Source organism: Ambystoma mexicanum, chromosome 3p, assembly GCF_040938575.1.
Source record: "Ambystoma mexicanum isolate Mex_15411 chromosome 3p, UKY_AmexF1_1, whole genome shotgun sequence".
Classification (NCBI taxonomy): domain Eukaryota; kingdom Metazoa; phylum Chordata; class Amphibia; order Caudata; family Ambystomatidae; genus Ambystoma; species Ambystoma mexicanum.
In genome coordinates this window covers 994,372,765-994,443,806 of record NC_090925.1, presented here as the reverse complement: position 1 = coordinate 994,443,806, position 71,042 = coordinate 994,372,765, and positions in this window count along the sequence as shown.

Here is a 71,042-nt window from a genome sequence, read left to right as displayed (position 1 = left end):
ATTGACATTGTTAGTGCCTTTCACATGGCCATTTCAAACGCGTTACCTATACGCTAAGTATTTAACAACCACAACCTTTTTTTACATTTCTATACATGTGCGGTAAGCAAGGTAGTAGTAAGGTTGGTGGAGCACGCAGGAACAACCCGCTAATAAGACTGACGGCAGTGACACATAGTGAGCTTGGACATACATATGGTGCATATTCGTGCACCACTTACATGAGCTCCCAATAGGGTTGTATTTGTCTTCCTTTGCACTCTAGCAGCATTAGTTCAGTTATGGCATGGGACCTTGGGGTGCAGTCTTCTCGGCGAAACATATAACATGAAAACCCCCGGGACACTTTTACTATTTGCGCATAGCTACGGGGATGTGGGTACTTCATCCCGAATGTCATATAAGCACACATTCTGCCATCTTCATGGAGGTTACAGGTTTTTAGTCAGAAAGGTCATGGAGAGAAAAGTTTCATCACAGGTGGTTTGCTCATTAGTATTTGGGGACTCTGCTTTTGTCAGGGGACCATTTTACAGTTCTTTTCCACCCCGGCCCTGCTGGCTGGGTCATACTGGGAACAGCGATACACTGCGGAAGGTGAAATGTTACTGTGTTGGTATCTAACACTAGCTGATGTCCGTCTGTTCGTGGGAACGGGCACTCAGCGGATCTGCCAGAGAGCTGCGGCCACGGGATAAGTGAGACTCTCCAAGGGTGGGGGCCGCGCTGTGGTGCACAGGGCTCAAACCATCTTTATTGCACAAAATGGTTTCCAGGGCCTAGTTAAATACAGCATGTTTGGTCAATGTCTTCAGCCAGTGGCCCACCCACCACCTGGGCCCAGGTGGCAGGGGGAACCCCTGACGAGCCATGGACTTCACAGGGGGGAGAGGATGCAGGGGAGGGGGGTCTCTTGGACCAATCCTCCCACACATTTCCCCCCTTTCGTTACTTAAGTAACAAATAATTTAAATCCTCCAACCTCTTGCATTCCTCTTCAACTACAGCGTCATCCAATGCAGGGGTGCCTTTTATGGGCATCCATGCCCTACACAGTCCTCCCAGGCTTTCTCCTCTCCTAGCATATTTGTCCGGGGTGCAGGTCAGATATATACAACCACTGTCCCCTTCTAAGTCCACCCACACCTCCTCATACCATTCAAGTTCACGGGGCTCTTTAATTGTAGTGTGCCATAGCCTATCTACTATATCCCCGCTGTGGTATATGGGCACCATCTGGAATCTTGGCGTGTTATCTGTTCCTGTTTGTACCTGTACTTCCTGCATGTTTTGTATCGTACCGCGGGCGTTGCCCATTGTCACCATCATCATTGCACCATTTGGTACGGCGTTAGCACAACATCGAAGACCCACCTGGCACATGCAAAAAATAAAAAGGAGGAACACTACTGCCGGCATCAAAAATGTAACAGTCATTCCCAGCCATGATGGGACCCAGGAGAAGATGTTGTCGAACCATGTGCTTTCTTCTGCTCCACCTTCCATTTTCATTCTTTCTCCTAGGTTATGTACTGCTTCGATCACATCGGATAAGGAACCATTACCCGCGTCTTCGGAAAGTACGAAAGTGCAGCAGGCACTTCCAATTTTTCGGCAAACACCTCCGTCCATTGCTGTCAACAGGTCCAAGACATACCTATTTTGCATGGTCATTACCCGCAGTGCTCGCAGTTCCACCTTTATTACGTTAAACCCTTCTTCAGTGTCATTCGCCAGCTGGATCAGCTCCCAGCGTGTGATTTGGAGCCATTTTGCATTTGCTCGTGCCTGGATGCTAGGGATGAGTGAGGCAAAGAAAGTTTCTGCAGAGCTGAATAATCAATATCTATCCGGGATCTGTGCCAGCAGCTCTGATGATGCTTTTGATATGTAGTTCGATGATCGTTTGTTTCGTGACAGCACCTCCTCCTTGTTACTGGAAGACAGGACATATACTTGTGACTCTGCAGTTGGCTGGGCCTCATTCTGCTGAGGTCTTTCTTGCATTTTCTTGCTCCCATCAATGTGGCTTTCCGGTATCACCATTAGTGCGGAGTGTAGGGTGGCCAATGAGCAGCTGCCACCCCAGGATTGTGGGAGGTGCAGGTATGCCTGGTTGCCACATACCCAATAAGTGTCCATGAGGGCCGCTGTCCCCTTCCTCATATCTGGGATGGCGAGGGTCGTGTTGCAATTTTTGTTTACCCCCATGATGATTTTCCCGTCTCCCACAGTTCATAGTTTATTTCTTTCTGTAGCTTAAAGGGCTTTTCAATGGCCGTCACCCAAGTCAATTTTGAGATGTGTTCCTTCCAGACTGGTGTGCAAGTTTTTTCTATCCATTGCAGTTTCTCTGGTGCCACACATCGCAGCGCTTCAGCTTTGCACATTATCCCTTCATCTTTCCACTTATTTTCTGAAAATAGTGTCCCTTGTATTATAAAAAATGGTTCTTCCAAACAATCACTCCTACCACCTTCGGATAACAGGTCTTCTCATTCTGCAACATTTTAAAAGTTACCTCATGTGCCTGGAAGGTGTTCTTAATTCTGCACAACGTGAGATGAAGGAGACATTGGGCATCAACAATAGGCAACTCTTTGGGTAGCAATACTTTGGGTGTACCTGAAGCATGGGGAATGAGGGAGCAGACATAACAGCTCTCATTTGTGGTTGGTTTAGCCGTTGCACTCATGTCCACATACCATTTATTTTTCTGGTGGGGGTGTCGTGGGTCTTCCATTTTGTCCAGCCCCAACCCGTAATACTCGTCATATTTTCTCTTTCCCGCCTCCCTTTTCCTTCTGTTATTCCTAAGATATTTCCCTGCTTCATGGTCGAGGAACAGTGTGGGCCTCTTCACCCCCCTTTCCCCAGTCATTGTATAATGCTTCATATCTCACTGTCATCTTTTCATTCTCTTTCTTCATACTATCTAGCAGTGTGTTTTCTGTTGCGGGAGTGGGCATGCTGGTGGGGGTGTTGTACAACTGTGAAGAAGACCGGTAGGGGGTGTCTGTACTTCTGCTCTCTATATGGTAGAAGAGAGGCACAGAAGACCCCAGCCAAGATTCTCTATTACGGTAGCAATGGACGAGCAATCAAGGCCTAGCTTCTCAGGAGGTGATGCAGGCTGGTTCTTAAGTACAGTGTAGTCCCCAAGCCCCCACAAAGGAATGTCCACACACTGTATTGGTTAGAACACAGTCTTTATATAATCAATATTCAAGGTTATGTACACTTATCATAATAACTCACTTTGTACTTAGGAAAATCAACAATGGCAAATATATACAATTCTAAAGTGGTACCACCCTTTGTATTAGATCTCATTAAAGTGCATCAACAATACTGTAACAATGTCACACAGATCAATAGAGTGAAACCAACAATAGAGAGAGGAGAGAAAATAAGATGGTTGAGCAAGGCAGAATACTGGCCCCTACCACTAGACACAGTTCTGTGTGGAGATCCCCCCACCTGGGCAACCTGTAAAATAAAGATATAGCACAAGCCCAGTCCATATATTGTTCTGCAAGTCTTATTCCCTCCTATAATGTTTTTACCCCCCCAATGTACCTGGTGGAGTCGAGTTCTTCGAAGAGGCGTCGACAGATCCTTCTTGAGCGACCCCCTTTCAAGCGGGAGTCACGGATCATCGAACGTCTGTCGACAAACAGGGTATAACGGCGTCGATGAGGCGGCAGCTTCGTCCGAGCGGTGCTCGTCGGCGTCCTGCAAGACAGAGGCATGCGAGGCACCTCGGTGACAATAGTTCTGGACCGCAAAGATTGTGGAGACGGAGGCCCAGCAAGGGCGTCGAGTCGTTCGAGTCTTTGTGGTCTTCGGGTGGCGGGAAACCCACCGGCAGGTTTCTCCTCAGCGCGTTGGTCGTTCTCGACTTTCTCTGGCAGGATAAAGCGGTCGACGGTGCGGACGAGGGAGTCCTTCGATTCGAATGTTCGTAGGCAAAGGAGCGGACGGCTCCGGTCGTCGGCGGCACAGCGTCAAGTGGTTCCCACGGCTGGGCAACACAACTTCGACGGGCCTCCAGCGGTTACACAAACCTGTGAACCCTGGTCGACGGCAATGGACTTCGACAGCGGCGATGTCCGGGTGCTTCACTTCGATCTCCTTGGCGGTCCCGTCTCGGGTCGGCAGCCTTTCGAGGGTCTGTCTTCCAGGGAGCTTCGGCGAAGATGGAGCGGTGCTCGATGGTCCCTCGGAGCACGGGAAGAGGGCGCCTTACCAGGTCCTCTCTCGGGTCAGTCTTCAACGATTTCGGCAGCCTTCGGATCGGTCGAAGCAAATGCCACAGCAAGTCTTCTTCTTCCAGCTGGACGTCGAGGATCAGCGGTTCCAGTTACTCTTAGAGTGGAGACTCAGCTCCAGAACGCTTCTGAACGCTTCTGAACGTTCCCTGAACCTTCTGAACAGTGGTGAGAGGTCCCCAGATATACTATTCTGTCTCTCATCCACACTGCTGGCACACACTCAGCAGCCAATCATACAGAAGGGCATTCATGCAGTCAGTCAGCCAATCAGGCACACAGTGCATTCAGGCCACACTCCTCCCTTTCAGACACTCACAACAAGGAATGTGGATTGGGACAAGTACCCAGCCATTCAACACTACACACTGCATTCAGGCCAGTTTCGGGCAGGGCTGTCTCAGTCTTTGTCTCTCATGCCATAAACCAGACAACCACAACAAGGAGTGTATATTGGTCGCACACTCCATTCACCCAGGTCCCACCCACAGGAGGTACCCACAACATACAGTCACTGGGAAGGCTCCAGCGAGTCTAGCTGGGCCTTCACAACAACACCATATATGGAACTTCCACCCAACAGCCAGTCAGGGGGAAGGGACAGAGTCAGGGCTTCCCAGGACTTTGGGAAACAAGGTAACAGGCAATAGAAAGCAAGAGGCCACAGGGGCCATCTTGTTTCCTATCAGGAATCAACTGATCCCAATGGCAGGGCCTGGGTATCTCAAAATGGAGGACACCCAGAGCACCTGTCAAATTCAGCATGGAGCTGCCACCAGCCCATACCCTGCTCTGTGGGCCACCCACAGGTGCCCAAAAACATACTCTAGGGGCACAGGGTTGTACCCCTACCCATGGGTGCCATAAGGGTATCCCATGGGTCTCTTCACCAAACCAAAAGAGAGAGCTGCACTGCCAGGAGTTCCACATGGACTCCTGGGCTGAAAACATGACAGAACACACGTTAAAAAGCAGTAAAGGACAAGGATTCAGAGGCCCTGTCCCTCTGATGCATTTCCAGCATCAAAGTCGCCGCCCCAGACTGAGGTGGAGGGTGTCTAATCTCCCACGGGATAGACACCCTCATCCAGATGGTCAACATACCTTCTGGAAAGGCCATCTGCATTATCGTGACTCTTCCCTGGTCTGTGCTCTATGGTGAAGTCTAGCCCTTGCAGGCTAATGGACCACCTGAGCAATTTCGGATTCTCACCCTTCATTTGCATAAGCCACTTCAGGGGCTTATGATCTGTTTGGACCTTGAAGGTAGACCCCGTAAGGTAGGGCCTAAAACGCCTAAGGCTCCAAACTATGCTAAAACACTCCTTTTCAACAGTAGCCCACCTAAGTTCTCTACCCTTGAGTTGTCTACTGATGAATATGATAGGATGTTCTCTCCCTTTGTCGTCTAACTGGGACAAGACAGCTCCAATTCCGGTGTCGCAGGCATCCGTCTGGACGATAAAGGGTCGGCTGTAGTCAGGCGCACACAACACAGGTGCCCTACACAGACTTTCTTTCAAGCCATCAAAGGCCCTCTGACAGTCTTCGGTCCAATTAACCTTCCTAGGCTGTTTGGGTGAAGTTAGAGCTGTCAGGGGTGCAGCTATGGTTCCATAGTCTGCCATGAAATTGCGATAGTACCCAGTGAGGCCCAAAAAGGCTCTCACCTGGGTTTGAGTATGGGAGTCTCCCAGTTCTGTACATCCTGTACTTTACTGGAGAGAGGTTGGATTTGACCCCCTCCTACCTCATGACCAAGATAGGTAACTTTCCCCTGAGCTATATGGCACTTGGTGGCCTTGATAGTGAGGTTAGCCCTTTTCAAGGCCTGCAACACCTTATCCAGATGTGTCAAATGCTCTTCCCAGGTGGAACTGTAGACGGCAATGTCGTCTAAGTAAGCCACACAAAAGGCTTCCAGCCCACTGAACGCATGGTTGACCAATCTCTGGAAGGTGGCAGGGGCATTCTTCAACCCAAAAGGCATGACCCTAAACTGGTAGAGTCCCTCAGATGTTAAGAAGGCCGTCTTTTCCTTGGCATGGTCCGTCAGAGCTATTTGCCAATAGGTAAGGTCAAAGGTGCTCACAAATTTGGCAGCACCTATGGTGTCCACGAGCTCATCAGCCCTGGGCAATGGGTGCGCGTCAGTTTTGGTGACGGCATTGACTCCTCGGTAGTCCACACAGAACCTCCAATCCTTGGTACCCGCCTGGGAACTTGCCTTGGGGACAAGGACCACTGGACTGGACCAGGGACTGGTTGAGGGTTCAATAACACCCAGATCCAACATCTTGGCGACCTCAGCCTGGATGTGGTTCTTGACGGTATCTGACATACGGAACAAGTTACTTACCTGTAACTGTTGTTCTCCAGCATGGGTCTGGCATGGATTCACATGCTCATGAATATTCCCCGTCGTCAGGCTGGGAATCCTCGGTAAAGAAAAAACCAGTATCAGTTTCGTTTCTGATCTGTCTTTCGTAGTAATAACCAATCACTGGTCTCTGCGTCATACTGACCACAGCCAATGACTGCCCTCTACCTAAGCACCTCCTCCGGCAGCCATCTTCAGATTTGGAAGCACGTGAAGTGGCAGTATGACCAAGTGAAGAGCCGCAGAGGGGTAGGCGGGAGGGTTCGCATGTGAATCCATGCCAGACCCATGCTGGAGAACAACAGTTACAGGTAAGTAACTTGTTCCTTCTCCAGCATGGGGTCTGGCATGGATTCACATGCTCATGAATAAAGAATACCTAGCAGTACACACATGCACAACCACGGGAGGTGGCAAAGGCTCAACATTAAGCATCACATTAACTCAACATTAAGCATCTTACCTCCTCACCAGGCTCACCTCAGGCGAACAGGTTGCGCAGCACTGCTTGGCCGACCCTGGACTCCTCCCTGGAATCCCGGTCGACGCAGTAGAATTTCGTGAAGGTGTGCGTCGACCTCCACGTAGCAGCCCTGCATATGTCCAGCAGGGGCACACCAGATAGGAACGCCGTGGTAGCTGCGATCGCTCTGGTGGAATGGGCTCTCGGACGGCCAGGCAGCGGTCGGTTTGCCAACCGGTGACAGTACATGATACAGCCGGAGAGCCATCTGGAGATGGAAGCCTTCGAGAGAGCCTTCCCCTGATTGACAGGTCCAAAGTTCACAAAAAGTTGTGACGTCTTCCGAAAACCCTTCGTGCGGTCCACGTAGAACTTCAGCGCTCTAGCTACATCCAGCGAGTGCAAAGTCCTCTCAGCCGGCGACGAAGGCGACGGGAAGAACACAGGTAACACCAAGGGTTCGTTGAGATGGAAGTCCGACGGTACCTTGGGCATGAAGGAGGGGTGCGTCCTGAGCACTACCCTCGTGTCGTGGAAAGTCAAGTACGGGGCCTTGCAGGAAAGGGCCTGGATCTCTCCCACTCGTCGTGCGGAGGTGATGGCCACGAGAAAAGCTGTTTTCCACGATAGAAACTTCAACGGGGCCGAGTGCAGAGGCTCGAACGGAGGTCCCATGAGCTTGGTCAGCACCACGTTGAGCTCCCACGCCGGGGCCGGAGCCTTCACCGGCGGGAACGATCTGAACAGTCCCTTCATGAACTCTTTCACCAGACGATGAGACCACAAGGACGTCCGGCCCGTGGTTCTGGTGTATCTGGAGATCGCAGCAAGATGAATCTTGATGGACGCGTGTGCCAGACCAGCTTTGGCCAGCGTCAGCAGGTACGGCAGTACTTGGGGAGCCGTAATCCGTAGAGGGTTAATCTTCTGTGCGTGGCACCAGACAGAGAACCTCTTCCATTTGTGTCCGTAGCATTTAAGAGTCGAGGACGCCCTGGCCTTTGCAAGAACCTCTCTGCAATCGGCCGGTATGTCGTATCCTCCAAACTCTAGCGCTGCAGGAGCCAGGCCTGCAAGTTCAGCGACTTCGGGTCGTGGTGGAGGATGGCGCCTCCTTCCCTGGAGAGTAGATCCGCGTCCGCCGGCAGCTTGATCGGCGGGGACGCTGACAAGTCCAGAAGGTCCGGGAACCATATCTGCCTCGGTCACGCAGGTGCGACGAGGATCATCCTGCACCGTGACCTCTTGAGCTGGTTGACGAGCCGGATTAGCAGAGGCAAGGGAGGGAACGCGTAGAGGAACAGGCCCTCCCAGGGGAACGAGAAAGCATCGCCCATGCTCCTCGTCTGGGGAAACCTGCTGGCGAACCTCCGGCACTTGGTGTTCGTCGCCGTCGCGAACAGGTCGATCTGGGGTGTGCCCCACCGTCGGAAGAGGCGATCCACCAGATCCTGCCGTAGTTCCCACTCGTGGCACGAGCGCAGCTCCCTGCTGAGTGAGTCGGCGATGGTGTTTTTTATCCCTGCCAGATGAAACGGCACCAGAAAAATCCCTTGGGCGACGGCCCAATGCCACAGGTCCTGCGCCTCCTTGGACAGCGCTGGGGACCTGGTTCCGCCCTGTTTCCTGATGTAAAACATGGTGGTGGTGTTGTCGGTGAAGATCCTCACCACCTTGCCCTTGAGGGACGGAAGGAAGGACCTGAGGGCCCAAAACACTGCACGGAGCTCCAGGACGTTGATATGCAGGGACTTCTCCGTCGGGAGCCAGAGTCCCCTTGCGTGCAGATTTTCGGTGTGCTCTCCCCACCCTTCTAGGGAGGCATCCGTGGTCACAGTCACCTGGTGGGCTGGGGTCTGGAAGTCCATGCCCGCCGTCAGATGCGCGCGGGTGCCCCACCACCGTATCGCTCGTCGGAAACTCTCGTCGAGCTTGATCCTTTCCTCGAAGCTGCCCGTCGTCTGGATCCAGCGCGCATCCAGGAATTCTTGCAACGGGCGCATCCGGAGCCTGCACATGGGAATGAGGTAGATGCAGGAAGACATCATCCCGAGGAGGGACTTGATGGACCTCACTTTGGCCGCGTCGGCCACCAACATCCGTTGCACCTTGCCCAAGATGGTCCTGGTCCTCTCCTCCGACGGGGAGGCCAGAAGGGACACTGTGTCGAGCCTCGCTCCCAGAAACAGTGCGACTTGCGCGGGCACCAGGTGGGATTTGGCGTAGTTCACGGAGAATCCCAGGTCCGTGAGGAGTTGGACGGTCCTTGCCGTGTGGACCACGGCGAGCTCCCTCGTCTTGGCGCGGATGAGCCAGTCGTCCAGGTAGGGGTAGACGTGAATCCCCTCGCGGCGCAGCTGCGCCGCCACCGGTGCGAGGCACTTGGTGAAAACCCTGGGTGCCGACCGTAGTCCGAAGGGAAGGGCTTTGAACTGGTAATGACGCCCTTGGACCACGAATCTGAGGAATTTTCGGTGCCCCTTTAGGATGGGAATGTGGAAGTAGGCATCCTCCAAATCCAACGACGATAGGAAGTCTCCTTCCTCCAGCTGACCCAGGACGTGCTGGAGGGTGACCATCCGGAACTTCTGCGCCTTGATGAACTTGTTCAGACGTCGCAGGTCCAGGATGGGGCGCCATCCTCCCGTCTTCTTCTTCACGAGGAAGTATCGCGAGTAGACTCCGGAGCCCCGAAGCCTCTTTGGGACGAGTTCGATGGCGCCCTTTCTGAGCATCGCCTTTACCTCCAGGAGAAGTTGAGGGACGTGAAGTTCTTTCCTGGCCACGGGGGGGACGCGCGGGCACCTTCTTTGAAATTCGAGCGCGTGGCCCCGGGCCAGGGCGTCCAGCACCCAACGGTCGGTGGAGATGGACTCCCACACGCTGACGAAGCCCGCCAGCCGGCCTCCCACCGGAGTGCTTCGGTGGGGGCCCGACCCCACGGCAGGTTCAATCCTGCTTGGACGCGGCCTTGCCGCCTTGACCTCCTTGGCGACGACGGCGGGGTCCGCTAAACTTGCCTCGTCCTCTGTAGGCCTCTTGCGACGACGAGCGGGCCGCTTGACGGTAGGAAGCGAAACCGCCGCCGGAACCTTTGGAGGCGCCCTTGCCTCCGCCGCTCCGAAAGGGCGTCCGTCGTAGCTGCAGGACTCCAAGGGCCTGGGCCGTCTCAGTATCCGCCTTGATGGCCTGAAGGGAATCGTCCACTGTCTTCCCAAACAGGTTGTTCCCGTCGAAAGGCATGTCCAGGACTCTGGTCTGGACGTCCTGCCGAAAGTCCGTAGCTTTGAGCCATCCACGACGTCGAAGGCAAACGCCGTTGCCCAGCTGGCGGAACCCAGTGTCGGCGATGTCCGTCGCCACAGTGATGGCGTGGTCCGAAGCCACCTCACCTTCCTGCAGGATCTCAAGGGCCTCCGCCCTCTTGTCGTCCGGCAGAAAATCCAGCAGGGGAGCCATCTTGTACCAGAGCTCCCTGTCGTAGCGGGCCACGATAGCCAAGGTGTTGGCCGCTTTAATCGTCGTCGCTGCCGACGAGATGACTCTACGTCCCATAGCATCCAATTTCTTTCCCTCGCCGTCCGGCGGGGAAGTCGACGTGGAGGCCGCACCCCCCCCCGCTTTCTTCCTGGCTGCCGCGGAGACGACGGAGTCCGGGGTAGGCTGCGCCCGGAGGCATAGGGGGGCCGTGTCCGGGACCCGGTACTTTTTCTCGTACCGGTCTCTTCTCGCTGGCGTCGTGGAAGGGTTCTTGAGGAGGGAAAGGCCCTCATCCCAAATGTCGTCCAACAGAGGCACTGCGAGGACCGTCTTCCTCTTGGCCTCGCGCCGCTGATAAAGGAAGCCTTCCTTTTTCTTCTCCTCAGGGCAGAGTTGGAAAAGCTCGGAAGCCCTGGAGATCATGGAGTGGAAAGATCCGATCTCGTCGGGTGGAGATGCCCTGGTGGGAGGCGACGACGGAAAATCCTCGTCGTATGCCTCGTCGTCCGTACCCGTCGCTGCCGTGTCAGTCCCCGTATCATCCCCTCGAGTGGACGGGGAGGAGGGCTGGACGGGGCGCGACGGTTGAAAAGGAGGTGGTGGATGGATCCTTCTTTTCTTGGTAGGGGGAACACCAGAAGGTCCCGGTTCTGGATCCCCCGACGGGAGAGGTTCCTCCGTCGGTAACGGTAGCCTCGTCCTTATCTCGGAGCATAAGGACTGTATGGCCAACAAAATGGCCGCCGAGTTGTCTTGCGGCGCTGGCAGAGGGGAATCCGACGGGCGAGCAGGGGCCCCGTCGGTATCCTCGACTATGTCGTCGTCGTCACCTGCGTCGGGGTCCATTCCGACGGGCTGGCCTTCTTCCACGCCTAGGCCGTGGCTTAAGACCTCGATCAGTTCCTCTTCTGAGGTTGAGGCCGAATCTACGACGACGCCCTGCCCCCCCTTATTCTTCCCCACGGAGGGTTTCACGGGGGTCCTATCGATGGGCACAAAGGAAGACTCCCTCCGAGGAGGCAGGGAGATTCTGGGCCCTGAGGTCGCCACCACTGGTGCAGCCACCACAGGCTGAGCCAGGGCCGCCGCGACCGTTTCGATAGAGGGCTTGGTCGGATGGATCAAGGCCTTCACCACCTTAGGTGCGCTCACCGCCTTATCCTTGAGGGAGGGGGCACTGCCACGCTCCTCCTCTGCCTTAGAGCTCGACCGGGGCCTCTCCAGGAGCTTCGCCGGGTGCTCGGCCTTCCTCTTACCCGACCCAGAGCGTTGGCTCGTGGTTGATGGTGCCGGGGAGGGTGCGCCCTGCCTGGCGCCCGTAGAGCCCGACCGTTCGGCGCTCCCGGTGCCAGCGGACTCGCGGTGCTTGGCCTTATGTTGGGCCCCCGTCGCCGGGGCGCCCTCAAAGGTCTTAGAAGACCGCTCGGATTTCTTCTTCTTCTCGCCAGACGGGCTCTTACCCTCCAGCCAGTTGGCGAGACGTTGATGGCGGTCCTTCATGGTCCGTTCCGACATGCTGCCGCAAAACGCACAGTCCTTCTCCACGTGCGTCTTGTCCTCATGAAGGCAGTAAAGGCAGAAAGAGTGTTCGTCCTCCTTGAAGACGTTCTGCAGCTGGCATCCAGGGCAGACCCTGAACAGCTTTCCGGGCGTCGAGCTTCCCTTCTCCTGGGCCATCTCCGAGATCGGGCCTGAGAAGCTTCTGGAGTCCTCCGAAGTGTAGCTCGACGAAATCTTCACCCTTGAGGGGCACAGATGAATCCGACACGGGTCCCCGTAGATCGGATGTAGGATCGGTGGAGCTTGAGGCTCTTTTGACCGAAAGAATCTAAGTTTTTTTGTGAAAAAGCGCGAAAAATAGCACTAACGCTCGAGAGCAATAGCACGAGGATCCCAACACATGAACGTGCGGTAAAAATCTGAAGATGGCTGCCGGAGGAGGTGCTTAGGTAGAGGGCAGTCATTGGCTGTGGTCAGTATGACGCAGAGACCAGTGATTGGTTATTACTACGAAAGACAGATCAGAAACGAAACTGATACTGGTTTTTTCTTTACAGAGGATTCCCAGCCTGACGACGGGGAATATTCATGAGCATGTGAATCCATGCCAGACCCCATGCTGGAGAAGGTAGCACCTGCTTTTGACAGGCACACTGTCACCAGTGTCAATTTCATGCCTACACCACGGTGTAAGGCCTGGCGTCAGTGAAAACAGAGAGGCATACTGTTGGAGTAAAGCCCTGCAGGCCCTCTGTTGCTCTGTTGTCAAATCCGGAGAGAGATGTACTCCCTCCACTGAGCCATCCTGAGGGTTGCTATGCAGCAAATCAGGAAGGGGCTCACTCTCATCCTCTTCTTGCCCTGAAGCTAGCAAGAGACATGAGGCTTCTGCTCGCCGGTGGAAAGGCTTGAGCCTGTTGACATGGAATATCTGAGGGGCTACCCCAGAGGCTCCCATGTCAACCAGATAATTGACTTCGCCCATCTTGGAGATGATCCTGAAGGGTCCAGTCCACTTGTCTGCCAGAGCTCTAGGCTTGGTAGGCTCCATCACAAGGATTTCCTGTCCCGGAGTCCAATCCACTTGCGAGGCTTTAAGGTCATGCCAGTACTTATTCAATTCCTGGCTGGCCTTGAGATTTGCTGTTGCCTGACCCATCATCTGTGTCATCCTCCGTCTGAGGCCTAACACATAGTCCCCCACTTGCTTGGCGGGACCTGGAGGGGTGGCTTCCAAGCCTTCTCTGATCAAGGCGAGGGGCCCCCTCACGGGATGTCCAAAGAGTAACTCAAAGGGGCTGAAACCAACACCCTCTTGAGGTACCTCTCTGTAAGCAAACAGCAGGCATGGCAGGAGGTGATCCCATTTCCTCCTTAGGGGTTCTTCCAAAGCCCCTAGCATGCCCTTGAGAGTTTTATTAAATCTCTCAACCAGACCATTGGTCTGGGGGTGGTAAGAGGTGGAGAACTTGTAGGTTACCCCGCACTCTTTCCACATGGTTTTCATGTAACTAGACATGAAGTTGGATCCTCTGTCAGAGACAACCTCCTTGGGGAATCCAACACGGGTGAAAATGCCCAGGAGAGCCCTGGCAACCACCTTGGCAGTAACAGTCCGAAGGGGTATTGCCTCAGGGTACCTGGGGGCATGATCTACCAAGACCAGGATGAACCGATGTCCACCTGAAGTGGGAGGGACAAGGGGACCGACGATGTCAATGCCCACCCTCTCAAATGGTGTGCCAACCACTGGCAATGGCTGCAGTGGGGCAATGACACTACCTCCAGTCTTGCCAGACAACTGACAAGTTGGGCAGGTCCTGCAGTGGGACTCCACCTGTACTCCCATCCGTGGCCAGTAGAAATGGGCAGAGAGCCTCTGCTTAGTCTTCTTGGTCCCAAGATGACCAGCCAAGGGCACCTCATGCGCCAACTGCAGTAGGAAGTGCCTGTAAACCTGGGGTACCACCAACCTCTTGAGGGCACCAGGTTCAGGCTTAGTGGGCTCACTAACAAGGAGCTCACCCTCCCAATAAATCCGGAATGTCCTAGGCACTTCTCCTTGTGCCTGGGACAGGGCCTGTTTCCTCAGTCCCTCGAGAGAGTGGCACTCTCTCTGTCCCTTACAGAAGTCTGCCCGGGAGGGTCCCCCTTCAGCTAACAAGCATTGAAGGTCGGGATGATCCTCTGGGTTGAGAACCTCTCCCACAGGAGAGTCTTCTGTCTCTTCTCCCACAGGAGTTGAGTTTGGGTTTTCCACTGGACCCAGCCCGTCCGGAGCATGGATCCCAATGGGTGCTGTCGGAACAGCAGGAAGAGAAGGTGTTCCCTCCACAGAGGTGGCCTTCTTGGTCTTCCTTCTTCTTGACTTCGGCCTCGCCTTTGGCTCGGGTACCTGACCCACAGCCAGACCCGGTGTCAACTGTGACCTAGTGACTGCAGCAGCAGTCATGGGAAGACCATCCGAGATCAACCCCAACTCTACTAGATCATTTCCTAACAGAATGTTAGCAGGGACATTGTCCTGAACCAGGACAGGAAGCTTTGCTGTCTTGTCTCCAATCATGAGTGTGGCTAAGGCTACAGGTGATAATTTGGGAGGCCCACCAGCTAACCTGGTGGTTTGCAGAGGAGCACCTACATAGTCCTCTGGCTTGAGCAGGGTCCTGTCCACCACTGTCATGCTTGCCCCAGTGTCTCTCAAACCAGTAGAAGGCTGGCCATTCAAGAGGACACTTCTCAAAAACCTACGGGTGTTCTGTGGGATAGTCGCCAGTACTTCTGCATACTGGTCCCAGGCCCCAAGGGACACTAAGGAAATCTCTACCGGAGCACCAAATGTGATCCCGGTAGAGCAGGGGAGGACAGTGGCCTCCACCTCAGACACGGGGTAACTCCAAGTGCCTTACCTTTACACTTGGAGTCACCCCTTTTGTGATCCAGAGCCCCACAGTCCCAACAAGCGCCAGGAGTGCGGGGTACGGTACTGGAACCACTGGGAGCCTGCTTTGCAGCAGGTGGACCACTACTCTTATTCCCACCCACAGATGACTTATCCCCACTAGATTTTTGGGTCTTGGGAGAGGAAGGTTTAGGTTTACCCGACTGTGACTGCTTGTGGGACTCCTCAGCTTTCTGAGAGGCCCCCTTTTCTTTGTCCTTGTCCTTCCCACTGGAGTCCTTAGGGGACACCCGGTGGGAGACCCACTTGTCAGCCAACCTAGCCAGCTTAAAGGGGTCCAAAATGTTCTGGTCAGCCACATAGTGACGCAGCTCTGGTGAACAGGCTTCAGAAAAATGCTCAAAAAACAAGAGGTGGGACAATTCAACAAAAGTCTTAACCTTGTATCCATCGATCCACCCCATCATGTTCATGTGCGCAGCACTCACCCAGTCAACCCAAGACACATTCTCTCTTTTCTTAAAATCCCTGAACCTTCTAAGGTATTGGGTAGGTGTCTTGCCAAACTTGGCAATCAAAGCAGACTTCATACACTCATACTGACCCCTTTCTTCCACACTCAGCTTCAGAATACAGTCATATCCAGTTTGAGGCACTCTGCTTAACAAACACTTAGCCCAATCTCTTTTATCAACATCATGAATCGCACAAGCCATTTCAAACGCTTCAATCCATTGGAGGATATCTGAACCCTCCACAAATACACCAACCAAATCTTTCATAAACTTGGTGGCTGGGGACCTGACACTCTCACTGGTTTTAACTGAAGTCTTCACTCTAGCTTTCTCTAGCTGGATTCTCTGACATTCAGTGTCCTGGCTCTTGAGTTCAAGGTCCTTATTTCTGAGTTCAAGATCCCTATTCTTGAGCTCCACTTGTTGAGCCAACTCCTCTTTCTTAAGTTCAGCATCTATTTCCAACTTGCGGTATTCAAAGGCCAATTTCATCCTTAATAACTCAAGCTCCAAGGAATTGCTGGGGTTTGGAACAAAGGCAGCAGGAATGGCAGCATTCCCAGAAACAGATTCAGCAGAAACCCCAGGGGCAGAGTCCTCATTGGTTGCATTCCCCCCCTCATCAAGAGTTTCACCATCAGTCTGGTAGTCCACCAGGGCAGCTATCAGCTCAGCCCTAGACCTATCCACAAAGTCTAACTCCCTGGCTTCACAAGCACTCTGGAGAGCCTCCAAGTGTAACGCTCACCTGATTCCCGCAGAGGCGCCGGTCTTGACTGGGTGAATGCCGTATCTTCAAAGGTGATGTGTAACACACGGTTGGCTCTTTGGGCTGGACCTCTGTGCACTGTATGTCTGACTCGAAGAGTAAGATGTCTGCAGATAGAAAATATGGGATTAATGAACTGGGGTTATTGGGTGCCTCTCTCCTCTTCCCTTTCTCTTCTCCTGTAGAACCCCAAAGGTTAACGCCCTCACCTTAGGTAAGTGAACGCCGAGCTCTCCATCTGCCTCGGGGCAGGGTGCCGTAACCAGTTTCTTCACTGGATAAGGGTGCAGGCCTCTTGACCTCAGAGGACTGCTGTCCGTCGTTAACTGCACGAACGGTAAGTTCTGGGCACTTCAAATGTCTTAAAAGTCTTTTGTAATGCTATCTCTTGTTTTGCAGGGTTCCGGCGATGGCGGATGGCGGGCTGATGAGAGTTGAGGATCGAACCCGCGTGAGGAATAGAAGCGCCTGGAAGCACGTAAGTAAGCGCTTGTAGCCTGCTTCACGATGCGCACTAACTGTCCCTTTTATCTTGCAGGTACAAGTTCGGAGCTTTAGAGAAGCTGAAGGGTGCTGGAATACCCACTGGATTCGGCGTGGGAAGGAGTAATGGCACGTGAGTAATAAAGTTGCCCAATGTCTTTAAACGCACCTTCTTTTGTCTTTCAGATGCCGGAATGCAGTGTGAAGACCTCCGGAGCATGCGAAGAGTAGGTAAGCCTTTGTCTTTCAGATGCCGGAATGCAGCGCGAGGAGTTGGTGACAGCCGATGGACCAGGTAAGAGATGCGCTGCCACTGAAGACCGTAGTGCTAACCTGTTCTTTCTTTGTCTTTACAGGTGCTGCTGAAGACTGGATTCCAGGATGGTAAGCCTTTGTTCCCTTAGGCCCAGGATCAGAAGCAGAAGACACGATGAGCGTTCTGCTGCAGAGAATGCAGAATAACGCAAAGCAAGATTCATCCATCGGGTGTGGTTTAAATAGCCTCCTGTAGTGCTTAGGTGTCTCCTTCCACAGCCACGCCTAGGTAAGAAAAGAGTTCCTGCTTTCCAGAAGAGTTCCAGTGTTCTGAACCTAGGGAGTGGCTCCTGCCCCACCCAACAGGAAAAGTAGTCCCAAACAGAAGAGGATCAGGGGTTCAACTGGCAGGTAAGTAAGCAGCATGGTCTGCTGCAGGTAAGTCCACCCAAGCATTATGAGCCCGGCGCTTCCAGCGCTGGGACTGGGCATCTTTATGAGCCTGGTGCCACTGGCGCCAGGACAGGGTCCAAAAGGTCCCAATTGGGACTGGCTGGCACTCGGAACCGGGGTTATGGGTCTGCTTCCAAGGGAGTCGGGCAAGTCCTGATCTTTTGGAAGCAGAGATCATGACAGCACCCCCCCCTCAAGGCCCCTCCCAAACCGGGCTTCTCTGGGGGTTTGGGCTTGTTAGGAAATGTTCGATGAAATCATTTGATTAGACGAGGCGCGTGGACATATTCTGCAGGTTCCCAGGATCTTTCTTGGGGACCGTAGCCTTTCCAGTCAATCAGGTAAAATAGTTTAGATTTGGAGATCTTGGAATCCAGGATGCTTTTGACTTCAAACTCGAGTTCTCCATCAACTAGAATAGGTTTTGGAGATGTAGTTAGTCGGGTTTGAGGTTGCACGGGTTTTAATAGAGAGACGTGGAAGACCGGATGTATCTTCATGTGAGGGGGCAAGTCCAACTTGACCGCTACTGGATTTACTATGGTAGTGATGGAATAGGGACCAAGGTATCTTGGGTTGAATGTGCGTGGTCCTTTTAGAGGTAGATATTTGGTGGATAACCAGACTTGATCTCCTACTTGATATTGGGGGGCTTCCTTCCGATGTTGGTCTGCTCCTTTCTTGTATTGTTCTTTAGCCCTTTGAAGGTGAGAAACGGCTTCCTTAAAGGCTTGGGTGATTGTAGAATGCAGGTGGTCTACTGCTGGTGTTCCAAGATCTTGGAGTGGATCCAACTCCGAGGTTCGAGGGTGACTACCGTATAAAAGAAAAAACGGGGTCTTCCCAGTTCCCGAGTGGACAGAGTTATTGTAGGCATATTCGGCTATCCAAAGGATATCTTTCCAAGTTTTTTCAGTTTGTTGTAGCATGCAGCGCTAATACTGTTCCAGAGTTTGATTGGTCCTCTCGGTTTGTCCGTCGGTTTGAGGGTGGTGGCTGGTCGAAAGTCTCACATCAATTTGAGCCGACCGACAGCAACTTCGCCAAAAATGAGAAATAAATTGACTACCTCGATCCGAAATTAGAACTGAAGGAAAACCGTGCAGTCGGACGATGTTTTCTAGAAATTCTCGGGCCAGAGTTGCTGCTGTTGGTAAGCCTTTGAGTGGAATGAAATGCGCCATCTTGGAGAATAGGTCCACGATTACTAGGATCGTATTGTATCCGGAGCATGGAGGTAGATCGGTGATGAAGTCCATAGAAAGCGTATGCCAAGGGCGAGGCGGGATGTCAATAGGGCGTAAGAGGCCGGCTGGTTTTTCCTTTTGACTCTTGTTTTGGGCGCATACTCCACAGGACATTATAAAGTCTCTGATATCTTTTTTCCAAGACGGCCACCAGAAGTAGCGCTTGATCTTTTCCGAGGTCTTGGTCATACCGGGATGTCCTTCCATTAAAGAATCGTGATAACAAGAGATTACCTTTTTCTGTAAATCTGTGCTGGGCAGGTATAACCGTTCTTGGAAATATAATAGGTTGTCCTTCACCGTAAAGTCCTTTCCCTGCAGATGCCAATTCTGTATGTCTGCTGGAGTTACCAGTAGCCTGGCTTTATCCTTAACTTCCTCTATGGATTGTGTGGCGATTACAACTAGAATTCTTTGTTCGGGAATGATAGGTACAGGTTTAGGATTGATCAAATGTTCTTCCACTCCCATCCGAAAAAGGGCATCAGCTTTACCGTTTTTTGTACCAGGTCGATAGGTAATTATGAAGTCAAACTCGGCAAAGAATAGTGGCCAACGGAGTTGCCTAGAGGATTGAGCTTTTGCGGTTTTCAAATATTGCAGGTTTCGGTGATCTGTAATCACAGTAACGGTGTGTCGGGCCCCCAGAAGATAATGCCTCCAAGCCTTAAAGGCGGACTTGATAGCTAGAAGTTCCTTATCAGTAATAGTGTAATTGATTTCAGGAGGCGAGAATTTGCGGGACCAAAATGCCACGGGATGCAACTGATTGGTTACTGGGTCCTTTTGTGATAGAACTGCCCCCATGGCAAGGCTCGAAGCATCAGTTTCAACGATGTAGGGGAGTTCTGGGCGAGGATGTTTTAAGATCGGTGCAGAGATAAATCTAGTCTTCAAATTCTGGAAAGCTTGTTCCGCCTCGGTAGACCATTCAAAACGTTTGTTTTTCTTTAACAAGGCGGTGATGGGCTGGACTATTCGAGAGAATTCGGGGATAAACCTGCGGTAAAAGTTAGCGAAGCCTAACATGCTTTGAACACCTTTTACGGAGGATGGCGATGGCATTTGAGAATTGCATCGACCTTCTTTGAATCCATACGCACTCCGCTAGGTGATAATATGAATCCCAAGAATTCAACTTCAGTCACGTTGAAAACACATTTTTCCAACTTAGCGAAAAGTTTGTGTTGACGCAATCTCTCGAGGACCATTTTCACGTGTTTCCGATGTTCAATTTCCGATGAAGAATAAACGAGGATGTCGTCAATGTAAACAACACACACATCTATGAGCTCTCTGAGGATATCGTTCATAAAATATTGAAAGGCAGCCGGGGCATTGCAACGTCCAAAGGGCATGACCTGATATTCAAATAGCCCATACTTGGTGCGGAAGGCCGTCTTCCATTCATCGCTCTCTTTTACTCGTACCAAGTGGTAGGCTCCTCTAAGATCCAGCTTTGTATATATGCATGCTTTTCTGACTTGGTCCAGGAGTTCAGGGATCAAAGGTAACGGATATCTATTCTTAACGGTGATCTGGTTCAGGGCGCGATAATCTATACAAGTTCTAAGGTCCCCTTCTTTTTTTGGAACGAAGAACAAAGCTGAGGAAGCAGGGGACTTGGAAGGACGAATAAACCCATTCGCTAGGTATTGATCCAGGTATTGTCGGAGGTGAAGATTCTCAGGCTCGGTGAGGGCATAAATTCTACTACAAGGAGGAGTAGATCCAGGTATCAGGTCTATCTGGCAGTCATAAGACCTATGAGGAGGTAGAGAGTTAGCCTGATCCTTCCGGAAAACATCTTGGAATTCTAGGTATTCAGGAGGTAACTGGGGAGCCTCCGAGGAAATTGCTGCCAGTGCAACACCAGGTCGAGGGTGACAAGTAGAGACACATTCTGGAAACTGAACCGTTCTTGCTCGCCAATCGATCTGAGGATTGTGCTTCTCTAACCAAGGAATTCCTAGAATAATCTGGAACTGAGGGGCCTTGATCACATCGAACACGATCTTCTCATGGTGTCCATCTTGACTTACTAGCGTCACTTCTTGGGTGGTATGCGTTACTGGTCCGGAGGCTATCTCCGTACCATCCACCGTAGTAATGACGTCCTTTACAGCCTTTGGACAAAGAGTCAGATTCATCCTCAAAACCATTTCATGATCCACATAATTACCGATGGCACCGCTGTCGACGTAAGCGTCAATCGCATGTAATCGATCCGGATGTTCAGGGCTAATGAGGACCATAGGTATCACGAAATGCGAGGTCACGGAACTGGTTTTAACGCTCGGCAAGAGGACCTCTATTCTTGTCGGGAGAGGTCGTTTCCCTGCTCAGAGTTTGTGACCCTGGTAACTGCAGCTCCTACTGCCTTCTTGGCTGGTTTCACCGGACAATCTCGAAGAAAGTGCCCTGAGTTTCCGCAATAGAGGCATAATTGCAGCTGTTTTCTCCTTTCCCGCTCCTTTTGTGTTAGTGGTCCTTTCAGGCCCCCTATTTGCATGGGTTCCCCGGAATCTACTCCTTTGGTAGGAGTTGGTGGTTAGGAAAATACTCGAGCATCAAACTTGGAACGATCGGCCTTCCTGTTCTGCAGTCTGCGGTCAATTTGAACGACTAAGTCAATATAGTCCGAACAGTCTTGCGGGGGATTCACTACTTGGGCTAACACATCTTTGAGCTCTCCACGTAGACCTCTATAAAACAGCGTAATCCTTTTGTCCTCAGGCCATTGAGTTTCCACTATTAGTCTATTGAAAGATGCAATATAAGCCAAAAGGTCTTGATTACCCTGTCGCAACGAAAGAAGCTCATTGTCCAAGGCCTGCCCCTGTGCATGTCTTGCGAACAGTTTTTCCATACTAAGCTGAAAGGCTTGAAAATCATGGAGAACCGGATCATCTTGATTAACTAGAGGGATCGACCAGTCTGCCGCATTGCCACTAAGGTACGAAAGTACAAAAGCTACTTTAGCTTGATCAGTTGGAAAGGCTGCTGGCCGGCATAAGAAGTGCAACCGGCACTGATTGATAAATACCGCAAACCTCTTTGGGTCACCAGAAAATCGTTCGGGCGGAGCCAGAGGTACATTCCCAGGTAGGTTGATCTGCACTGGATTCATAGAGGATGTTGAAGGAAGATTTGCCCCTGATGCGGGTAGCGGGGTCTGTCCGGCTTGTGACTGTAGCAATTGTCTAGCAAGATCATCTGTTCTCTCCTTGGAAATAATTAGTTCCCTTCTTAGAGCATTCGTTTCCTGACGAGCTGCATGCACTTCTGCCCTTAGTTCTCCAAGTAACCGGGCTAGGTGATCAGTATCCGAGGTTTCCATAGCGCCTGGGCGAGAGTTTTGCGGTAGGCTTTGCGTTCTGTAACGCTCACCTGATTCTTGCAGAGGCGCCGGTCTTGACTGGGCGACTACCGTATCTTCAAAGGTGATGTGCAGCACCCGGTTGGCTCTTTGGGCTGGACCTCTGTGCACTGTATGCCTGACGTGTAGAGTAAGATGTCTGCAGATAGAAAATATGGGGTTAATGAACTGGGGTTATTGGGGTGTCCCTATCTCTTTCCTCTTCTCCTCTCCTGTAGACCCCCAAAGGTTAACGCTCTCACCTTAGGTAAGTGAATGCCGAGCTCTCCATCTGCCTCGGGGCAGGGTGCTGTAAGGAACAAGTTACTTACCTGTAACTGTTGTTCTCCAGCATGGGTCTGGCATGGATTCACATGCTCATGAATATTCCCCGTCGTCAGGCTGGGAATCCTCGGTAAAGAAAAAACCAGTATCAGTTTCGTTTCTGATCTGTCTTTCGTAGTAATAACCAATCACTGGTCTCTGCGTCATACTGACCACAGCCAATGACTGCCCTCTACCTAAGCACCGCCTCTGGCAGCCATCTTCAGATTTGGAAGCACGTGAAGTGGCAGTATGACCAAGTGAAGAGCCGCAGAGGGGTAGGCGGGAGGGTTCGCATGTGAATCCATGCCAGACCCATGCTGGAGAACAACAGTTACAGGTAAGTAACTTGTTCCTTCTCCAGCATGGGGTCTGGCATGGATTCACATGCTCATGAATAAAGAATACATAGCAGTACACACATGCACAACCACGGGAGGTGGCAAAGGCTCAACATTAAGCATCACATAAACTCAACATTAAGCATCTTACCTCCTCACCAGGCTCACCTCAGGCGAACAGGTTGCGCAGCACTGCTTGGCCGACCCTGGACTCCTCCCTGGAATCCCGGTCGACGCAGTAGAATTTCGTGAAGGTGTGCGTCGACCTCCACGTAGCAGCCCTGCATATGTCCAGCAGGGGCACACCAGATAGGAACGCCGTGGTAGCTGCGATCGCTCTGGTGGAATGGGCTCTCGGACGGCCAGGCAGCGGTCGGTTTGCCAACCGATGACAGTACATGATACAGCCGGAGAGCCATCTGGAAATGGAAGCCTTCGAGAGAGCCTTCCCCTGATTGACAGGTCCAAAGTTCACAAAGAGTTGTGATGTCTTCCGAAAACACTTTGTGCGGTCTACGTAGAACTTCAGCGCTCTAGCCACATCCAGCGAGTGCAAAGTCCTCTCAGCCGGCGACGAAGGCGACGGGAAGAACACAGGCAACACCAAGGGTTCGTTGAGATGGAAGTCCGACGGCACCTTGGGCATGAAGGAGGGGTGCGTCCTGAGCACTACCCTCGTGTCGTGGAAAGTCAAGTACGGGGCCTTGCAGGAAAGGGCCTGGATCTCTCCCACTCGTCGTGCGGAGGTGATGGCCACAAGAAAAGATGTTTTCCACGATAGAAACTTCAACGGGGCCGAGTGCAGAGGCTCGAACGGAGGTCCCATGAGCTTGGTCAGCACCACGTTGAGCTCCCACGCCGGGGCCGGAGCCTTCACCGGCGGGAACGATCTGAACAGTCCCTTCATGAACTCTTTCACCAGACGATGAGACCACAAGGACGTCCGCCCCGTGGTTCTGGTGTATCGGGAGATCGCAGCAAGATGAATCTTGATGGACGCGTGTGCCAGACCAGCTTTGGCCAGCGTCAGCAGGTACGGCAGTACTTGGGGAGCCGTAATCCGTAGAGGGTTAATCTTCTGTGCGTGGCACCAGACAGAGAACCTCTTCCATTTGTGTCCGTAGCATTTAAGAGTCGAGGACGCCCTGGCCTTTGCAAGAACCTCTCTGCAATCGGCCGGTATGTCGTATCCTCCAAACTCTAGCGCTGCAGGAGCCAGGCCTGCAAGTTCAGCGACTTCGGGTCGTGGTGGAGGATGGCGCCTCCTTCCCTGGAGAGTAGATCCGCGTCCGCCGGCAGCTTGATCGGCGGGGACGCTGACAAGTCCAGAAGGTCCGGGAACCATATCTGCCTCGGCCACGCAGGTGCGACGAGGATCATCCTGCACCGTGACCTCTTGAGCTGGTTGACGAGCCGGATTAGCAGAGGCAAGGGAGGGAACGCGTAGAGGAACAGGCCCTCCCAGGGGAACGAGAAAGCATCGCCCATGCTCCTCGTCTGGGGAAACCTGCTGGCGAACCTCCGGCACTTGGTGTTCGTTGCCGTCGCGAACAGGTCGATCTGGGGTGTGCCCCACCGTCGGAAGAGGCGATCCACCAGATCCTGCCGTAGTTCCCACTCATGGCACGAGCGCAGCTCCCTGCTGAGTGAGTCGGCGATGGTGTTTTTTATCCCTGCCAGATGAAACGGCACCAGAAAAATCCCTTGGGCGACGGCCCAATGCCACAGGTCCTGCGCCTCCTTGGACAGCGCTGGGGACCTGGTTCCGCCCTGTTTCCTGATGTAAAACATGGTGGTGGTGTTGTCGGTGAAGATCCTCACCACCTTGCCCTTGAGGGACGGAAGGAAGGACCTGAGGGCCCAAAACACTGCACGGAGCTCCAGGACGTTGATATGCAGGGACTTCTCCGTCGGGAGCCAGAGTCCCCTTGCGTGCAGATTTGCGGTGTGCGCTCCCCACCCTTCCAGGGAGGCATCCGTGGTCACAGTCTCCTGGTGGGCTGGGGTCTGGAAGTCCATGCCCGCCGTCAGATGCGCGCGGGTGCCCCACCACCGTATCGCTCGTCGGAAACTCTCGTCGAGCTTGATCCTTTCCTCGAAGCTGCCCGTCGTCTGGATCCAGCGCGCATCCAGGAATTCTTGCAACGGGCGCATCCGGAGCCTGCACATGGGAATGAGGTAGATGCAGGAAGACATCATCCCGAGGAGGGACTTGATGGACCTCACCTTGGCCGCGTCGGCCACCAACATCCGTTGCACCTTGCCCAAGATGGTCCTGGTCCTCTCCTCCGACGGGGAGGCCAGAAGGGACACTGTGTCGAGCCTCGCTCCCAGAAACAGTGCGACTTGCGCGGGCACCAGGTGGGATTTGGCGTAGTTCACGGAGAATCCCAGGTCTGTGAGGAGTTGGACGGTCCTTGCCGTGTGGACCACGGCGAGCTCCCTCGTCTTGGCGCGGATGAGCCAGTCGTCCAGGTAGGGGTAGACGTGAATCCCCTCGCGGCGCAGCTGCGCCGCCACCGGTGCGAGGCACTTGGTGAATACCCTGGGTGCCGACCGTAGTCCGAGGGGAAGGGCTTTGAACTGGTAATGACGCCCTTGGACCACGAATCTGAGGAATTTTCGGTGCCCCTTTAGGATGGGAATGTGGAAGTAGGCATCCTCCAAATCCAACGACGATAGGAAGTCTCCTTCCTCCAGCTGACCCAGGACGTGCTGGAGGGTGACCATCCGGAACTTCTGCGCCTTGATGAACTTGTTCAGACGTCGCAGGTCTAGGATGGGGCGCCATCCTCCCGTCTTCTTCTTCACGAGGAAGTATCGCGAGTAGACTCCGGAGCCCCGAAGCCTCTTTGGGACGAGTTCGATGGCGCCCTTTCTGAGCATCGCCTTTACCTCCAGGAGAAGTTGAGGGACGTGAAGTTCTTTCCTGGCCACGGGGGGGATGCGCGGGCACCTTCTTTGAAACTCGAGCGTGTGGCCCCGGGCCAGGGCGTCCAGCACCCAACGGTCGGTGGAGATGGACTCCCACACGCTGACGAAGCCCGCCAGCCGGCCTCCCACCGGGGTGCTTCGGTGGGGGCCCGACCCCACGGCCGGTTCAATCCTGCTTGGACGCGGCCTTGCCGCCTTGACCTCCTTGGCGACGACAGCGGGGTACGCTAGACTTGCCTCGTCCTCTGTAGGCCTCTTGCGACGACGAGCGGGCCGCTTGACGGTAGGAAGCGAAACCGCCGCCGGAACCTTTGGAGGCGCCCTTGCCTCCGCCGCTCCGAAAGGGCGTACGTCGTTGCTGCAGGACTCCAAGGGCCCTGGCCGTCTCAGTATCCGCCTTGATGGCCTGAAGGGAATCGTCCACTGTCTTCCCAAACAGGTTGTTCCCGTCGAAGGGCATGTCCAGGACTCTGGTCTGGACGTCCTGCCGAAAGTCTGTAGCTTTGAGCCATCCACGACGTCGAAGGCAAACGCCGTTGCCCAGCTCGCGGAACCCAGTGTCGGCGATGTCCGTCGCCACGGTGATGGCGTGGTCCGACGCCACCTCACCTTCCTGCAGGATCTCAAGGGCCTCCGCCCTCTTGTCGTCCGGCAGAAAATCCAGCAGGGGAGCTATCTTGTACCAGAGCTCCCTGTCGTAGCGGGCCACGATAGCCAAGGCGTTGGCCGCTTTAATCGTCGTCGCTGCCGACGAGATGACTCTACGTCCCATAGCATCCAGTTTCTTTCCCTCGCCGTCCGGCGGGGAAGTCGATGTGGAGGCCGCACCCCCCCCCGCTTTCTAGCTGGCGTCGTGGAAGGGTTCTTGAGGAGGGAAAGGCCCTCATCCCAAATGTCGTCCAACAGAGGCACTGCGAGGACCGTCTTCCTCTTGGCCTCGCGCCGCTGATAAAGGAAGCCTTCCTTTTTCTTCTCCTCAGGGCAGAGTTGGAAAAGCTCGGAAGCCCTGGAGATCATGGAGTGGAAAGATCCGATCTCGTCGGGCGGAGAAGCCCTGGTGGGAGGCGACGACGGAAAATCCTCGTCGTATGCCTCGTCGTCCGTACCCGTCGCTGCCGTGTCAGTCCCCGTATCATCCCCTCGAGTGGACGGGGAGGAGGGCTGGACGGGGCGCGACGGTTGAAAAGGAGGTGGTGGATGGATCCTTCTTTTCTTGGTAGGGGGAACACCAGAAGGTCCCGGTTCTGGATCCCCCGACGGGAGAGGTTCCTCCGTCGGTAACGGTAGCCTCGTCCTTATCTCGGAGCATAAGGACTGTATGGCCAACAAAATGGCCGCCGAGTTGTCTTGCGGCGCTGGCAGAGGGGAATCCGACGGGCGAGCAGGGGCCCCGTCGGTATCCTCGACGATGTCGTCGTCGTCACCTGCGTCGGGGTCCATTCCGGCGGGCTGGCCTTCTTCCACGCCTAGGCCGTGGCTTAAGACCTCGATCAGCTCCTCTTCTGAGGTTGAGGCCGAATCTACGACGACGCCCTGCCCCCCCTTCTTCTTCCCCACGGAGGGTTTCACGGGGGTGCTATCGATGGGCACAAAGGAAGACTCCCTCCGCGGAGGCAGGGAGATTCTGGGCCCTGAGGTCGCCACCACTGGTGTAGCCACCACAGGCTGAGCCAGGGCCGCCGCGACCGTTTCGATAGAGGGCTTGGTCGGATGGATCAAGGCCTTCACCACCTTAGGTGCGCTCACCGCCTTATCCTTGAGGGAGGGGGCACTGCCACGCTCCTCCTCTGCCTTAGAGCTCGACCGGGGCCTCTCCAGGAGCTTCGCCGGGTGCTCGGCCTTCCTCTTACCCGACCCAGAGCGTTGGCTCGTGGTTGATGGTGCCGGGGAGGGTGCGCCCTGCCTGGCGCCCGTAGAGCCCGACCGTTCGGCGCTCCCGGTGCCAGCGGACTCGCGGTGCTTGGCCTTATGTTGGGCCCCCGTCGCTGGGGCGCCCTCAAAGGTCTTAGAAGACCGCTCGGATTTCTTCTTCTTCTCGCCAGACGGGCTCTTACCCTCCAGCCAGTTGGCGAGACGTTGATGGCGGTCCTTCATGGTCCGTTCCGACATGTTGCCGCAAAACGCACAGTCCTTCTCCACGTGCGTCTTGTCCTCATGAAGGCAGTAAAGGCAGAAAGAGTGTTCGTCCTCCTTGAAGACGTTCTGCAGCTGGCATCCAGGGCAGACCCTGAACAGCTTTCCGGGCGTCGAGCTTCCCTTCTCCTGGGCCATCTCCGAGACCGGGCCTGAGAAGCTTCTGGAGTCCTCCGAAGCGTAGCTCGACGAAATCTTCACCCTTGAGGGGCACAGATGAATCCGACACGGGTCCCCGTTGATCGGATGTAGGATCGGTGGAGCTTGAGGCTCTTTTGACCGAAAGAATCGAAGTTTTTTTTGTGAAAAAGCGCGAAAAAAAGCACTAACGCTCGAGAGCAATAGCACGAGGATCCCAACACATGAACGTGCGGTAAAAATCTGAAGATGGCTGCCAGAGGCGGTGCTTAGGTAGAGGGCAGTCATTGGCTGTGGTCAGTATGGCGCAGAGACCAGTGATTGGTTATTACTACGAAAGACAGATCAGAAACGAAACTGATACTGGTTTTTTCTTTACCGAGGATTCCCAGCCTGACGACGGGGAATATTCATGAGCATGTGAATCCATGCCAGACCCCATGCTGGAGAACCAGTTTCTTCACTGGATAGGTAGCGCAGGCCTCTTGACTTCAGAGAACTGCTGTCCGTCGTTTACTGCACGAACGGTAAGTTTCAAGTAACTCAAATGTCTTTAAAGTCTTTAATAATGATGTCTCTTGTTTTGCAGGGTTCCGGCGATGGCGGATGACGGGCTGAAGTGAGTTGAAGATGGAGCCCGTGTGAGGAATAGAAGCGCCTGGAAGCACGTAAGTAAGCGCTTGTTGCTTGCTTCACGATGCGCTCTAACTGTCTTTTTATTTTGCAGGTACAAGTTCGGAGCGGCTGCAGGGTGCCGGAATACCCACTTGGTTAGATGTGGAAAGGAGTATTGGCACGTGAGTATTAAAGTTCCCCAATGTCTTTAAACGCACCTTGTTTTGTCTTTCAGATGCGGGATGCAGCGCCGAAGGCCTCCGGAGCGTGCGAAGAGTTGGTAAGCTTTTGTCTTTTCAGATGCCGGAATGCAGTGTGAAGACCTCCGGAGCGCACGAAGATTAGGTAAGCCTTTGCCTTTCAGATGCCGGAATGCTAACCTGTTCTTTCTTGTCTTTATAGGTGTTGCTGAAGACTGGATTCAGGATGGTAAGCCTTTTTCCTTAGGCCCTGGACCGGATGCAGAAGACACGATGAGCGTTCTGCTGCAGAGGGTGCAGAATAACGCAAAGCAAGATTCATCCACCGGGTGTGGTTTAAATAGCCTCCTGTAGTGCTTAGGCGTCTCCTTCCACAGCCACGCCTAAGTAAGAAAAGAGTTCCTGGTAAGAAAAGAGTTCCTGCCTTCCAGAAGAGTTCCAGTGTTCTGAATCTAGGGAGTGGCTCCAGCCCCACCCAACAGGAAAAGTAGTTCCAAACAGAAGAGGATCAGAGGCTCAACTGGCAGGCAAGTAAGCAGCATGGTCTGCTGCAGGTAAGTCCACCCGTCGTCAGGCTGGGAATCCTCGGTAAAGAAAAAACCAGTATCAGTTTCGTTTCTGATCTGTCTTTCGTAGTAATAACCAATCACTGGTCTCTGCGTCATACTGACCACAGCCAATGACTGCCCTCTACCTAAGCACCGCCTCTGGCAGCCATCTTCAGATTTGGAAGCACGTGAAGTGGCAGTATGACCAAGTGAAGAGCCGCAGAGGGGTAGGCGGGAGGGTTCGCATGTGAATCCATGCCAGACCCATGCTGGAGAACAACAGTTACGGGTAAGTAACTTGTTCCTTCTCCAGCATGGGGTCTGGCATGGATTCACATGCTCATGAATAAAGAATACATAGCAATACACACATGCACAACCACGGGAGGTGGCAAAGGCTCAACATTAAGCATCACATCAACTCAACATTAAGCATCTTACCTCCTCACCAGGCTCACCTCAGGCGAACAGGTTGCGCAGCACTGCTTGGCCGACCCTGGACTCCTCCCTGGAATCCCGGTCGACGCAGTAGAATTTCGTGAAGGTGTGCGTCGACCTCCACGTAGCAGCCCTGCATATGTCCAGCAGGGGCACACCAGATAGGAACGCCGTGGTAGCTGCGATCGCTCTGGTGGAATGGGCTCTCGGACGGCCAGGCAGCGGTCGGTTTGCCAACCGGTGACAGTACATGATACAGCCGGAGAGCCATCTGGAGATGGAAGCCTTCGAGAGAGCCTTCCCCTGATTGACAGGTCCAAAGTTCACAAAGAGTTGTGACGTCTTCCGAAAACCCTTCGTGCGGTCCACGTAGAACTTCAGCGCTCTAGCTACATCCAGCGAGTGCAAAGTCCTCTCAGCCGGCGACGAAGGCGACGGGAAGAACACAGGTAACACCAAGGGTTCGTTGAGATGGAAGTCCGACGGTACCTTGGGCATGAAGGAGGGGTGCGTCCTGAGCACTACCCTCGTGTCGTGGAAAGTCAAGTACGGGGCCTTGCAGGAAAGGGCCTGGATCTCTCCCACTCGTCGTGCGGAGGTGATGGCCACGAGAAAAGCTGTTTTCCACGATAGAAACTTCAACGGGGCCGAGTGCAGAGGCTCGAACGGAGGTCCCATGAGCTTGGTCAGCACCACGTTGAGCTCCCACGCCGGGGCCGGAGCCTTCACCGGCGGGAACGATCTGAACAGTCCCTTCATGAACTCTTTCACCAGACGATGAGACCACAAGGACGTCCGGCCCGTGGTTCTGGTGTATCTGGAGATCGCAGCAAGATGAATCTTGATGGACGCGTGTGCCAGACCAGCTTTGGCCAGCGTCAGCAGGTACGGCAGTACTTGGGGAGCCGTAATCCGTAGAGGGTTAATCTTCTGTGCGTGGCACCAGACAGAGAACCTCTTCCATTTGTGTCCGTAGCATTTAAGAGTCGAGGACGCCCTGGCCTTTGCAAGAACCTCTCTGCAATCGGCCGGTATGTCGTATCCTCCAAACTCTAGCGCTGCAGGAGCCAGGCCTGCAAGTTCAGCGACTTCGGGTCGTGGTGGAGGATGGCGCCTCCTTCCCTGGAGAGTAGATCCGCGTCCGCCGGCAGCTTGATCGGCGGGGACGCTGACAAGTCCAGAAGGTCCGGGAACCATATCTGCCTCGGCCACGCAGGTGCGACGAGGATCATCCTGCACCGTGACCTCTTGAGCTGGTTGACGAGCCGGATTAGCAGAGGCAAGGGAGGGAACGCGTAGAGGAACAGGCCCTCCCAGGGGAACGAGAAAGCATCGCCCATGCTCCTCGTCTGGGGAAACCTGCTGGCGAACCTCCGGCACTTGGTGTTCGTCGCCGTCGCGAACAGGTCGATCTGGGGTGTGCCCCACCGTCGGAAGAGGCGATCCACCAGATCCTGCCGTAGTTCCCACTCGTGGCACGAGCGCAGCTCCCTGCTGAGTGAGTCGGCGATGGTGTTTTTTATCCCTGCCAGATGAAACGGCACCAGAAGAATCCCTTGGGCGACGGCCCAATGCCACAGGTCCTGCGCCTCCTTGGACAGCGCTGGGGACCTGGTTCCGCCCTGTTTCCTGATGTAAAACATGGTGGTGGTGTTGTCGGTGAAGATCCTCACCACCTTGCCCTTGAGGGACGGAAGGAAGGACCTGAGGGCCCAAAACACTGCACGGAGCTCCAGGACGTTGATATGCAGGGACTTCTCCGTCGGGAGCCAGAGTCCCCTTGCGTGCAGATTTTCGGTGTGCGCTCCCCACCCTTCTAGGGAGGCATCCGTGGTCACAGTCACCTGGTGGGCTGGGGTCTGGAAGTCCATGCCCGCCGTCAGATGCGCGCGGGTGCCCCACCACCGTATCGCTCGTCGGAAACTCTCGTCGAGCTTGATCCTTTCCTCGAAGCTGCCCGTCGTCTGGATCCAGCGCGCATCCAGGAATTCTTGCAACGGGCGCATCCGGAGCCTGCACATGGGAATGAGGTAGATGCAGGAAGACATCATCCCGAGGAGGGACTTGATGGACCTCACTTTGGCCGCGTCGGCCACCAACATCCGTTGCACCTTGCCCAAGATGGTCCTGGTCCTCTCCTCCGACGGGGAGGCCAGAAGGGACACTGTGTCGAGCCTCGCTCCCAGAAACAGTGCGACTTGCGCGGGCACCAGGTGGGATTTGGCGTAGTTCACGGAGAATCCCAGGTCTGTGAGGAGTTGGACGGTCCTTGCCGTGTGGACCACGGCGAGCTCCCTCGTCTTGGCGCGGATGAGCCAGTCGTCCAGGTAGGGGTAGACGTGAATCCCCTCGCGGCGCAGCTGCGCCGCCACCGGTGCGAGGCACTTGGTGAAAACCCTGGGTGCCGACCGTAGTCCGAAGGGAAGGGCTTTGAACTGGTAATGACGCCCTTGGACCACGAATCTGAGGAATTTTCGGTGCCCCTTTAGGATGGGAATGTGGAAGTAGGCATCCTCCAAATCCAACGACGATAGGAAGTCTCCTTCCTCCAGCTGACCCAGGACGTGCTGGAGGGTGACCATCCGGAACTTCTGCGCCTTGATGAACTTGTTCAGACGTCGCAGGTCCAGGATGGGGCGCCATCCTCCCGTCTTCTTCTTCACGAGGAAGTATCGCGAGTAGACTCCGGAGCCCCGAAGCCTCTTTGGGACGAGTTTGATGGCGCCCTTTCTGAGCATCGCCTTTACCTCCAGGAGAAGTTGAGGGACGTGAAGTTCTTTCCTGGCCACGGGGGGGACGCGCGGGCACCTTCTTTGAAATTCGAGCGCGTGGCCCCGGGCCAGGGCGTCCAGCACCCAACGGTCGGTGGAGATGGACTCCCACACGCTGACGAAGCCCGCCAGCCGGCCTCCCACCGGGGTGCTTCGGTGGGGGCCCGACCCCACGGCCGGTTCAATCCTGCTTGGACGCGGCCTTGCCGCCTTGACCTCCTTGGCGACGACGGCGGGGTCCGCTAAACTTGCCTCGTCCTCTGTAGGCCTCTTGCGACGACGAGCGGGCCGCTTGACGGTAGGAAGCGAAACCGCCGCCGGAACCTTTGGAGGCGCCCTTGCCTCCGCCGCTCCGAAAGGGCGTCCGTCGTAGCTGCAGGACTCCAAGGGCCCGGGCCGTCTCAGTATCCGCCTTGATGGCCTGAAGGGAATCGTCCACTGTCTTCCCAAACAGGTTGTTCCCGTCGAAAGGCATGTCCAGGACTCTGGTCTGGACGTCCTGCCGAAAGTCCGTAGCTTTGAGCCATCCACGACGTCGAAGGCAAACGCCGTTGCCCAGCTGGCGGAACCCAGTGTCGGCGATGTCCGTCGCCACGGTGATGGCGTGGTCCGAAGCCACCTCACCTTCCTGCAGGATCTCAAGGGCCTCCGCCCTCTTGTCGTCCGGCAGAAAATCCAGCAGGGGAGCCATCTTGTACCAGAGCTCCCTGTCGTAGCGGGCCACGATAGCCAAGGCGTTGGCCGCTTTAATCGTCGTCGCTGCCGACGAGATGACTCTACGTCCCATAGCATCCAATTTCTTTCCCTCGCCGTCCGGCGGGGAAGTCGACGTGGAGGCCGCACCCCCCCGCGCTTTCTTCCTGGCTGCCGCGGAGACGACGGAGTCCGGGGTAGGCTGCGCCCGGAGGCATAGGGGGGCCGTGTCCGGGACCCGGTACTTTTTCTCGTACCGGTCTCTTCTCGCTGGCGTCGTGGAAGGGTTCTTGAGGAGGGAAAGGCCCTCATCCCAAATGTCGTCCAACAGAGGCACTGCGAGGACCGTCTTCCTCTTGGCCTCGCGCCGCTGATAAAGGAAGCCTTCCTTTTTCTTCTCCTCAGGGCAGAGTTGGAAAAGCTCGGAAGCCCTGGAGATCATGGAGTGGAAAGATCCGATCTCGTCGGGCGGAGAAGCCCTGGTGGGAGGCGACGACGGAAAATCCTCGTCGTATGCCTCGTCGTCCGTACCCGTCGCTGCCGTGTCAGTCCCCGTATCATCCCCTCGAGTGGACGGGGAGGAGGGCTGGACGGGGCGCGACGGTTGAAAAGGAGGTGGTGGATGGATCCTTCTTTTCTTGGTAGGGGGAACACCAGAAGGTCCCGGTTCTGGATCCCCCGACGGGAGAGGTTCCTCCGTCGGTAACGGTAGCCTCGTCCTTATCTCGGAGCATAAGGACTGTATGGCCAACAAAATGGCCGCCGAGTTGTCTTGCGGCGCTGGCAGAGGGGAATCCGACGGGCGAGCAGGGGCCCCGTCGGTATCCTCGACGATGTCGTCGTCGTCACCTGCGTCGGGGTCCATTCCGACGGGCTGGCCTTCTTCCACGCCTAGGCCGTGGCTTAAGACCTCGATCAGTTCCTCTTCTGAGGTTGAGGCCGAATCTACGACGACGCCCTGCCCCCCCTTCTTCTTCCCCACGGAGGGTTTCACGGGGGTCCTATCGATGGGCACAAAGGAAGACTCCCTCCGAGGAGGCAGGGAGATTCTGGGCCCTGAGGTCGCCACCACTGGTGCAGCCACCACAGGCTGAGCCAGGGCCGCCGCGACCGTTTCGATAGAGGGCTTGGTCGGATGGATCAAGGCCTTCACCACCTTAGGTGCGCTCACCGCCTTATCCTTGAGGGAGGGGGCACTGCCACGCTCCTCCTCTGCCTTAGAGCTCGACCGGGGCCTCTCCAGGAGCTTCGCCGGGTGCTCGGCCTTCCTCTTACCCGACCCAGAGCGTTGGCTCGTGGTTGATGGTGCCGGGGAGGGTGCGCCCTGCCTGGCGCCCGTAGAGCCCGACCGTTCGGCGCTCCCGGTGCCAGCGGACTCGCGGTGCTTGGCCTTATGTTGGGCCCCCGTCGCCGGGGCGCCCTCAAAGGTCTTAGAAGACCGCTCGGATTTCTTCTTCTTCTCGCCAGACGGGCTCTTACCCTCCAGCCAGTTGGCGAGACGTTGATGGCGGTCCTTCATGGTCCGTTCCGACATGTTGCCGCAAAACGCACAGTCCTTCTCCACGTGCGTCTTGTCCTCATGAAGGCAGTAAAGGCAGAAAGAGTGTTCGTCCTCCTTGAAGACGTTCTGCAGCTGGCATCCAGGGCAGACCCTGAACAGCTTTCCGGGCGTCGAGCTTCCCTTCTCCTGGGCCATCTCCGAGACCGGGCCTGAGAAGCTTCTGGAGTCCTCCGAAGTGTAGCTCGACGAAATCTTCACCCTTGAGGGGCACAGATGAATCCGACACGGGTCCCCGTTGATCGGATGTAGGATCGGTGGAGCTTGAGGCTCTTTTGACCGAAAGAATCGAAGTTTTTTGTGAAAAAGCGCGAAAAATAGCACTAACGCTCGAGAGCAATAGCACGAGGATCCCAACACATGAACGTGCGGTAAAAATCTGAAGATGGCTGCCAGAGGCGGTGCTTGGGTAGAGGGCAGTCATTGGCTGTGGTCAGTATGACGCAGAGACCAGTGATTGGTTATTACTACGAAAGACAGATCAGAAACGAAACTGATACTGGTTTTTTCTTTACCGAGGATTCCCAGCCTGACGACGGGGAATATTCATGAGCATGTGAATCCATGCCAGACCCCATGCTGGAGAATTACTGCTACCTCCAGAACGGGCTCACCTTCAAGAGAACAGGTTGCATAGCACTGCTTGGCCGACCCTAGAGTCCTCTCTGGAATCCCTGTCGAGGCAGTAGAATCTTGTGAAGGTGTGCGTAGACCTCCATATAGCAGCCCTGCAGATGTCCAACAGGGGCACACCAGACAGGAACGCAGTCGTCGCAGCGGTCGCTCTGGTGGAATGGGCTCTCAGCTAGTCGGGCAGCGGTCACTTTGCCAACCAGTGCGTGAAGCAGGCAGAGAGCCACCTGGAAATGGAAGCCTTGGACCAAGCTTTCCCATGGTTCACAGGACCAAACATCACGAAAAGTTGTGATGTCTTCCGTAAACTCTTTGTGCGTGCCACATAGAACTTCAGAGCACGCGCCACATCCAGCGAGTGCAAAGTCCTTCCAGCCGGAGACAAAGGTGTCGGAAAAAATACAGGCAACACCAAAGGAGGTGGAATTCCAACAGATCCTTTGGCATGAAGGAAGGGTGCGGTGTACCCGCAGCACCACCTTCGTGATGTGAAAAGTCTGATAAGGCCGCTTACAGGACAGGGCCTGGATCTCAACTACCCTCCTGGCAGAGATGATGGCCACGGGAAAAGCCGTTTTCCATGAAAGGAACTTGAGAGTGGCCTGATGCATAGGCTCGAAGGCGGCCCCCATGAGCCTCGTCAGTACCACATTGAGTTTCCACGCCGGGGCAGAAGCCTTCACCAGCAGAAACAATCGAAACAGTCCCTTGAGGAACTCCATGACTAGACGGTGTGACCAAAGAGAAGACGGTCCCAGAGACCTGGTGTAGCGGGAGATAGCCACCAGATGCACTTTGGTGGAGACGTGCACCAGCCCCGCCTTTGCCAAAGACAACAGGTACGGAAGGATCTGCAGAGCCGTGACACTCAGAGGGTTTATCTTCTGCATCCAGCACCATATTGCGAAAAGCTTCCACGTGTGTCCGTAGCACTTAAGGGTCGACGATGCCCTGGCAAGGACCTACCCGTAGTCTGCCGGTAGCTCGTACCCACCGAACTCTAAGCCAGGCCTTCAGGTTCAGCGATCCTGGGTCGTGAGGTAGGATTGCGCCTCCTTTTCTGGCAAGCAGATCTGCGACCGCTGGCAGCTTGACTGGAGGTGACGACGACAGGCTGAGAAGGTCTGGGTACCAAATCTGGCTCGGCCACGCCGGGACGACGAGGATCATCCTGCATCGGCACTGGTTGAGTTGACAGATGACTCGCAGCAGGAGAGGCAGCAGCGGGAATGCATACAGGAACAGGCCTTCCCACAGAAAGGAAAATGCATCCTCCATACTCCTTGGCTGGTGGAACCTGCTGCCGAATCTCTGGCATTTGGAGTTCGCTGCCGTCGCGAACAGATCAATCTGGGGTCTGCCCAACCTGAGGAAGGGGCTGTTCACTTGATACTGCCGAAGACTCCAACTCCTAGCAGAGCGCAGCTCCCTGCTTAGGGAGTCGGCGATGGTGTTCTTGACTCCCGCCAGCAGAAAAGTAATGATGAACATCCCTGGAGCGACGGCCCAGATCCACAAGTCCTGCGCCTCTCTTGAGAACGCTGGGGATCTAGTTTCCCCTGCTTTCTGATATAGAACATCGTGGTGGTATTGTCTGTGAAGACCCTCACCACCTTGCCCTTGAGGGACGCAAGTAACGACCTGATGGCCCAAAACACTGCTCGCAGTTCCATGACATTGATGTGGAGATCCCTCTACTCAGTAGCCACAGGCCTCTGGCGCAGAGACGGCCGGTGTGGGCTCCTCAGCCCACCAGGGAAGCGTCCGTTGTGACCGTCTCTTGTTATGAATCACTGAAGAGTTAGGTTGAGGGTGGGCTGACAGCAAGAGTGGAACCTCATTAATTTGCCTATACGTGGCATTAAGGCGCCAATTGGGAGGCTGGGCCGAATGGGGCTTGAGCCACGCCTTTTTTGCCAAGGCTACATCGTCCTTCTGCATAGGGATCTCTGTTCTAGCCGCGGGGCGTAGAGTGAGGACCTCTGCAAGTACCCTCGCCTCCAGTTGTTCGACTTCGGGTTGAAGAAGGCCTAGGTACTCTGCCAGACCTGCGAGTCATTCCTGGAAGGCCTTGGCTGGCGATGGTGTGTCGGGGTATTTTTCCTCATCTGTATCCACCACAGCGTCCGGCTGGTCCGGAGTGAGCAGAGGGGTGCTGGGCGCCGAGGGCTGAGATGTGGAGACCGGAGCCAGAGGATGCAGCAGAGGCTGGTACGGAACCACCTGAACTGTGGGAGGCAGGGGAGCCGGAATCCAAGAAGCTAGCGTGGGCAGCAGCGACTGCACCGGGGCCTGCAGCGCTGGAGCCATAGGAGGAATGACTATAGGTGCAGGCGGAGGGGCGAGAGCGAGCATGTCCCCGATTACATCCCTAAGGATGGACCCCATCTGGGGAGATGAGCATGAGGAACTTTTCAAAGAACCTGTCCTCGCAGGCCCGTGGGGTGGCAGGTGTTATTGAAGGAGTAGCGGACGGCTGCTGAGGCCGCTGCATACTGTCTAGCTGTTTGCGGGTTAAACCTGTCCTGCGCTGCTGATGGATAAGCTGTAAGCCACGTACCAGGTTGACACCAGCCCCACCTTGTAACTCGTTTTCCCACCTGCTCCGTTCCTCGGGCGGCCATCTTGTCGGGCTGCATGCCACGTGCCAAAGTCATGGTGCTTGGCTCACTGGGACCGGCCTCCTCCAGGACTCTTGGCAATGGAGCATGAGACCTACCCTGCACCTCAGGCTGAGGCCTGGTAGGCATGTCACCCTCGGCAGAGTTGGCGGTAGAGCTGTGTGCAGGCGCCCCCTCTGCCATGTTACAGGTACAAGGGTGTAGCCGCTCAGGTGTACACCCGGTAAAAGAACCTTGCGGTCTATCAGCACTGTTTCTGGAAGGATCTACAGAAATCTCAGCCTGGCCGCCGGTAGCTGAATTAGCCTTGGTACCCGTGATGGTGCGAGAACCTGAGAGGTCCCTCCAGTCTGGGCGTTTCCTTGGGAAGGAGTTGCCCTTGCGGGGTGCCCTGGAAAAGAGAAGCCCTCCCTTAGGCCTTGACTTACATTTGACAAAGTCCTTCAAGTCAAGTCCTCTGGGGGCGACTTCTCGAAGAGCTCTGTCCACCTAGCCAGTCAAAGCATGCAAAGAATGTGCTTTGCATGTGGTGCAACCCTCCCATCCGTGTTCGGGGCCAAGGCAGCGGAGGCAAAGAGCGTGGCGATCTGATGTAGGGAAGAGCACCTCGCAGACTAGACACCTGCTGAAGCCCGCTGAAGCCCGCTGAAGTCGAAATGCATCGGGGAGGAAAGACAGAAGAAAGTATCCGGGGAAGAGCGCGTGGTATTACATGTCCGTAGACAATCCCAGGAGCGCTGGTGAAATTGGGCCGTTCCCGTTGACGCAGAAAATGGGGCTGGCGCCTATGGGCCGAGTCAGGCGAGCGCATACTCCCAGACCCGCGCCCCTGCGTGTCTCTAAATTTAAAGGGGAAGATGATTTTTTCTGGTGAAAAAGGTTCTGTCTCCCGTCCCTAGCGAGGGACGCCCAGGCAGTATGGAGGAAAGGGGACGGGACGAAAGAGTACAAGTTACAGGTAAGTAACTTGTTCCTTCTCCAGCATGGGGTCTGGCATGGATTCACATGCTCATGAATAAAGAATACATAGCAGTACAGAAATACACAACGATGGGAGGTGGCAAGGCTCAACAGAAGCAATTACTGTTACCTCCAGAACAGGCTCACCTTCAAGAGAACAGGTTGCGTAGCACTGCTTGGCCGACCCTAGAGTCCTCTCTGGAATCCCTGTCGAGGCAGTAGAATCTTGTGAAGGTGTGCGTAGACCTCCACATAGCAGCCCTGCAGATGTCCAACAGGGGCACACCAGACAGGAACGCAGTCGTCGCAGCGATCGCTCTGGTGGAATGGGCTCTCAGCCAGTCGGGCAGCGGTCACTTTGCCAACCAGTGCGTGAAGCAGGCAGAGAGCCACCTGGAAATGGAAGCCTTGGACCAAGCTTTCCCATGGTTCACAGGACCAAACATCACGAAAAGTTGTGATGTCTTCCGTAAACTCTTTGTGCGTGCCACATAGAACTTCAGAGCACGCGCCACATCCAGCGAGTGCAAAGTCCTTCCAGCCGGAGGGAAAAAATACAGGCAAACACCAAAGGAGGTGGAATTCCGACAGATCCTTTGGCATGAAGGAAGGGTGCGGTGTACCCGCAGCACCACCTTCGTGATGTGAAAAGTCAGATAAGGCCGCTTACAGGACAAGGCCTGGATCTCAACTACCCTCCTGGCAGAGATGATGGCCACGAGAAAAGCCGTTTTCCACAAAAGGAACTTGAGAGTGGCCTGATGCATAGGCTCGAAGGCGGCCCCCATGAGCCTCGTCGGTACCACATTGAGTTCCCACGCCCGGGCTGAAGCCTTCACCGGCAGAAACAATCGAAACAGTCCCTTGAGGAACTCCATGACTAGACGGTGTGACCAAAGAGAAGACTGTCCCAGAGACCTGGTGTAGCGGGAGATAGCCACCAGATGCACTTTGGTGGAGACGTGCACCAGCCCCGCCTTTGCCAAAGACAACAGGTACGGAAGGATCTGTAGAACCGTGACACTCAGAGGGTTTATCTTCTGCATCCAGCACCATATTGCGAAAAGCTTCCACGTGTGTCCGTAGCACTTAAGGGTCGACGATGCCCTGGCAAGGACCTACCCGTAGTCTGCCGGTAGCTCGTACCCACCGAACTCTATGGCTGCAGGAGCCAGGCCTTTAGGTTCAGCGATCCTGGGTCGTGAGGTAGGATTGCGCCTCCTTTTCTGGCAAGCAGATCTGCGACCACTGGCAGCTTGACTGGAGGTGACGACGACAGGCTGAGAAGGTCTGGGTACCAAATCTGGCTCGGCCACGCCGGGACGACGTGGATCATCCTGCATCGGCACTGGTTGAGTTGACAGATGACTCGCAGCAGGAGAGGCAGCGGCGGGAATGCATACAGGAACAGGCCTTCCCACAGAAAGGAAAATGCGTCCTCCATACTCCTTGGCTGGTGGAACCTGCTGCCGAATCTCTGGCATTTGGAGTTCGCTGCCGTCGCGAACAGATCAATCTGGGGTCTGCCCCACCTGAGGAAGGGGCTGTTCACTTGATACTGCCGAAGACTCCAACTCCTAGCAGAGCGCAGCTCCCTGCTTAGGGAGTCGGCGATTGTGTTCTTGACTCCCGCCAGCAGAAAAGTAATGATGAACATCCCTGGAGCGACGGCCCAGATCCACAAGTCCTGCGCCTCTCTTGAGAACACTGGGGATCTAGTTTCCCCTGCTTTCTGATATAGAACATCGTGGTGGTATTGTCTGTGAAGACCCTCACCACCTTGCCCTTGAGAGACGCAAGGAACGACCTGATGGCCCAAAACACTGCTCGCAGTTCCATGACATTGATGTGGAGATCCCTCTACTCAGTAGCCACAGGCCTCTGGCGCAGAGACGGCCGGTGTGGGCTCCTCAGCCCACCAGGGAAGCGTCCGTTGTGACCGTCTCTTGGTATGAATCACTGAAGAGTTCGGTTGAGGGTGGGCTGACAGCAAGAGTGGAACCCCATTCATTTGCCTATACGTGGCATTAAGGCGCCAATTGGGAGGCTGGGCCGAATGGGGCTTGAGCCACGCCTTTTTTGCCAAGGCTACATCGTCCTTCTGCATAGGGATCTCTGTTCTAGCCGCGGGGCGTAGAGTGAGGACCTCTGCAAGTACCCCCGCCTCCAGTTGTTCGACTTCGGGTTGAAGAAGGCCTAGGTACTCTGCCAGACCTGCGAGTCATTCCTGGAAGGCCTTGGCTGGCGATGGTGTGTCGGGGTCTTTTTCCTCATCTGTATCCACCACAGCGTCCGGCTGGTCCGGAGTGAGCAGAGGGGTGCTGGGCGCCGAGGGCTGAGATGTGGAGACCGGAGCCAGAGGCTGCAGCAGAGGCTGGTACGGAACCAACTGAACTGTGGGAGGCAGGGGAGCCGGAATCCAAGAAGCTAGCGTGGGCAGCAGGGACTGCACCGGGGCCTGCAGCGCTGGAGCCATAGGAGGAATGACTATAGGTGCAGGCGGAGGGGCGAGAGCGAGCATGTCCCCGATTACATCCCTAAGGATGGACCCCATCTGGGGAGATGAGCATGAGGAACTTTTCAAAGAACCTGCCCTCGCAGGCCCGTGGGGTGGCAGGTGTTATTGAAGGAGTAGCGGACGGCTGCTGAGGCCGCTGCATACTGTCTAGCTGTTTGCGGGTTAAACCTGCCCTGCGCTGCTGATGGATAAGCTGTAAGCCACGTACCAGGTTGACACCAGCCCCACCTTGTAACTCGTTTTCCCACCTGCTCCGTTCCTCGGGCGGCCATCTTGTCGGGCTGCATGCCACGTGCCAAAGTCATGGTGCTTGGCTCACTGGGACCGGCCTCCTCCAGGACTCTTGGCAATGGAGCATGAGACCTACCCTGCACCTCAGGCTGAGGCCTGGTAGGCATGTCACCCTCGGCAGAGTTGGCGGTAGAGCTGTGTGCAGGCGCCCCCTCTGCCATGTTACAGGTACAAGGGCGTAGCCGCTCAGGTGTACACCCGGTAAAAGAACCTTGCGGTCTATCAGCACTGTTTCTGGAAGGATCTACAGAAATCTCAGCCTGGCCGCCTGTAGCTGAATTAGCCTTGGTACCCGTGATGGTGCGAGAACCTGAGAGGTCCCTCCCGTCTGGCCGTTTCCTTGGGAAGGAGTTGCCCTTGCGGGGTGCCCTGGAAAAGAGAAGCCCTCCCTTAGGCCTTGACTTACATTTGACAAAGTCCTTCAAGTCCTCTGGGGGCGACTTCTCAAAGAGCTCCGTCCACCTAGCCAGTCAAAGCATGCAAAGAATGTGCTTTGCATGTGGTGCAACCCTCCCATCCGTGTTCGGGGCCAAGGCCGCGGAGGCAAAGAGCGTGGCGATCTGATGTAGGGAAGAGCACCTCGCAGACTGGACACCTGCTGAAGCCTGCTGAAGTCGAAATGCATCCCTGCTGAAGCCCGCTGAAGTCGAAATGCATCGGGGAGGAAAGACAGAAGAAAGTATCCGGGGAAGAGCGCGTGGTATTACATGTCCGTAGACAATCCCAGGAGCGCTGGTGAAATTGGGCCGTTCCCGTTGACGCAGAAAATGGGGCTGGCGCCGGTGGGCCGAGTCAGGCGAGCGCATACTCCCAGACCCGCGCCCCTGCGTGTCTCTAAATTTAAAGGGGAAGATGATTTTTTCTGGTGAAAAAGGTTCTGTCTCCCGTCCCTAGCGAGGGACGCCCAGGCAGTATGGAGGAAAGGGGACGGGACGAAAGAGTACAACAGTTACAGGTAAGTAACTTGTTCCTTCTCCAGCATGGGGTCTGGCATGGATTCACATGCTCATGAATAAAGAATACATAGCAGTACAGAAATACACAACGATGGGAGGTGGCAAGGCTCAACAGAAGCAATTACTGTTACCTCCAGAACAGGCTCACCTTCAAGAGAACAGGTTGCGTAGCACTGCTTGGCCGACCCTAGAGTCCTCTCTGGAATCCCTGTCGAGGCAGTAGAATCTTGTGAAGGTGTGCGTAGACCTCCACATAGCAGCCCTGCAGATGTCCAACAGGGGCACACCAGACAGGAACACAGTCGTCGCAGCGATCGCTCTGGTGGAATGGGCTCTCAGCCAGTCGGGCAGCGGTCACTTTGCCAACCAGTGCGTGAAGCAGGCAGAGAGCCACCTGGAAATGGAAGCCTTGGACCAAGCTTTCCCATGGTTCACAGGACCAAACATCACGAAAAGTTGTGATGTCTTCCGTAAACTCTTTGTGCGTGCCACATAGAACTTCAGAGCACGCGCCACATCCAGCCAGTGCAAAGTCCTTCCAGCCGGAGACAAAGGTGTGGGAAAAAATACAGGCAACACCAAAGGAGGTGGAATTCCGACAGATCCTTTGGCATGAAGGAAAGGTGTGGTGTACCCGCAGCACCACCTTCGTGATGTGAAAAGTCAGATAAGGCCGCTTACAGGACAGGGCCTGGATCTCAACTACCCTCCTGGCAGAGATGATGGCCACGGGAAAAGCCGTTTTCCACGAAAGGAACTTGAGAGTGGCCTGATGCATAGGCTCGAAGGCGGCCCCCATGAGCCTCGTCAGTACCACATTGAGTTTCCACGCCGGGGCAGAAGCCTTCACCAGCAGAAACAATCGAAACAGTCCCTTGAGGAACTCCATGACTAGACGGTGTGACCAAAGAGAAGACGGTCCCAGAGACCTGGTGTAGCGGGAGATAGCCACCAGATGCACTTTGGTGGAGACGTGCACCAGCCCCGCCTTTGCCAAAGACTACAGGTACGGAAGGATCTGCAGAGCCGTGACACTCAAGAGGGTTTATCTTCTGTGTCCAGCACCATATTGCGAAAAGCTTCCACGTGTGTTCGTAGCACTTAAGGGTCGACGATGCCCTGGCAAGGACCTACCCGTAGTCTGCCGGTAGCTCGTACCCACCGAACTCTATGGCTGCAGGAGCCAGGCCTTCAGGTTCAGCGATCCTGGGTCGTGAGGTAGGATTGCGCCTCCTTTTCTGGCAAGCAGATCTGCGACCACTGGCAGCCTGACTGGAGGTGACGACGACAGGCTGAGAAGGTCTGGGTACCAAATCTGGCTCCGCCACGCCGGGACGACGAGGATCATCCTGCATCGGCACTGGTTGAATTGACAGATGACTCGCAGCAGGAGTGGCAGCGGCGGGAATGCGCACAGGAACAGGCCTTCCCACAGAAAGGAAAATGCGTCCTCCATACTCCTTGGCTGGTGGAACCTGCTGCCGAATCTCTGGCATTTGGAGTTCGCTGCCGTCGCGAACAGATCAATCTGGGGTCTGCCCCACCTGAGGAAGGGGCTGTTCATTTGATACTGCCGAAGACTCCAACTCCTAGCAGAGCGCAGCTCCCTGCTTAGGGAGTCGGCAATGGTGTTCTTGACTCCCGCCAGCAGAAAAGTAATGATGAACATCCCTGGAGCGACGGCCCAGATCCACAAGTCCTGCGCCTCTCTTGAGAACGCTGGGGATCTAGTTTCCCCTGCTTTCTGATATAGAACATTGTGGTGGTATTGTCTGTGAAGACCCTCACCACCTTGCCCTTGAGGGACGCAAGGAACGACCTGATGGCCCAAAACAATGCTCGCAGTTCCATGACATTGATGTGGAGATCCCTCTACTCAGTAGCCACAGGCCTCTGGCGCAGAGACGGCCAGTGTGGGCTCCTCAGCCCACCAGGGAAGCGTCCGTTGTGACCGTCCCTTGGTATGAATCACTGAAGAGTTCGGTTGAGGGTGGGCTGACAGCAAGAGTGGAACCCCATCCATTTGCCTATACGTGGCATTAAGGCGCCAATTGTGAGGCTGGGCCGAATGGGGCTTGAGCCACGCCTTTTTTGCCAAGGCTACATCGTCCTTCTGCATAGGGATCTATGTTCTAGCCGTGGGGCATAGAGTGAGGACCTCTGCAAGTACCCCCGCCTCCAGTTGTTCGACTTCGGGTTGAAGAAGGCCCAGGTACTCTGCCAGACCTGTGAGTCATTCGTGGAAGGCCTTGGCTGGCGATGGTGTGTCGGGGTCTTTTTCCTAATCTGTATCCACCACAGCGTCCGGCTGGTCCGGAGTGAGCAGAGGGGTGCTGGGCGCCGAGGGCTGAGATGTGGAGACCGGAGCCAGAGGCTGCAGCAGAGGCTGGTACGGAACCGCCTGAACTGTGGGAGGCAGTGGAGCCGGAATCCAAGAAGCTAGCGTGGGCAGCAGGGATTGTACCGGGGCCTGCAGCGCTGGATCCATAGGAGGAATGACTAAAGGTGCAGGTGGAGGGGCCAGAGCGAGCATGTCCCTGATTACATCCCTAAGGATGGACCCCATCTGGGGAGATGAGCATGAGGAACTTTTCAAAGAACCTGTCCTCGCAGGCCCGTGGGGTGGCAGGTGATAAACACGGGGTAGCGGACGGCTGCTCAGGCCGCTGCATACCCTGTCTAGCAGTTTGCGGGTTAAACCTGCCCTGCGCTGCTGATGGATAAGCTGTAGGCCACGTACCTGGTTGACACCAGTCCCACCTTGTAACTCGTTCTACCACCTGCTGCATTCCTCAGGCAGCCATCTTGTCGAGCTGCATGCCATGTGCAAAAGTCATGGTGCTTGGCTCACTGGGACCGGCCTCCTACAGGACTCTTGGCAATGGAGCATGAGACCTACCCTGCACCTCAGGCTGAGGCCTGGTAGGCATGTCACCCTCGGCAGAGTTGCAGGTAGTGCTGCGTGCAGGTTCCCCCTCGGCCATGTTATAGGTACAAGGGCAAAGCTGCTCAGGTGTACACCCGGTAAAAGAACCTTGCAGCCTCTCAGCACTGTCTCTGGAAGGATCTACAGACATCTCGGTCTGGCCGCAGGTAGCTGAATTAGCCTTGGTACCCGTGCTGGTGAGAGAACCTGAGAGGTCCCTCCCGTCTGGGCGTTTCCTTGGGAAGGAGTTGCCCTTGCAGGATGCGCTGGAAAAGAGCAGCCCTCCCTTAGGCCTTGACTTACGTCTGCAAAGTCCTTCAAGTCCTCCCGGGGCGACTTCTCGAAGAGCTCCGTCCACCAAGTTAGACAAAGCACGAAAAGAATGTGCTTTGCATGTGGTGCAACCATCCCATCCGTGTTCAGGGCCAAGTCAGCGGAGGCAAAGAGCGTGGGGATCTGATGTAGGGAAGAGCACCTCGCAGGCTGGACACCTGCTGAAGCCCGCTGAAGTCGAAATGCGTCAGGGAGGAAAGACAGAAAAAGTATCCGGGGAAGAGCGCGTGGTATTACATGTCCATAGACAATCCCAGGAACGCTGGTGAAATTGGGCTGTTCCCGTTGACACAGAAAAGGGGGCTGGCGCCGGTGGGCCGAGACAGGCGAGCGCATGCTCCCAGGGCCGCGCCCCTGCGTGTGTCTCTAAATTTAAAGGGGAAGATGATTTTTTCTGGTGAAAAAGGTTCTGTCTCCCGTCCCTAGCGAGGGACGCCCAGGCAGTATGGAGAAAAGGGGACGGGACGAAAGAGTACAACAGTTACAGGTAAGTAACTTGTTCCTTCTCCAGCATGGGGTCTGGCATGGATTCACATGCTCATGAATAAAGAATACGGAACAAGTTACTTACCTGTAACTGTTGTTCTCCAGCATGGGTCTGGCATGGATTCACATGCTCATGAATATTCCCCGTCGTCAGGCTGGGAATCCTCGGTAAAGAAAAAACCAGTATCAGTTTCGTTTCTGATCTGTCTTTCGTAGTAATAACCAATCACTGGTCTCTGCGTCATACTGACCACAGCCAATGACTGCCCTCTACCTAAGCACCTCCTCCGGCAGCCATCTTCAGATTTGGAAGCACGTGAAGTGGCAGTATGACCAAGTGAAGAGCCGCAGAGGGGTAGGCGGGAGGGTTCGCATGTGAATCCATGCCAGACCCATGCTGGAGAACAACAGTTACAGGTAAGTAACTTGTTCCTTCTCCAGCATGGGGTCTGGCATGGATTCACATGCTCATGAATAAAGAATACATAGCAGTACACACATGCACAACCACGGGAGGTGGCAAAGGCTCAACATTAAGCATCACATTAACTCAACATTAAGCATCTTACCTCCTCACCAGGCTCACCTCAGGCGAACAGGTTGCGCAGCACTGCTTGGCCGACCCTGGACTCCTCCCTGGAATCCCGGTCGACGCAGTAGAATTTCGTCAAGGTGTGCGTCGACCTCCACGTAGCAGCCCTGCATATGTCCAGCAGGGGCACACCAGATAGGAACGCCGTGGTAGCTGCGATCGCTCTGGTGGAATGGGCTCTCGGACGGCCAGGCAGCGGTCGGTTTGCCAACCGGTGACAGTACATGATACAGCCGGAGAGCCATCTGGAGATGGAAGCCTTCGAGAGAGCCTTCCCCTGATTGACAGGTCCAAAGTTCACAAAGAGTTGTGACGTCTTCCGAAAACCCTTCGTGCGGTCCACGTAGAACTTCAGCGCTCTAGCTACATCCAGCGAGTTCAAAGTCCTCTCAGCCGGCGACGAAGGCGACGGGAAGAACACAGGTAACACCAAGGGTTCGTTGAGATGGAAGTCCGACGGTACCTTGGGCATGAAGGAGGGGTGCGTCCTGAGCACTACCCTCGTGTCGTGGAAAGTCAAGTACGGGGCCTTGCAGGAAAGGGCCTGGATCTCTCCCACTCGTCGTGCGGAGGTGATGGCCACGAGAAAAGCTGTTTTCCACGATAGAAACTTCAACGGGGCCGAGTGCAGAGGCTCGAACGGAGGTCCCATGAGCTTGGTCAGCACCACGTTGAGCTCCCACGCCGGGGCCGGAGCCTTCACCGGCGGGAACGATCTGAACAGTCCCTTCATGAACTCTTTCACCAGACGATGAGACCACAAGGACGTCCGGCCCGTGGTTCTGGTGTATCTGGAGATCGCAGCAAGATGAATCTTGATGGACACGTGTGCCAGACCAGCTTTGGCCAGCGTCAGCAGGTACGGCAGTACTTGGGGAGCCGTAATCCGTAGAGGGTTAATCTTCTGTGCGTGGCACCAGACAGAGAACCTCTTCCATTTGTGTCCGTAGCATTTAAGAGTCGAGGACGCCCTGGCCTTTGCAAGAACCTCTCTGCAATCGGCCGGTATGTCGTATCCTCCAAACTCTAGCGCTGCAGGAGCCAGGCCTGCAAGTTCAGCGACTTCGGGTCGTGGTGGAGGATGGCGCCTCCTTCCCTGGAGAGTAGATCCGCGTCCGCCGGCAGCTTGATCGGCGGGGACGCTGACAAGTCCAGAAGGTCCGGGAACCATATCTGCCTCGGCCACGCAGGTGCGACGAGGATCATCCTGCACCGTGACCTCTTGAGCTGGTTGACGAGCCGGATTAGCAGAGGCAAGGGAGGGAACGCGTAGAGGAACAGGCCCTCCCAGGGGAACGAGAAAGCATCGCCCATGCTCCTCGTCTGGGGAAACCTGCTGGCGAACCTCCGGCACTTGGTGTTCGTCGCCGTCGCGAACAGGTCGATCTGGGGTGTGCCCCACCGTCGGAAGAGGCGATCCACCAGATCCTGCCGTAGTTCCCACTCGTGGCACGAGCGCAGCTCCCTGCTGAGTGAGTCGGCGATGGTGTTTTTTATCCCTGCCAGATGAAACGGCACCAGAAGAATCCCTTGGGCGACGGCCCAATGCCACAGGTCCTGCGCCTCCTTGGACAGCGCTGGGGACCTGGTTCCGCCCTGTTTCCTGATGTAAAACATGGTGGTGGTGTTGTCGGTGAAGATCCTCACCACCTTGCCCTTGAGGGACGGAAGGAAGGACCTGAGGGCCCAAAACACTGCACGGAGCTCCAGGACGTTGATATGCAGGGACTTCTCCGTCGGGAGCCAGAGTCCCCTTGCGTGCAGATTTTCGGTGTGCGCTCCCCACCCTTCTAGGGAGGCATCCGTGGTCACAGTCACCTGGTGGGCTGGGGTCTGGAAGTCCATGCCCGCCGTCAGATGCGCGCGGGTGCCCCACCACCGTATCGCTCGTCGGAAACTCTCGTCGAGCTTGATCCTTTCCTCGAAGCTGCCCGTCGTCTGGATCCAGCGCGCATCCAGGAATTCTTGCAACGGGCGCATCCGGAGCCTGCACATGGGAATGAGGTAGATGCAGGAAGACATCATCCCGAGGAGGGACTTGATGGACCTCACTTTGGCCGCGTCGGCCACCAACATCCGTTGCACCTTGCCCAAGATGGTCCTGGTCCTCTCCTCCGACGGGGAGGCCAGAAGGGACACTGTGTCGAGCCTCGCTCCCAGAAACAGTGCGACTTGCGCGGGCACCAGGTGGGATTTGGCGTAGTTCACGGAGAATCCCAGGTCCGTGAGGAGTTGGACGGTCCTTGCCGTGTGGACCACGGCGAGCTCCCTCGTCTTGGCGCGGATGAGCCAGTCGTCCAGGTAGGGGTAGACGTGAATCCCCTCGCGGCGCAGCTGCGCCGCCACCGGTGCGAGGCACTTGGTGAAAACCCTGGGTGCCGACCGTAGTCCGAAGGGAAGGGCTTTGAACTGGTAATGACGCCCTTGGACCACGAATCTGAGGAATTTTCGGTGCCCCTTTAGGATGGGAATGTGGAAGTAGGCATCCTCCAAATCCAACGACGATAGGAAGTCTCCTTCCTCCAGCTGACCCAGGACGTGCTGGAGGGTGACCATCCGGAACTTCTGCGCCTTGATGAACTTGTTCAGACGTCGCAGGTCCAGGATGGGGCGCCATCCTCCCGTCTTCTTCTTCACGAGGAAGTATCGCGAGTAGACTCCGGAGCCCCGAAGCCTCTTTGGGACAAGTTCGATGGCGCCCTTTCTGAGCATCGCCTTTACCTCCAGGAGAAGTTGAGGGACGTGAAGTTCTTTCCTGGCCACGGGGGGGACGCGCGGGCACCTTCTTTGAAATTCGAGCGCGTGGCCCCGGGCCAGGGCGTCCAGCACCCAACGGTCGGTGGAGATGGACTCCCACACGCTGACGAAGCCCGCCAGCCGGCCTCCCACCGGGGTGCTTCGGTGGGGGCCCGACCCCACGGCCGGTTCAATCCTGCTTGGACGCGGCCTTGCCGCCTTGACCTCCTTGGCGACGACGGCGGGGTCCGCTAAACTTGCCTCGTCCTCTGTAGGCCTCTTGCGACGACGAGCGGGCCGCTTGACGGTAGGAAGCGAAACCGCCGCCGGAACCTTTGGAGGCGCCCTTGCCTCCGCCGCTCCGAAAGGGCGTCCGTCGTAGCTGCAGGACTCCAAGGGCCCGGGCCGTCTCAGTATCCGCCTTGATGGCCTGAAGGGAATCGTCCACTGTCTTCCCAAACAGGTTGTTCCCGTCGAAAGGCATGTCCAGGACTCTGGTCTGGACGTCCTGCCGAAAGTCCGTAGCTTTGAGCCATCCACGACGTCGAAGGCAAACGCCGTTGCCCAGCTGGCGGAACCCAGTGTCGGCGATGTCCGTCGCCACGGTGATGGCGTGGTCCGAAGCCACCTCACCTTCCTGCAGGATCTCAAGGGCCTCCGCCCTCTTGTCGTCCGGCAGAAAATCCAGCAGGGGAGCCATCTTGTACCAGAGCTCCCTGTCGTAGCGGGCCACGATAGCCAAGGCGTTGGCCGCTTTAATCGTCGTCGCTGCCGACGAGATGACTCTACGTCCCATAGCATCCAATTTCTTTCCCTCGCCGTCCGGCGGGGAAGTCGACGTGGAGGCCGCACCCCCCCGCGCTTTCTTCCTGGCTGCCGCGGAGACGACGGAGTCCGGGGTAGGCTGCGCCCGGAGGCATAGGGGGGCCGTGTCCGGGACCCGGTACTTTTTCTCGTACCGGTCTCTTCTCGCTGGCGTCGTGGAAGGGTTCTTGAGGAGGGAAAGGCCCTCATCCCAAATGTCGTCCAACAGAGGCACTGCGAGGACCGTCTTCCTCTTGGCCTCGCGCCGCTGATAAAGGAAGCCTTCCTTTTTCTTCTCCTCAGGGCAGAGTTGGAAAAGCTCGGAAGCCCTGGAGATCATGGAGTGGAAAGATCCGATCTCGTCGGGCGGAGAAGCCCTGGTGGGAGGCGACGACGGAAAATCCTCGTCGTATGCCTCGTCGTCCGTACCCGTCGCTGCCGTGTCAGTCCCCGTATCATCCCCTCGAGTGGACGGGGAGGAGGGCTGGACGGGGCGCGACGGTTGAAAAGGAGGTGGTGGATGGATCCTTCTTTTCTTGGTAGGGGGAACACCAGAAGGTCCCGGTTCTGGATCCCCCGACGGGAGAGGTTCCTCCGTCGGTAACGGTAGCCTCGTCCTTATCTCGGAGCATAAGGACTGTATGGCCAACAAAATGGCCGCCGAGTTGTCTTGCGGCGCTGGCAGAGGGGAATCCGACGGGCGAGCAGGGGCCCCGTCGGTATCCTCGACGATGTCGTCGTCACCTGCGTCGGGGTCCATTCCGACGGGCTGGCCTTCTTCCACGCCTAGGCCGTGGCTTAAGACCTCGATCAGTTCCTCTTCTGAGGTTGAGGCCGAATCTACGACGACGCCCTGCCCCCCCTTCTTCTTCCCCACGGAGGGTTTCACGGGGGTCCTATCGATGGGCACAAAGGAAGACTCCCTCCGAGGAGGCAGGGAGATTCTGGGCCCTGAGGTCGCCACCACTGGTGCAGCCACCACAGGCTGAGCCAGGGCCGCAGCGACCGTTTCGATAGAGGGCTTGGTCGGATGGATCAAGGCCTTCACCACCTTAGGTGCGCTCACCGCCTTATCCTTGAGGGAGGGGGCACTGCCACGCTCCTCCTCTGCCTTAGAGCTCGACCAGGGCCTCTCCAGGAGCTTCGCCGGGTGCTCGGCCTTCCTCTTACCCGACCCAGAGCGTTGGCTCGTGGTTGATGGTGCCGGGGAGGGTGCGCCCTGCCTGGCGCCCGTAGAGCCCGACCGTTCGGCGCTCCCGGTGCCAGCGGACTCGCGGTGCTTGGCCTTATGTTGGGCCCCCGTCGCCGGGGCGCCCTCAAAGGTCTTAGAAGACCGCTCGGATTTCTTCTTCTTCTCGCCAGACGGGCTCTTACCCTCCAGCCAGTTGGCGAGACGTTGATGGCGGTCCTTCATGGTCCGTTCCGACATGTTGCCGCAAAACGCACAGTCCTTCTCCACGTGCGTCTTGTCCTCATGAAGGCAGTAAAGGCAGAAAGAGTGTTCGTCCTCCTTGAAGACGTTCTGCAGCTGGCATCCAGGGCAGACCCTGAACAGCTTTCCGGGCGTCGAGCTTCCCTTCTCCTGGGCCATCTCCGAGATCGGGCCTGAGAAGCTTCTGGAGTCCTCCGAAGTGTAGCTCGACGAAATCTTCACCCTTGAGGGGCACAGATGAATCCGACACGGGTCCCCGTAGATCGGATGTAGGATCGGTGGAGCTTGAGGCTCTTTTGACCGAAAGAATCGAAGTTTTTTTGTGAAAAAGCGCGAAAAATAGCACTAACGCTCGAGAGCAATAGCACGAGGATCCCAACACATGAACGTGCGGTAAAAATCTGAAGATGGCTGCCGGAGGAGGTGCTTAGGCAGAGGGCAGTCATTGGCTGTGGTCAGTATGACGCAGAGACCAGTGATTGGTTATTACTACGAAAGACAGATCAGAAACGAAACTGATACTGGTTTTTTCTTTACCGAGGATTCCCAGCCTGACGACGGGGAATATTCATGAGCATGTGAATCCATGCCAGACCCCATGCTGGAGAAATAGCAGTACAGAAATACACGACGGGAGGTGGCAAGGCTCAACAGAAGCAATTACTGCTACCTCCAGAACAGGCTCACCTTCAAGAGAACAGGTTGCATAGCACTGCTTGGCCGACCCTAGAGTCCTCTCTGGAATCCCTGTCGAGGCAGTAGAATCTTGTGAAGGTGTGCGTAGACCTCCACATAGCAGCCCTGCAGATGTCCAACAGGGGCACACCAGACAGGAACGCAGTCGTCGCAGCGGTCGCTCTGGTGGAATGGGCTCTCAGCTAGTCGGGCAGCGGTCACTTTGCCAACCAGTGCGTGAAGCAGGCAGAGAGCCACCTGGAAATGGAAGCCTTGGACCAAGCTTTCCCATGGTTCACAGGACCAAACATCACGAAAAGTTGTGATGTCTTCCGTAAACTCTTTGTGCGTGCCACATAGAACTTCAGAGCACGCGCCACATCCAGCGAGTGCAAAGTCCTTCCAGCCGGAGACAAAGGTGTCGGAAAAAATACAGGCAACACCAAAGGAGGTGGAATTCCAACAGATCCTTTGGCATGTAGGAAGGGTGCGGTGTACCCGCAGCACCACCTTCGTGATGTGAAAAGTCTGATAAGGCCGCTTACAGGACAGGGCCTGGATCTCAACTACCCTCCTGGCAGAGATGATGGCCACGGGAAAAGCCGTTTTCCATGAAAGGAACTTGAGAGTGGCCTGATGCATAGGCTCGAAGGTGGCCCCCATGAGCCTCATCAGTACCACATTGAGTTTCCACGCCGGGGCAGAAGCCTTCACCAGCAGAAACAATCGAAACAGTCCCTTGAGGAACTCCATGACTAGACGGTGTGACCAAAGAGAAGACGGTCCCAGAGACCTGGTGTAGCGGGAGATAGCCACCAGATGCACTTTGGTGGAGACGTGCACCAGCCCCGCCTTTGCCAAAGACAACAGGTACGGAAGGATCTGCAGAGCCGTGACACTCAGAGGGTTTATCTTCTGCATCCAGCACCATATTGCGAAAAGCTTCCACGTGTGTCCGTAGCACTTAAGGGTTGACGATGCCCTGGCAAGGACCTACCCGTAGTCTGCCGGTAGCTCGTACCCACCGAACTCTAAGCCAGGCCTTCAGGTTCAGCGATCCTGGGTCGTGAGGTAGGATTGCGCCTCCTTTTCTGGCAAGCAGATCTGCGACCGCTGGCAGCTTGACTTGAGGTGACGACGACAGGCTGAGAAGGTCTGGGTACCAAATCTGGCTCGGCCACGCCGGGACGACGAGGATCATCCTGCATCGGCACTGGTTGAGTTGACAGATGACTCGCAGCAGGAGAGGCAGCAGCGGGAATGCATACAGGAACAGGCCTTCCCACAGAAAGGAAAATGCATCCTCCATACTCCTTGGCTGGTGGAACCTGCTGCCGAATCTCTGGCATTTGGAGTTCGCTGCCGTCGCGAACAGATCAATCTGGGGTCTGCCCAACCTGAGGAAGGGGCTGTTCACTTGATACTGCCGAAGACTCCAACTCCTAGCAGAGCGCAGCTCCCTGCTTAGGGAGTCGGCGATGGTGTTCTTGACTCCCGCCAGCAGAAAAGTAATGATGAACATCCCTGGAGCGACGGCCCAGATCCACAAGTCCTGCGCCTCTCTTGAGAACGCTGGGGATCTAGTTTCCCCTGCTTTCTGATATAGAACATCGTGGTGGTATTGTCTGTGAAGACCCTCACCACCTTGCCCTTGAGGGACGCAAGGAACGACCTGATGGCCCAAAACACTGCTCGCAGTTCCATGACATTGATGTGGAGATCCCTCTACTCAGTAGCCACAGGCCTCTGGCGCAGAGACGGCCGGTGTGGGCTCCTCAGCCCACCAGGGAAGCGTCCGTTGTGACCGTCTCTTGTTATGAATCACTGAAGAGTTAGGTTGAGGGTGGGCTGACAGCAAGAGTGGAACCCCATTAATTTGCCTATACGTGGCATTAAGGCGCCAATTGGGAGGCTGGGCCGAATGGGGCTTGAGCCACGCCTTTTTTGCCAAGGCTACATCGTCCTTCTGCATAGGGATCTCTGTTCTAGCCGCGGGGCGTAGAGTGAGGACCTCTGCAAGTACCCTCGCCTCCAGTTGTTCGACTTCGGGTTGAAGAAGGCCTAGGTACTCTGCCAGACCTGCGAGTCATTCCTGGAAGGCCTTGGCTGGCGATGGTGTGTCGGGGTCTTTTTCCTCATCTGTATCCACCACAGCGTCCGGCTGGTCCGGAGTGAGCAGAGGGGTGCTGGGCGCCGAGGGCTGAGATGTGGAGACCGGAGCCAGAGGATGCAGCAGAGGCTGGTACGGAACCACCTGAACTGTGGGAGGCAGGGGAGCCGGAATCCAAGAAGCTAGCGTGGGCAGCAGCGACTGCACCGGGGCCTGCAGCGCTGGAGCCATAGGAGGAATGACTATAGGTGCAGGCGGAGGGGCGAGAGCGAGCATGTCCCCGATTACATCCCTAAGGATGGACCCCATCTGGGGAGATGAGCATGAGGAACTTTTCAAAGAACCTGTCCTCGCAGGCCCGTGGGGTGGCAGGTGTTATTGAAGGAGTAGCGGACGGCTGCTGAGGCCGCTGCATACTGTCTAGCTGTTTGCGGGTTAAACCTGTCCTGCGCTGCTGATGGATAAGCTGTAAGCCACGTACCAGGTTGACACCAGCCCCACCTTGTAACTCGTTTTCCCACCTGCTCCGTTCCTCGGGCGGCCATCTTATCGGGCTGCATGCCACGTGCCAAAGTCATGGTGCTTGGCTCACTGGGACCGGCCTCCTCCAGGACTCTTGGCAATGGAGCATGAGACCTACCCTGCACCTCAGGCTGAGGCCTGGTAGGCATGTCACCCTCGGCAGAGTTGGCGGTAGAGCTGTGTGCAGGCGCCCCCTCTGCCATGTTACAGGTACAAGGGTGTAGCCGCTCAGGTGTACACCCGGTAAAAGAACCTTGCGGTCTATCAGAACTGTTTCTGGAAGGATCTACAGAAATCTCAGCCTGGCCGCCGGTAGCTGAATTAGCCTTGGTACCCGTGATGGTGCGAGAACCTGAGAGGTCCCTCCCGTCTGGGCGTTTCCTTGGGAAGGAGTTGCCCTTGCGGGGTGCCCTGGAAAAGAGAAGCCCTCCCTTAGGCCTTGACTTACATTTGACAAAGTCCTTCAAGTCCTCTGGGGGCGACTTCTCGAAGAGCTCCGTCCACCTAGCCAGTCAAAGCATGCAAAGAATGTGCTTTGCATGTGGTGCAACCCTCCCATCCGTGTTCGGGGCCAAGGCAGCGGAGGCAAAGAGCGTGGCGATCTGATGTAGGGAAGAGCACCTCGCAGACTGGACACCTGCTGAAGCCCGCTGAAGTCGAAATGCATCCCTGCTGAAGCCCGCTGAAGTCGAAATGCATCGGGGAGGAAAGACAGAAGAAAGTATCCGGGGAAGAGCGCGTGGTATTACATGTCCGTAGACAATCCCAGGAGCGCTGGTGAAATTGGGCCGTTCCCGTTGACGCAGAAAATGGGGCTGGCGCCGGTGGGCCGAGTCAGGCGAGCGCATACTCCCAGACCCGCGCCCCTGCGTGTCTCTAAATTTAAAGGGGAAGATGATTTTTTCTGGTGAAAAAGGTTCTGTCTCCCGTCCCTAGCGAGGGACGCCCAGGCAGTATGGAGGAAAGGGGACGGGACGAAAGAGTACAAGTTACAGGTAAGTAACTTGTTCCTTCTCCAGCATGGGGTCTGGCATGGATTCACATGCTCATGAATAAAGAATACATAGCAGTACAGAAATACACAACGATGGGAGGTGGCAAGGCTCAACAGAAGCAATTACTGTTACCTCCAGAACAGGCTCACCTTCAAGAGAACAGGTTGCGTAGCACTGCTTGGCCGACCCTAGAGTCCTCTCTGGAATCCCTGTCGAGGCAGTAGAATCTTGTGAAGGTGTGCGTAGACCTCCACATAGCAGCCCTGCAGATGTCCAACAGGGGCACACCAGACAGGAACGCAGTCGTCGCAGCGATCGCTCTGGTGGAATGGGCTCTCAGCCAGTCGGGCAGCGGTCACTTTGCCAACCAGTGCGTGAAGCAGGCAGAGAGCCACCTGGAAATGGAAGCCTTGGACCAAGCTTTCCCATGGTTCACAGGACCAAACATCACGAAAAGTTGTGATGTCTTCCGTAAACTCTTTGTGCGTGCCACATAGAACTTCAGAGCACGCGCCACATCCAGCGAGTGCAAAGTCCTTCCAGCCGGAGGGAAAAAATACAGGCAAACACCAAAGGAGGTGGAATTCCGACAGATCCTTTGGCATGAAGGAAGGGTGCGGTGTACCCGCAGCACCACCTTCGTGATGTGAAAAGTCAGATAAGGCCGCTTACAGGACAAGGCCTGGATCTCAACTACCCTCCTGGCAGAGATGATGGCCACGAGAAAAGCCGTTTTCCACAAAAGGAACTTGAGAGTGGCCTGATGCATAGGCTCGAAGGCGGCCCCCATGAGCCTCGTCGGTACCACATTGAGTTCCCACACCGGGGCTGAAGCCTTCACCGGCAGAAACAATCGAAACAGTCCCTTGAGGAACTCCATGACTAGACGGTGTGACCAAAGAGAAGACTGTCCCAGAGACCTGGTGTAGCGGGAGATAGCCACCAGATGCACTTTGGTGGAGACGTGCACCAGCCCCGCCTTTGCCAAAGACAACAGGTACGGAAGGATCTGTAGAACCGTGACACTCAGAGGGTTTATCTTCTGCATCCAGCACCATATTGCGAAAAGCTTCCACGTGTGTCCGTAGCACTTAAGGGTCGACGATGCCCTGGCAAGGACCTACCCGTAGTCTGCCGGTAGCTCGTACCCACCGAACTCTATGGCTGCAGGAGCCAGGCCTTCAGGTTCAGCGATCCTGGGTCGTGAGGTAGGATTGCGCCTCCTTTTCTGGCAAGCAGATCTGCGACCACTGGCAGCTTGACTGGAGGTGACGACGACAGGCTGAGAAGGTCTGGGTACCAAATCTGGCTCGGCCACGCCGGGACGACGTGGATCATCCTGCATCGGCACTGGTTGAGTTGACAGATGACTCGCAGCAGGAGAGGCAGCGGCGGGAATGCATACAGGAACAGGCCTTGCCATAGAAAGGAAAATGCGTCCTCCATACTCCTTGGCTGGTGGAACCTGCTGCCGAATCTCTGGCATTTGGAGTTCGCTGCCGTCGCGAACAGATCAATCTGGGGTCTGCCCCACCTGAGGAAGGGGCTGTTCACTTGATACTGCCGAAGACTCCAACTCCTAGCAGAGCGCAGCTCCCTGCTTAGGGAGTCGGCGATTGTGTTCTTGACTCCCGCCAGCAGAAAAGTAATGATGAACATCCCTGGAGCGACGGCCCAGATCCACAAGTCCTGCGCCTCTCTTGAGAACGCTGGGGATCTAGTTTCCCCTGCTTTCTGATATAGAACATCGTGGTGGTATTGTCTGTGAAGACCCTCACCACCTTGCCCTTGAGGGACGCAAGGAACGACCTGATGGCCCAAAACACTGCTCGCAGTTCCATGACATTGATGTGGAGATCCCTCTACTCAGTAGCCACAGGCCTCTGGCGCAGAGACGGCCGGTGTGGGCTCCTCAGCCCACCAGGGAAGCGTCCATTGTGACCGTCTCTTGGTATGAATCACTGAAGAGTTCGGTTGAGGGTGGGCTGACAGCAAGAGTGGAACCCCATTCATTTGCCTATACGTGGCATTAAGGCGCCAATTGGGAGGCTGGGCCGAATGGGGCTTGAGCCACGCCTTTTTTTCCAAGGCTACATCGTCCTTCTGCATAGGGATCTCTGTTCTAGCCGCGGGGCGTAGAGTGAGGACCTCTGCAAGTACCCCCGCCTCCAGTTGTTCGACTTCGGGTTGAAGAAGGCCTAGGTACTCTGCCAGACCTGCGAGTCATTCCTGGAAGGCCTTGGCTGGCGATGGTGTGTCGGGGTCTTTTTCCTCATCTGTATCCACCACAGCGTCCGGCTGGTCCGGAGTGAGCAGAGGGGTGCTGGGCGCCGAGGGCTGAGATGTGGAGACCGGAGCCAGAGGCTGCAGCAGAGGCTGGTACGGAACCAACTGAACTGTGGGAGGCAGGGGAGCCGGAATCCAAGAAGCTAGCGTGGGCAGCAGGGACTGCACCGGGGCCTGCAGCGCTGGAGCCATAGGAGGAATGACTATAGGTGCAGGCGGAGGGGCGAGAGCGAGCATGTCCCCGATTACATCCCTAAGGATGGACCCCACCTGGGGAGATGAGCATGAGGAACTTTTCAAAGAACCTGTCCTCGCAGGCCCGTGGGGTGGCAGGTGATAAACACGGGGTAGCGGACGGCTGCTCAGGCCGCTGCATACCCTGTCTAGCAGTTTGCGGGTGAAACCTGCCCTGCGCTGCTGATGGATAAGGAACAAGTTACTTACCTGTAACTGTTGTTCTCCAGCATGGGTCTGGCATGGATTCACATGCTCATGAATATTCCCCGTCGTCAGGCTGGGAATCCTCGGTAAAGAAAAAACCAGTATCAGTTTCGTTTCTGATCTGTCTTTCGTAGTAATAACCAATCACTGGTTTCTGCGTCATACTGACCACAGCCAATGACTGCCCTCTACCTAAGCACCGCCTCTGGCAGCCATCTTCAGATTTGGAAGCACGTGAAGTGGCAGTATGACCAAGTGAAGAGCCGCAGAGGGGTAGGCGGGAGGGTTCGCATGTGAATATCCATGCCAGACCCATGCTGGAGAACAACAGTTACAGGTAAGTAACTTGTTCCTTCTCCAGCATGGGGTCTGGCATGGATTCACATGCTCATGAATAAAGAATACATAGCAGTACACACATGCACAACCACGGGAGGTGGCAAAGGCTCAACATTAAGCATTGCATCAAACTCAACATTAAGCATCTTACCGCCTCACCAGGCTCACCTCAGGCGAACAGGTTGCGCAGCACTGCTTGGCCGACCCTGGACTCCTCCCTGGAATCCCGATCGACGCAGTAGAACTTCGTGAAGGTGTGCGTCGACCTCCACGTAGCAGCCCTGCATAAGTCCAGCAGGGGCACACCAGAAAGGAACGCCGTGGTAGCTGCGATCGCTCTGGTGGAATGGGCTCTCGGACGGCCAGGCAGCGGTCGGTGATACAGCCGGAGAGCCATCTGGAAATGGAAGCCTTCGAAAGAGCCTTCCCCTGATTGACAGGTCCAAAGTTCACAAAGAGTTGTGACGTCTTCCGAAAACACTTCGTGCGGTCCACGTAGAACTTCAGCGCTCTAGCCACATCCAGCGAGTGCAAAGTCCTCTCAGCCGGCGACGAAGGCGACGGAAAGAATACAGGCAACACCAAGGGTTCGTTGAGATGGAAGTCCGACGGTACCTTGGGCATGAAGGAGGGGTGCGTCCTGAGCACTACCCTCGTGTCGTGAAAAGTCAAGTACGGGGCCTTGCAGGAAAGGGCCTGGATCTCTCCCACCCGTCGTGCGGAGGTGATGGCCACAAGAAACGCTGTCTTCCACGACAGAAACTTCAACGGGGCCGAGTGCAGAGGCTCGAACGGAGGTCCCATGAGCTTGGTCAGCACCACGTTGAGCTCCCACGCCGGGGCCGGAGCCTTCACCGGCGGGAACGATCTGAACAGTCCCTTCATGAACTCTTTCACCAGACGATGAGACCACAAGGACGTCCGTCCCGTGGTTCTGGTGTATCGGGAGATCGCAGCAAGATGAATCTTGATGGACGCGTGTGCCAGTCCAGCTTTGGCCAGCGTCAGCAGGTACGGCAGAACTTGGGGAGCCGTAATCCGTAGAGGGTTAATCTTCTGTGCGTGGCACCAGACAGAGAACCTCTTCCATTTGTGTCCGTAGCATTTAAGAGTCGAGGACGCCCTGGCCTTTGCAAGAACCTCTCTGCAGTCGGCCGGTATGTCGTATCCTCCAAACTCTAGCGCTGCAGGAGCCAGGCCTGCAAGTTCAGCGATTTCGGGTCGTGGTGGAGGATGGCGCCTCCTTCCCTGGAGAGCAGATCCGCGTCCACCGGCAGCTTGATTGGCGGGGACGCTGACAAGTCCAGAAGGTCCGGGAACCATATCTGCCTCGGCCACGCAGGTGCGACGAGGATCATCCTGCACCGTGACCTCTTGAGCTGGTTGACGAGCCGGATTAGCAGTGGCAAAGGAGGGAACGCGTAGAGGAACAGGCCCTCCCAGGGGAACGAGAAAGCATCGCCCATGCTCCTCGCCTGGGGAAACCTGCTGGCGAACCTCCGGCACTTGGAGTTCGTCGCCGTCGCGAACAGGTCGATCTGGGGTGTGCCCCACCGTCGGAAGAGGCGATCCACTAGATCCTGCCGTAGTTCCCACTCGCGGCACGAGCGCAGCTCCCTGCTGAGTGAGTCGGCGATGGTGTTTTTTATCCCTGCCAGATGAAACGGCACCAGAAACATCCCTTGGGCGACTGCCCAATGCCACAGGTCCTGCGCCTCCTTGGACAGTGCTGGGGACCTGGTTCCGCCCTGTTTTCTGATGTAAAACATGGTGGTGGTGTTGTCGGTGAAGATCCTCACCACCTTGCCCTTGAGGGACGGAAGGAAGGACCTGAGGGCCCAAAACACTGCACGGAGCTCCAGGACGTTGATATGTAAGGATTTCTCCGTCGGGAGCCAAAGGCCCCTTGCGTGCAGATTTTCGGTGTGCGCTCCCCACCCTTCCAGGGAGGCATCCGTGGTCACTGTCTCCTGGTGGGCTGGGGTCTGGAAGTCCATGCCCGCCGTCAGATGCGCGCGGGTGCCCCACCACCGGATCGCTCGTCGGAAACTCTCGTCGAGTGTGATCCTTTCCTCGAAGCTGCCCGTCGTTTGGATCCAGCGCGCGTCCAGGAACTCCTGCAACGGGCGCATCCGGAGCCTGCACATGGGAATGAGGTAGATGCAGGAAGACATCATTCCGAGGAGGGACTTGATGGACCTCACCTTGGCCGCGTCGGCCACCAACATCCGCTGCACCTTGCCCAGGATGGTCCTGGTCCTCTCCTCCGACGGGGAGGCCAGAAGGGACACTGTGTTGAGCCTCGCTCCCAGAAACAGAGCGTCTTGCGCGGGTACCAGGTGGGATTTGGCGTAGTTCACGGAGAATCCCAGGTCCGTGAGAAGCTGGACGGTCCTTGCCGTGTGAACCACGGCGAGCTCCCTCGTCTTGGCTCGGATGAGCCAGTCGTCCAGGTAGGGGTAGACGTGGATCCCCTCGCGGCGCAGTTGCGCCGCCACCGGTGCGAGGCACTTGGTGAACACCCTGGGTGCCGACCGTAGACCGAAGGGGAGGGCTTTGAACTGGTAATGACGCCCTTGGACCACAAACCTGAGGAATTTTCGGTGCCCCTTTAGGATGGGAATATGGAAGTAGGCATCCTCCAAATCCAACGACGACAGGAAGTCTCCTTCCTCCAGCTGACCCAGGACGTGCTGGAGGGTGACCATCCGGAACTTTTGCGCCTTGATGAACTTGTTCAGACGTCGCAGGTCCAGGATGGGGCGCCATCCCCCCGTCTTCTTCTTCACGAGGAAGTATCTCGAGTACACTCCGGAGCCCCGAAGCCTCTTTGGGACGAGTTCGATGGCGCCCTTCCTGAGCATCGCCTTTACCTCCAGGAGAAGTTGAGGGACGTGAAGTTCTTTCCTGGCCACGGGGGGGACGCGCGGACACCTTCTTTGAAACTCGAGCGCGTGGCCCCGGGCCAAGGCGTCCAGCACCCAACGGTCGGTGGAGATGGACTCCCACACGCTGACGAAGCTCGCCAGCCGGCCTCCCACCGGGGTGCTTCGGTGGGGGCCCGACCCCACGGTCGGTTCAATCCTGCTTGGACGAGGCTTTGCCGCCTTGACCTCCTTGGCGACGACGGCGGGGTCCGCCAGACTTGCCTCGTCCTCTGTAGGCCTCCTGAGACGACGAGCGGGCCGCTTGACGGTAGGTGGAGAAACCGCCGCCGGAACCTTTGGAGGCGCCCTTGCCTCCGCTGCTCCGAAAGGGCGTCCGTCGTTGTTGCAGAACTCCCAGGGCCCGGGCCGTCTCAGTGTCCGCCTTAATGGCCTGAAGGGAATCGTCCACTGTTTTGCCAAACAGGTTGTTCCCATCGAAGGGCATGTCCAGGACTCTGGTCTGAACGTCTTGACGGAAGTCCGTAGCCTTGAGCCATCCACGCCGCCTAAGGCAAACGCCGTTGCCCAACTGGCGGAACCCAGTGTCGGCGATGTCCGTCGCAACGGTAATGGCGTGGTCCGAAGCCACCTCACCTTCCTGCAGGATCTCCAGGGCCTCTGTCCTCTTGTCGTCTGGCAGGAAGTCCAGCAGGGGAGCCAGTTTGTACCAGTGCTCCCTGTCGTAGCGGGCCACGATAGCCAAGGCGTTGGCCGCTTTAATCGTCGTCGCTGCCGACGAGATGACTCTGCGTCCCATAGCGTCCAATTTCTTTCCCTCACCGTCCGGTGGGGAAGTCGATGTGGAGGCCGCACCCCCCCCCCGCTTTCTTCCTGGCCGCCGCGGAGACGACGGAGTCCGGGGTAGGCTGCGCCCGGAGGCACAGGGGGGCCATGTCCGGGACCCGGTACTTCTTCTCGTACCGGTCTCTTCTAGCTGGCGTCGTGGAAGGGTTCTTGAGGAGGGTGAGGCCCTCATCCCAAATGTCGTCCAATAGAGGCACTGAGAGGACCGTCTTCCTCTTGGCCTCGCGCCGCTGATAAAGGAAACCTTCCTTCTTCTTCTCCTCAGGGCAGAGTTGAAAAAGCTCGGATGCCCTGGAGATCATGGAATGGAACGATCCAATCTCGTCGGGCGGAGAAGCCCTGGTGGGAGGCGACGACGGTACATCCTCGTCGTATACCTCGTCGTCCGTACCCGTCGCTGCCGTGTCAGTCCCCGTATCATCCCCTCGGGTGGACGGGGAGGATGGCTGGAAGGGGCGCGACGGCTGAAAAGGAGGCGGAGGGTGGATCCTTCTTTTCTTGGTAGGGGGAACACCAGAAGGTCCCGGTTCTGGGTCCCCCGACGGGAGAGGTTCCGTCGGCAACGGTAGTCTCGTCCTCATCTCTGAGCATAAGGACTGTATAGCCAACAAAATGGCCGCCGAGTTGTCACGCGGCGCTGGCAGAGGGGAATCCGACGGGCGATCAGGGGCCCCGTCGGTACCCTCGACAATGTCGTCGTCACCTGCGTCGGGATCCATCCCGACGGGTCGGTCTTCTTCCACGCCGAGGCCGTGGCTTAAGACTTCGACCAGCTCCTCCTCCGAGGTTGAGGCCGAATCTACGACAACGCCCTGCCCCCCCTTTTTCTTCCCCACGGGGGATTTCACGGGGGTCCTATCGATGGGCACAAAAGATGACTCCCTCCGAGGTGGCAGGGAGACTCTGAGCCCCGAGGTCGCCACCACTGGTGTAGCCTGCACAGGCTGAGCCAGGGCCGCCGCAACAGTTTCGATAGAGGGCTTGGCCGGATGGATTAAGGCCTTCACCACCTTAGGTGCGCTCACCGCCTTATCCTTGAGGGGGGGGACACCGCCTCGCTCCACCTCCGATGGGGCCTTCGAGCTCGACCGGGGCCTCTCCAGGAGCTTCGCCGGGTGCTCGGCCTTCCTCTTACCCGACCCAGAGCGTTGGCTCGTGGTAGATGGTGCCGGGGAGGGTGCGCCCTGCCTGGCGCCCGTAGAGCCCGACCGTTCGGCGCTCCCGGTGCCAGCGGATTCGCGGTGCTTGGCCTTATGTTGGACCCCCGTCGCCGGGGCGTCCTCAAAGGTCTTAGAAGACCGCTCAGATTTCTTCTTCTTCTTCTCGCCGGACGGGCTCTTCCCTTCTAGCCAGTTGGCGAGACGTTGATGGCGGTCCTTCATGGTCCGCTCCGACATGTTGCCGCAAAACGCACAGTCCTTCTCCACGTGCGTCTTGTCCTCATGTAGGCAGTAGAGACAAAAGGAGTGTTCGTCCTCCTTGAAGACGTTCTGCAGCTGGCATCCAGGGCAGACCCTGAACAGCTTTCCGGGCGTCGAGCTTCCCTTCTCCTGGGCCATGACCGGGCCTGAGAAACTTCTGGAGTCCTCCAAAAGCGTAGCTCGACGAATCTTCACCCTTGAGGGGCGCAGACGAATCCGACACGGGTCCCCGTTGATCAGATAGAGAGTCGGTGGAGCTTGAGGCTCTTTTGACCGAAAAAACTAAGTTTTTGAGAAAAAAACATGAAAAAAAATAGCACTAACGCTCGAGAGCAAAAGCACGAGGATCCCAACACATGAACGTGCGGTAAAAATCTGAAGATGGCTGCCAGAGGCGGTGCTTAGGTAGAGGGCAGTCATTGGCTGTGGTCAGTATGACGCAGAGACCAGTGATTGGTTATTACTACGAAAGACAGATCAGAAACGAAACTGATACTGGTTTTTTCTTTACCGAGGATTCCCAGCCTGACGACGGGGAACATTCATGAGCATGTGAATCCATGCCAGACCCCATGCTGGAGAAGCTGTAGGCCACGTACCTGGTTGACACCAGTCCCACCTTGTAACTCGTTCTACCACCTGCTGCATTCCTCAGGCAGCCATCTTGTCGAGCTGCATGCCATGTGCAAAAGTCATGGTGCTTGGCTCACTGGGACCGGCCTCCTACAGGACTCTTGGCAATGGAGCATGAGACCTACCCTGCACCTCAGGCCGAGGCCTGGTAGGCATGTCACCCTCGGCAGAGTTGCAGGTAGTGCTGCGTGCAGGTTCCCCCTCGGCCATGTTATAGGTACAAGGGCAAAGCTGCTCAGGTGTACACCCGGTAAAAGAACCTTGCAGCCTCTCAGCACTGTCTCTGGAAGGATCTACAGACATCTCGGTCTGGCCGCAGGTAGCTGAATTAGCCTTGGTACCCGTGCTGGTGAGAGAACCTGAGAGGTCCCTCCCGTCTGGGCGTTTCCTTGGGAAGGAGTTGCCCTTGCAGGATGCGCTGGAAAAGAGCAGCCCTCCCTTAGGCCTTAACTTACGTCTGCAAAGTCCTTCAAGTCCTCCCGGGGCGACTTCTCGAAGAGCTCCGTCCACCAAGTTAGACAAAGCACGAAAAGAATGTGCTTTGCATGTGGTGCAACCATCCCATCCGTGTTCTGGGCCAAGGCAGCGGAGGCAAAGAGCGTGGGGATCTGATGTAGGGAAGAGCACCTCGCAGGCTGGACACCTGCTGAAGCCCGCTGAAGTCGAAATGCGTCAGGGAGGAAAGACAGAAAAAGTATCCGGGGAAGAGCGCGTGGTATTACATGTCCATAGACAATCCCAGGAACGCTGGTGAAATTGGGCTGTTCCTGTTGACACAGAAAAGGGGGCTGGCGCCGGTGGGCCGAGACAGGCGAGCGCATGCTCCCAGGGCCGCGCCCCTGCGTGTGTCTCTAAATTTAAAGGGGAAGATGATTTTTTCTGGTGAAAAAGGTTCTGTCTCCCGTCCCTAGCGAGGGACGCCCAGGCAGTATGGAGAAAAGGGGACGGGACGAAAGAGTACAACAGTTACAGGTAAGTAACTTGTTCCTTCTCCAGCATGGGGTCTGGCATGGATTCACATGCTCATGAATAAAGAATACATAGCAGTACAGAAATACACAACGACGGGAGGTGGCAAGGCTCAACAGAAGCAATTACTGCTACCTCCAGAACAGGCTCACCTTCAAGAGAACAGGTTGCATAGCACTGCTTGGCCGACCCTAGAGTCCTCTCTGGAATCCCTGTCGAGGCAGTAGAATCTTGTGAAGGTGTGCGTAGACCTCCACATAGCAGCCCTGCAGATGTCTAACAGGGGCACACCAGACAGGAACGCAGTCGTCGCAGCGGTCGCTCTGGTGGAATGGGCTCTCAGCTAGTCGGGCAGCGGTCACTTTGCCAACCAGTGCGTGAAGCAGGCAGAGAGCCACCTGGAAATGGAAGCCTTGGACCAAGCTTTCCCATGGTTCACAGGACCAAACATCACGAAAAGTTGTGATGTCTTCCGTAAACTCTTTGTGCGTGCCACATAGAACTTCAGAGCACGCGCCACATCCAGCGAGTGCAAAGTCCTTCCAGCCGGAGACAAAGGTGTCGGAAAAAATACAGGCAACACCAAAGGAGGTGGAATTCCAACAGATCCTTTGGCATGAAGGAAGGGTGCGGTGTACCCGCAGCACCACCTTCGTGATGTGAAAAGTCTGATAAGGCCGCTTACAGGACAGGGCCTGGATCTCAACTACCCTCCTGGCAGAGATGATGGCCACGGGAAAAGCCGTTTTCCATGAAAGGAACTTGAGAGTGGCCTGATGCATAGGCTCGAAGGCGGCCCCCATGAGCCTCGTCAGTACCACATTGAGTTTCCACGCCGGGGCAGAAGCCTTCACCAGCAGAAACAATCGAAACAGTCCCTTGAGGAACTCCATGACTAGACGGTGTGACCAAAGAGAAGACGGTCCCAGAGACCTGGTGTAGCGGGAGATAGCCACCAGATGCACTTTGGTGGAGACGTGCACCAGCCCCGCCTTTGCCAAAGACAACAGGTACGGAAGGATCTGCAGAGCCGTGACACTCAGAGGGTTTATCTTCTGCATCCAGCACCATATTGCGAAAAGCTTCCACGTGTGTCCGTAGCACTTAAGGGTCGACGATGCCCTGGCAAGGACCTACCCGTAGTCTGCCGGTAGCTCGTACCCACCGAACTCTAAGCCAGGCCTTCAGGTTCAGCGATCCTGGGTCGTGAGGTAGGATTGCGCCTCCTTTTCTGGCAAGCAGATCTGCGACCGCTGGCAGCTTGACTGGAGGTGACGACGACAGGCTGAGAAGGTCTGGGTACCAAATCTGGCTCGGCCACGCCGGGACGACGAGGATCATCTTGCATCGGCACTGGTTGAGTTGACAGATGACTCGCAGCAGGAGAGGCAGCAGCGGGAATGCATACAGGAACAGGCCTTCCCACAGAAAGGAAAATGCATCCTCCATACTCCTTGGCTGGTGGAACCTGCTGCCGAATCTCTGGCATTTGGAGTTCGCTGCCGTCGCGAACAGATCAATCTGGGGTCTGCCCAACCTGAGGAAGGGGCTGTTCACTTGATACTGCCGAAGACTCCAACTCCTAGCAGAGCGCAGCTCCCTGCTTAGGGAGTCGGCGATGGTGTTCTTGACTCCCGCCAGCAGAAAAGTAATGATGAACATCCCTGGAGCGACGGCCCAGATCCACAAGTCCTGCGCCTCTCTTGAGAACGCTGGGGATCTAGTTTCCCCTGCTTTCTGATATAGAACATCGTGGTGGTATTGTCTGTGAAGACCCTCACCACCTTGCCCTTGAGGGACGCAAGGAACGACCTGATGGCCCAAAACACTGCTCGCAGTTCCATGACATTGATGTGGAGATCCCTCTACTCAGTAGCCACAGGCCTCTGGCGCAGAGACGGCCGGTGTGGGCTCCTCAGCCCACCAGGGAAGCGTCCGTTGTGACCGTCTCTTGTTATGAATCACTGAAGAGTTAGGTTGAGGGTGGGCTGACAGCAAGAGTGGAACCCCATTAATTTGCCTATACGTGGCATTAAGGCGCCAATTGGGAGGCTGGGCCGAATGGGGCTTGAGCCACGCCTTTTTTGCCAAGGCTATATCGTCCTTCTGCATAGGGATCTCTGTTCTAGCCGCGGGGCGTAGAGTGGTACCCTCGCCTCCAGTTGTTCGACTTCGGGTTGAAGAAGGCCTAGGTACTCTGCCAGACCTGCGAGTCATTCCTGGAAGGCCTTGGCTGGCGATGGTGTGTCGGGGTCTTTTTCCTCATCTGTATCCACCACAGCGTCCGGCTGGTCCGGAGTGAGCAGAGGGGTGCTGGGCGCCGAGGGCTGAGATGTGGAGACCGGAGCCAGAGGCTGCAGCAGAGGCTGGTACGGAACCACCTGAACTGTGGGAGGCAGGGGAGCCGGAATCCAAGAAGCTAGCGTTGGCAGCAGCGACTGCACCGGGGCCTGCAGCGCTGGAGCCATAGGAGGAATGACTATAGGTGCAGGCGGAGGGGCGAGAGCGAGCATGTCCCCGATTACATCCCTAAGGATGGACCCCATCTGGGGAGATGAGCATGAGGAACTTTTCAAAGAACCTGTCCTCGCAGGCCCGTGGGGTGGCAGGTGTTATTGAAGGAGTAGCGGACGGCTGCTGAGGCCGCTGCATACTGTCTAGCTGTTTGCGGGTTAAACCTGCCCTGCGCTGCTGATGGATAAGCTGTAAGCCACGTACCAGGTTGACACCAGCCCCACCTTGTAACTCGTTTTCCCACCTGCTCCGTTCCTCGGGCGGCCATCTTGTCGGGCTGCATGCCACGTGCCAAAGTCATGGTGCTTGGCTCACTGGGACCGGCCTCCTCCAGGACTCTTGGCAATGGAGCATGAGACCTACCCTGCACCTCAGGCTGAGGCCTGGTAGGTATGTCACCCTCGGCAGAGTTGGCCGTAGAGCTGTGTGCAGGCACCCCCTCTGCCATGTTACAGGTACAAGGGCGTAGCCGCTCAGGTGTACACCCGGTAAAAGAACCTTGCGGTCTATCAGCACTGTTTCTGGAAGGATCTACAGAAATCTCAGCCTGGCCGCCGGTAGCTGAATTAGCCTTGGTACCCGTGATGGTGCGAGAACCTGAGAGGTCCCTCCCGTCTGGCCGTTTCCTTGGGAAGGAGTTGACCTTGCGGGGTGCCCTAGAAAAGAGAAGCCCTCCCTTAGGCCTTGACTTACATTTGACAAAGTCCTTCAAGTCCTCTGGGGGCGACTTCTCGAAGAGCTCCGTCCACCTATCCAGTCAAAGCATGCAAAGAATGTGCTTTGCATGTGGTGCAACCCTCCCATCCGTGTTCGGGGCCAAGGCCGCGGAGGCAAAGAGCGTGGCGATCTGATGTAGGGAAGAGCACCTCGCAGACTGGACACCTGCTGAAGCCCGCTGAAGTCGAAATGCATCCCTGCTGAAGCCCGCTGAAGTCGAAATGCATTGGGGAGGAAAGACAGAAGAAAGTATCCGGGGAAGAGCGCGTGGTATTACATGTCCGTAGACAATCCCAGGAGCGCTGATGAAATTGGGCCGTTCCCGTTGACGCAGAAAATGGGGCTGGCGCCGGTGGGCCGAGTCAGGCGAGCGCATACTCCCAGACCCGCGCCCCTGCGTGTCTCTAAATTTAAAGGGGAAGATGATTTTTTCTGGTGAAAAAGGTTCTGTCTCCCGTCCCTAGCGAGCGACGCCCAGGCAGTATGGAGGAAAGGGGACGGGACGAAAGAGTACAACAGTTACAGGTAAGTAACTTGTTCCTTCTCCAGCATGGGGTCTGGCATGGATTCACATGCTCATGAATAAAGAATACATAGCAGTACAGAAATACACAACGATGGGAGGTGGCAAGGCTCAACAGAAGCAATTACTGTTACCTCCAGAACAGGCTCACCTTCAAGAGAACAGGTTGCGTAGCACTGCTTGGCCGACCCTAGAGTCCTCTCTGGAATCCCTGTCGAGGCAGTAGAATCTTGTGAAGGTGTGCGTAGACCTCCACATAGCAGCCCTGCAGATGTCCAACAGGGGCACACCAGACAGGAACGCAGTCGTCGCAGCGATCGCTCTGGTGGAATGGGCTCTCAGCCAGTCGGGCAGCGGTCACTTTGCCAACCAGTGCGTGAAGCAGGCAGAGAGCCACCTGGAAATGGAAGCCTTGGACCAAGCTTTCCCATGGTTCACAGGACCAAACATCACGAAAAGTTGTGATGTCTTCCGTAAACTCTTTGTGCGTGCCACATAGAACTTCAGAGCACGCGCCACATCCAGCGAGTGCAAAGTCCTTCCAGCCGGAGGGAAAAAATACAGGCAAACACCAAAGGAGGTGGAATTCCGACAGATCCTTTGGCATCAAGGAAGGGTGCGGTGTATCCGCAGCACCACCTTCGTGATGTGAAAAGCCAGATAAGGCCGCTTACAGGACAAGGCCTGGATCTCAACTACCCTCCTGGCAGAGATGATGGCCACGAGAAAAGCCGTTTTCCACAAAAGGAACTTGAGAGTGGCCTGATGCATAGGCTCGAAGGCGGCCCCCATGAGCCTCGTCGGTACCACATTGAGTTCCCACGCCGGGGCTGAAGCCGTCACCGGCAGAAACAATCGAAACAGTCCCTTGAGGAACTCCATGACTAGACGGTGTGACCAAAGAGAAGACTGTCCCAGAGACCTGGTGTAGCGGGAGATAGCCACCAGATGCACTTTGGTGGAGACGTGCACCAGCCCCGCCTTTGCCAAAGACAACAGGTACGGAAGGATCTGTAGAACCGTGACACTCAGAGGGTTTATCTTCTGCATCCAGCACCATATTGCGAAAAGCTTCCACGTGTGTCCGTAGCACTTAAGGGTCGACGATG